Source organism: Ochotona curzoniae, unplaced genomic scaffold, assembly GCF_017591425.1.
Source record: "Ochotona curzoniae isolate NIBS_2020 unplaced genomic scaffold, NIBS_Ocur_1.0 contig_3520, whole genome shotgun sequence".
NCBI lineage: Eukaryota > Metazoa > Chordata > Mammalia > Lagomorpha > Ochotonidae > Ochotona > Ochotona curzoniae.
Window position 1 is genome coordinate 17254191 of NW_024465894.1, and position 69788 is coordinate 17323978.

Consider the following 69788-nt stretch of genomic DNA (forward strand, 5'->3'; position numbering starts at 1 on the left):
CCACAGTTGGAGCCCAGGTCTGTGAGCCTGAGCTTTCTGCTTCAGAAACAGCCTAGTGGTCAGAGCAGTGGCCCTTTCAAAGCCAGGCCACCTGGGGATTCAAAGCTGGGCCGGCCACAGATGCCCCTAGGCCTCAGGGTTCTCATCTGTAAAAGGGAGCCTCGGGCTTGTCCATGGTGAGGATCAAGAGAGGGACTGGGAGTGGAGTGACAGGCAATCCACCGTCGATGAGCGCTCGCTCTGATCCTACCAGATTTCCTTTCCACTCACTCTGCATCTGCCTCCCCACGCGTCTCTGTCTCTTAGTTCTCCCTCTTACTGGCTGCCATCTCTTCTGAGGCTTATCTGTCATGCTTTGAAAAGCTTCTCTTTGTCACTTTCCTCTCCTTTCCCCTCTCTTCTGGGTCCTAAATCCTGGCCAGCAGCCTTCCTGGTAAGTTGACACTTCCAACTTCCAGAACATTCTCCCTAGATAGCTCATAGAATGCAAGATCCTGGCTCACCCCACTCTGGTTCTGTGGGTGCAAGGCAGGGCCTGGGCGCTTACATTTGGACCCCCTTCCCTTGGGGAACCCCCTGCTTCCTGCCCTGGGTATAGGGGAATGGGCTAGCTCTTAAACCTTGCACTTGGCGACTCAGCCTGTTCTCCATTTCTTCATCTGTGAAATGGCAGTAAACAGAACCCACACCCACCTTGCTGTGATTGCAGAGATGAAGTGGTTTGTCTGGAAAACAACGCATCCACCTTTCCCTGGCTCTGGGCTTTGGGGTGATGTCCCCTGGCTCTGACTTTCTGTACCTGCTGTTTTCCTGCCGCCTTTCCTCCTCTTTCTGTACAACCTGCAAGTGGAAGTGAATTCAACCCCAGAGCTGAAACGAACCTTCAGACAACAGGGTCCCTCCTTTGAGGGCTAGGGACTCCAAGAGCCTTCCAAGGACCTGCCAGGTTCTCTCACCTGCACCCAGGCTGTCCTCCACCAAGATCAGTGGACATCGTCACCCATGCAGCCCCCACAGCTGCAAAGCCAGGGAAGGGGGTGGGGGGATGCATTGTACAGGAAGGGCCCTGCTGCTATGGAAACCAGTGCTGAAGCGCTGCCACTGCCGAGATCCATTGCGGGGAGCAGCCCAGCCTTGGGGGAGGGGGCGAGGCCAAACTCTGCACTAGAGACTTTGCCCTCCCATTATGGACTGAGTGACTCTGAACAAATCGCTTAACCTCTCTGATCCTTCCTCTCCCTTGCAGGCCTAGGAGCAGCACCTCCTGCATCCTTCTCCCCTCACCCCTTTGCTCCACAACATGAATGCCAGGAAAGGGAAGCCACTAATGACTACACTAGCACGGGGTCCCAAAGATGCACCAGATCACCGCTCCTCATCCTATCAGACTGAAATAGTCTAGGGCCAGCTTGCTGCGCACCCTGGGGCCTCCAGCGACGTCCATGGTAGAATCCTGCTGGTCAGAAGCCAGGATCCACTCTGAGTCACCCACATGGGTGCCTGCACTTGTACAACACTGCTGCCCACGACTGCAGAATCCCTGGCTGTGGCTTCCCTCAGCAGGAAGGGAACAAGTGAACACCTTGTCTCTAAGAATGGCTCCATGGGCAGTGCAAGACAGTCAGGGCACTTGGCCAAAAGTCCCTCAAACAAGAACCTGCCCCAGGACCTGCTGGGTCTCCAGGCCCACGGCTGAGCCTCTCCCTGCCCTCAAGCTGCCTTGGGCCATTATCCTTGGGTTTGCACGAGCTATCTCTAAAAAAGCAAGGATCACACCTGCCACTGTCACCACCAGTGCCTGGCCCACCTGGCCCTCTGTGAGGGCACGCAGGGCAGGGGCTGGCTGTACAAGGAATTGGGGAAGTCACACATCCACCCCATTTTCCCAGAAAACACTTGGACTTTTAAGAACACGCAAGATGGCAGTGGCCGCAGAGCCTGTGTTAGAGCCCAGACCTCCGGGGAAAACAGTGTCCAGCTGCTCCCGAGCAGCCTTCGTGCATTCATTCAGCCCAGCCAGGCTCCACTTGTTTGTTTTCCCAACAAACGTTTATGACGCCCCGGGCAGGCTGCTCGTTGCTGGAGACCCAGCCATGAACAAGGCCAGCTGAGGGTGAGAGCGTGCGCAGCCCAGAGAAACAGACAGATGCTCCACAAGTAATTACAAGGCTGATGGGTACCACAAAGAGAGAGCTCAGGAGGGGACACTGGGATAATGCCAGCCTCACCATCCATGTGAACAAGGGCTCTCAGCAGCTTCACCCCAAGGATAGTCCTCCAGACACCCACACAGAATCCCCCATTGGAAAGCCTGAGGCTTGGGGCTTTGGCACCTGTAGGGAGTGCTGTCTCCTCTCCAAAGTCCATACCCAAGAGGACTCCCAGGCAAAGGACCATAACTGCAGAGGCCTGCATGAAGACAGGGAGGACAGGTGTCTTCTGGCCACCCAGCCTTTTCTCCAGGGCTTATCCCCACAGCCGGCCCAGGTTACAGACAAGAAGAGGCCAGGTGACTAGGAGGAATCCCTAAGCCAGGCCTGTCCCACTCCAGGTCTCCAAGAAGGAGGCATTCTGCAGCCAGGAGCCCAGCGTGGGTGCCGGGCACTACATGAGTAGATTTGGAGGAAGGCTGTGTGACCTTTATATCGAGTCAGTGAGCAACTCTGACATTGCACCAAGTGCAGGACAAGCCCGGCGCCTGAGCTGTGTGGCCTTAGGCAAGCTGCCTAACCTCTCTGAGCTCAGTTTTAACATCTGGGGCGGTGAGGACTGGTGTGGGCTCCCCTCTCTTCCAACCCTTGGCTCCAGCCCACCCTCGAGCTACCTAGCTCTTTCAGACACACTGCACCTGTCTCTGCTCAGCAGCTTTGCACCTGCTGTGCCCTTTGCCTACACCCCCTCCCCCCACCACAGGCTTCTACATGTGTCTGCTCAAATATCCCCCTTTTCAGAGCCGCCATCCTGGTAGAAATCACCCCTGCAGCCCCCTTCCTCCCATCCTCCTGCTTTGTTATTTCTCCCTTGCATGATGAGCAACATTTTCTCCCATCCTACCTGCACTACCACCAGCCTCCACTCCCATCTCCCAGCCAGACAACCTGAACTTATCTGAGTCACTGTTTTCTGCCTGGGCCACACACAGCAGGTACCTGTCCAAGCACATGTGGGATTCCTCTAAGCACTTGCATGAGCCCGGACAATATCCAGGCCCAAGCACCCAGAGCCCCCAGGCCTTCTCACCCACAGCCGTGGAGAGAAGAGCGCAGTGAACTGCCATAGGCTGCCTCCCCAAGCACCCTGCAACCAGCAGGCAGAGAGAAACCAGGCCCAGGCTTGGCAAGAGCTTGTCAGGGGCTCAGTGCCGAGGGCCAGGGCCCTGCCAACCTCTTTCCCCCAGACAGTGACCAATTGTCCCAGAGGCTCCCCAACTGCCCCCCGAAGACCTCCCGGCAGGCCTCTCTCACATGGAGACCCTGCTCTCAAAGGGGCCAGCAGCCTGGCTGTTTCCGGCCACAGTCAGCAAAGCTGGACAGTCATGGTGGTCTCAGCCTCATGAGGAGCCCTGGAACTTCCGAGCCCCGCTGGGAGCCCACAGCCTGGTCATCTCGGCGAGGAGCAAGGCAAGACTGGCAGGCCGGGCCTGTTGGCATTTGTATGCAGGTGCAGGCCTGGAACATGAGTTGGAATCTATCAACAGAAAATAAAACACCCAGGGAGCGCAGCCCTCAGCAGACAAACGGCTGCGGGTACAGCAGCAGCTGCTGCGGGCTGGGCGCACCGCACCACGTCTCAGGCTCACTCTGACCGTGGCCCCACCCAGTCTCATGCTGAGGGGAGGAAGCTGGGCACAGGAAGCTGTTTGCCCAAGATGTGGAAATGCAGGGCTTGAACCCAGGCCTTGAGGCTCCAAGAGCAGGACCCTGGCTTGTCAGCCACCTTCCAAGCTTCCCCTAATGGGGCTCTATTACGAGTCAGGTTTCCATGGCCAAGTATCACTTGACTCCAGCCCCCCAACTCCCAAGCAGGGATGAGGTCCAAGTCCAGCTGTAGCCCAGCTTCATTGGTTTGGCATGAGGAAAGCTTTCTAGAAAGCTCATTCCCAGGCCCACACAGACCTGCCTGGGTCACTAACCTGCCTCATTACACAATGTCAGCTTACTTGGAGGCCCCCTGAATGTGGAAAGTGCTGGCTGCAAGAGCATTCTGATCCCCCTCCCCTGAGAAATGGCTTGTTATTTCCTGGGGAGTACACCTGGCCATGGCACTGCAATGACCATCCTGGAGCATTTGCTACAAGCTCTAGCCTCTTCTAAGTACCTTATATTCCTCAGCCTAGCTCCACAGAGGAGGTGATACCGTTATTATGTCCAGTGTGCAGATGAGAAAACCAAGGCATTAGGGGTCTCAGTTTCGGTTGCACCACACTGCCCTGGTAGAAGATGGCAGAGCCAGTGTTTGAGCCTGGGAAAGATGCCAGACATGCCTTATTATCGCTCCCACCCCATCCATAGCCTAATGGGAAAGGAAGAGGCATGCGGGGAACTCCTGGGAGCATGCCCACAGGGGAGGGCACGTATATGGCTGCAGAAGCACAAAGGGACCCAGAAAAGTGAACTGGTTGGGAGAATCATCTTAAAGGACACCTTGAGAGTTACATATTGATGGGTGAGTAGGAGTTCGCCAGCCGGTGTAGTGAGAGCAATGCTCTTGGCAGAGAGCAGGGAGCAACAAAGGCGGGGCAGGGTGGAGGGGGATAATCAGAGACCTGGGTGGGAGGTACTAGGGTGGAGACTTGTCATGTACAGTGTTGGCAATCCTCTTCCCTGCATGTTTCCCTGTCCATGACAGAGCCATGCACACACGTGAGGCATTAAATATACCCTGGGTCAGTGGTGTATTGGTGCTGTGAGGTCCTGGGACAAAAGCTGCCAAAGGGGCCAGCACTCATATCCTCACCCCTACTGATCCACCTGCCATCCTCTGCTCCACCAAGAGAGCTGCTAATGCAAAGCCAATAAGGAAGTAGGGCCTGGGGACTGGGAATGCGCAGATAAAGCCCTTGGGACATAGTGGGGGCTGGGTCAAGCACTGGGGTGCAAGTCCAGATCCCAACTGGACCCCACATAAAGATCACACAGCTTTCCTCCAAGTCTACAGAAGGGGATCAGGATTGTGTGCAATCATGTGCAGGTTGAATGCACAGCCCCCCTGCACACCATGGGCCCCTCGCACTGGTCCTCGTATTTCTCTCTACTGTTCCTGTAGCAAGGATAGGCACCGCCATAGCCCTGACTTCGTTCAGCAAAACAAATTCCATGGTCGGAGCTCAGCAGGGGTTCCCAGAGATGGAAGATGAATGGGAGGGTGGGAGGGAGAAGGGGCCTGTATGGTGTCTAGTCCCCTGGGTTGGAGTCTGGAGCAGGGGTGGGAGAGCCACGGTGGGCTGGATGCTCACAGGGGGATCTGAGCTGCAGAGCAAGCACCAGCATAAAAAGGGCTTTGCATCAGATAATGGGTAAAGTGTCTTGTTATTCCATTAACTGCGTAGCCACGCTGCAGCAGAGAGAGCGAACTGGAAAGCCACAGGGTGGGCCAGGGCTGAGGCTGCTGGCTGCCAATCAGCAGGGAGGCCTGGGGGGCGGGGGTCACAGGGATCGGAGGAGCAAAGTTCTGAGCAGGGACCCAGATGGGATAAAATCTGTGCTCGCTTCGGCAGCACATATACTAAAATTGGAATGATACAGAGAAGATTAGCATGGCCCCTGTGCAAGGAATGACACACCCAGGTGAGGTAAAATCTAGAAGCACAAGAGCCCGTGGGGTATGGATTCCCAGGGCTTAAGGACTCCGTGGGCCACCATAGTACTCAGGCTCCTGAATGAAAGCTGGGTGCTGAGCCAGTTGGAGGTGGCTTCGAATCCCAGCTCTACCCTTTCCGAGGCAGGGAGTTGTACAGGCTCTTAGCCTGGCCAGGCCTTCCATCAAATAGGATGCTACATCTCACATGTGGAGGTGATGCCTTGGTCCCCTTGCATAGCCCATGGGGACCATGTTCTATGCAGGCACCTGCCAGGTCCTGGATTCCAGTGGGGAACACCCTGGACAGTGATCACAAGCATGGCAGTGACCACACGAGATTGTGTCTGTTGGCCTAGGGAGTATCTGACTTGGCACCCTATGCCCAGTGAGTACCCAAGGCATCCTGCCCAGTGTTGTGTCATACTCGAAGCAACTAAAGCAACTGGTGCTGCAGATCGTAAGGTGGAGTCTGAGGTCTATTTTTTGTTTGTTTTTTTGGTTTGTTGTTGTTGTTTTCTTTCTGGTTGAGCCTGGTGACTACTGAGTACAGAATGGTCACCCATCCAGCTGCATGGGCTCAGGCAACCCATCCTGTGGCCCCTTCCCACCTCCCAGCCCTGTTGGGCAGTCAGAATGAACCCAGCCTCCCCAGGCCTGCAGGACCACCCAGGGCTAGGTGGCAGCTCCTGCCATCTCGAGGGTCAGATCAGTCTCCATCACCACCTCCTCCCATTGTGGCTGCCTTGGATGGATTCCCCAACCTTGTGTCAGCTGAGGCAGGGAACCATCCACCATGGAGCCACTGGTCCCCATGAGGAAGTCTAGGCCACACCTTTCCTGCTGGGACACTGCCCAGGTGGAATCCCCCTTCTGTCCTTCTCACTCAACTTGGAAATGAGTTAAGGAAATCCCATTAACACTTTTCCTCCCCACCCTTACCCTCTGACCCAGTGCTATACAGCAGGTGAATGAGGGGAAGCCTGTTGGAGCTAATGGTCAACCTCCCTCTCGCCTGGAAAGCTCACCCAAGGAGTTATAAGCCAGTGGGCATCCCTGCCTCTGGCTTCCTGCTGGCCTCGGCCCCAGGACACTGGCTTTGTGCTTAACCTCAAGGCTGTCGGTGCCTTACTCAAAGCCAAGTTCAGATGAGAGGCAATCAGGGGCTTAAGTGGCTGCCAGAGAAGGCCAGTCGGCTGGTTATTAAATATTAAGTGGCAAGAGCTAAGGAATGAGCAATTGCAAATGAGACCCTGAAGCAGATGTGGCCAACAGCCTGGACCAGCGTTCACAGTTAGGATCAACAGGGGATTTCAAGTCACTGAGCTGGGCTGCTGGCAGCTGCTCTGCCATTACTGGGCACCTGCTGGGTTCCAGGCCCTGGATTGGATGCGGCAGGTAGACGGATTGACCAGACGTGCTGTCAGCTTCCAGGTATTTCCTGTCTGGTGAACAAGAAAAAGTCAGCAAAACCTCTTGGCCCCAGGTGATCCCAGTGATGTGTGCCTGGGGAAAACCTGGGAGGGCTCCGGAATCACAGCTTCTGCAGAGAAATGAGCTGACTTTAAAGTGACGCTGTTCGTCATTCAACAAATATTTGTTCAACATGTACCGTGTGCCAAACGCTGTAGGTTCTGGAAAGTAAAATACTCAATAAGTTGAACTTTTTTTTTTCTCTGGTGATGTTTATACTCAAGTGGGAATCTAGAGGAATAAAGCTTGTACCGTGAAGAAGAGGCCAAAAGGAAAGAGTTCATGCAGAGATTAGGAGGTGTGGAGTAGTAAAGTAGCTTCCAGGTGAGTAGGCAGGTGGGTGTGGCTGCACATGTGAGCAGGGAGGGATGAGGGGGTGGCTGGCAGTCAGGGTCTATACATTACAGAGTTGAGATGACTCTGGGTATTTCAAAGTGCCCTGGAATGACTTCCCCCAAGCACAGTCCATGACTCCCAGGACCCCATGGAGAAGCACACTAAGAAGCACAGCCCAGTGACGACTGCCAGGCTAGCTGCCTGCTCCCAGGCACTGAGCCCGCCCCTCTCGTCTCACACACCTGCAGCCTGTTACACTCTTTCCACTACTCCGCCCCCCGCCCTCCCGGGCTGGAAACATAGCCCAGAAACATAGGCCCTTTGTCTTTGCAGGAACTTGTTCCCCACAGAAGGCCTGGGAGAGTAACATGAGATCCAGGCTGGACAGGCAGAAAGTGCCTGCCAAGCAGCAAGGAAAGGTTCCTAGTCCAAGGCCTCCAGGAATGTCCCGGCTGGGCTGGGCTGGGCATCTGTCTGTGCTGTTCTGCCTGGAGCCAGAGAGAGGTGGGATGAACTTTCAGGGCCATTCCTTGGCGGACATTCTACACAGAGACAGGAGAAACGGAAAGACAGAAAGCACTGCGATGGCAGGCACTAAGCTCCCAGGAGGACCGCATCCCTTGCACAGGGCTCTAAGTCTAGAAATGCATTCAGCTGATTTTAGAGTCTAGAATCTAGAGTCCAGTGCCCAAATTCCAAGCTTCCACTATCATAAGATTTTAAGACTCTGACTTGATTTAGGGAAGGAAAACATCATAGCCACTGCCCCTAAAAAATGCCACGCCTATGGAGAAAACTCACAGTCACAAGGCCAGTTACGTAGGCTCAGTTCCTTCCCTTTTGGCCTTGACGTTGTCTTCACCATCTTCAGTGGCTGCGCCACTGCACCCCCAACCCCCACACAGGCCTCTGCTCCAGGCCTGGCAGCCGCCCATTTGCCATCTGCATGGAACCCGGTGATTAGTACAGCTGAGCAGGAGAGGAGGGGCGTGAAGCCCATGCTGCCTGCCAGTCAGACAGCCTAAAGTCCTCCCGGCTGGAGGAGTCCATCCCAGCACCCCCCCCACACACACACACACACACTGGCCCTGCCTCCATTGAAAGGACACAGCAGAGGACAGAAGACACACCCATGGCCACTGAGAGGCACCCTCAGCGAGATTCACAAAGGAAGGCTCCCACACAGACATACAGAGCTACAGAGACATGCATGCCACACATACACATCACACATGCTGTGCTTCACTCACACACAGAAACAGGGACCCACATGACCCTAGGGTGGCATGCTTCTGGACACCCTAGATATGCAAAAACACAGACACATACACACATGGGTATAAGACAAGTAGAACTACACAGATCCACCCTCAGAGTGGCAGGACCCACAATCCCCTGGGGGACAGCAGCACTGAGCTGGGAGCATGCCCTCCTGGCGAGAGGTAGCAGAAGGCAGAATCTTCCTTCCCAATGGGACAGCATTCATTCAGCATTCAATGCACACAGCTTGGCATGACTCTTGGGAGAGTCCAAGGCCACAACACAGCAGAGAGGGAAGTAGGGGCTTTGAGAACTCAGAAGCAACCAAAATACATGTTGGCATTAGATTTAGGAAACCATTCTGAGAACTGTACACACACACACGCAATGGGTTGCCCAGAAATGTGGTAAGTCCCCCATCACCAAAGGAAATCTAGTGCAACAGAAAAGTGTAATTTAAGTGTGTGTGTATGTAAACGAAAGAGAGAAAGAGCAAGAGAGAACACTCCCTTTTGCTGTTCACTTCCACAGATATTCCAACAATCAGGGCTAGGCTGGAGCTAGAGCTAAGAGCCAAAAATACAATCTAGGTCTCCCACTTGGGTGGCAGAAACCCAACCACTTGGGCCATCACTGCTACCCCCCAGGTCCACCGTGGTGGGAAGCTGTAATCCAGAATCAGAGCCAGGAACAAAGCCAGGCATTTGGGTACAGACACAAGTGTCCTGGCCACTGGGTTAACCACCTGTTCCCAGCAAAGGGTCTGTGCCAGGAGAAGGAGCACAGGTGTTGGGGTATCAAAGGCCCTGGAGCTCCAAGCCAATCCCTATGATTTCTGATCCTATCTGCTCTTCAGGACTTCCAAACAGTGGCCTTGTCAGTTTCTGAATCCCATTCCCTATTAGTAAGAGTATTTTTAACACCTCCCCATGAATGCATATTTATTAATTTACAAATGTACTTGTATTATGCACTGCTTGGACTGATGGGTTATGTACTTCATAGCACATACACAAAAACAGAAAGACTTCAAATCGTGGAATAAAAACACACAGCTCACTATCATACAGGATGGGTAGGATTGGAGGGGAAGGGTGTGACATGTCTTGACACTCCCTGTGTGACAAATTTTGGGCTTAAGTTATTGCTATGAATCTTCAAAATGGTCCTGTTCTGGTTCCTCCCTTCCCCCATTTTCCAGGCAAGAAACAGAATGTCCTTCACCCTCACTTGCGTCGTCAAATTCTACAACTGGGTTTTGGACCCAAGGGGCCAGAGCCTTACTGTGATGTCCTCCAGACCAGGCAGGAAAGGGGGTGGGGTTTGTCTATAAGGCTAAAGAAAGATGCATGGAGTTTTGGTGCCCTCCGTAGCAAGGCTGGGGTGGCCTGACTGAATGGAGGAGTGGGGGGAGGGGGAAGCTGAATGGTAGGTGTGACTCGAACTGCCCTGTCACTCTTCAAGACCACCCTAGCCCCCTCTCCAACCTTGTAACCCCCTCCTCTCCTCTCTCTCACTCTGCCTTTAAAATATGAACAAGTAAATACAGAAGTTTTTTAAAGATGCAGGTGCAGCACCTTGCTTTTCCACTTACCGTGTCACCAACTCAGTCCCCCCTCCACCTTCACAGAGCCTCTGTTTGTTCAACTGCATATGAAGGGCACTGGGGAGTGGAGCAAGGGAGCAAGCTCCTGCCAGGCAAAGCTTGTGTCTGAGCACAGGATGGCCACAGGACCTGGACAAATTGCCTTCCCCTCTTTCTCCCTGCCCCCGCCGATGGAGGACAACGAGGCTTCCTGCTCAAGGGAAGTAGAAGTAAAGTGGTGTGAGCTGCTTGGGCTTTCTCTGATGGCCACGCCCCTTCCTGCCTGGGGATGGACACTTGCCCCTGGGAGCAGCAAGGAGGCCAGCTGGAGCCTCAGCCTCCCTGCTTGGCAAGGCAGCTGGGAGTTCACTGAGGACACCTGTTCCTAGAAGATACCCAAGCCAAGCCAGTCCCTGGGGCACAAAGGAGCCTGAGCCCCACAGGGGCGTTACCAGTGCCCTGGTGGACAAAGCTGCTTCCTGCTCTCTACTTCCTGCTCGGTTCCCTGGTTCACTTTGTCTGCACCTACTTCCCAGGGCTCTGCTCTGGGTAGGCATAACTCCAGGTGCTGGAGAAGCAAGTCCACCCCACCCCCTCCAAGAGAGTAGGAGAGGCCTGGGTGCCCAGTGGATAGATCACACTGGTATGTCACCTGCAGCAGCAGTGGGACAAAGAGACGGGAAGGGATGCGACTGTTTTAGATAGGGTAGTCAGGACAGATTTCCCTGAGGAGGCCCCAGGAAGCGGAGCAGACCTGAAGGTGAACCCGCAGTCTACTGGGGGAAGAGGGATCAGCGAGTGCAGGAGTCGTGTGGTAGGTGCATGCTGCACATGTTCATGAAATCGACGAGTCTGGCTGGAGGGCAGGGAAGGAGGGTGGACATGAGCCAGGGAGGGATCAGAGGTGGGGAGGGGGAGACCACGTTGAGGTTGCTATGAACCAAGAACTTGGGATTTTTATCCCAAATGATGAGGTGGGAATCTGTGGGAAGATGGGGCTGAAGGAAGGACAAGGCAGGGTGTCAGGGAGAAAGGGGGCAGTGCTACTCTAACGCAGGTGAGCTGCCAGGAAGGGGCATGGACTGCAGGTGGTAAGGAGAGGTGGATCTTGTTTCCTGTGAAAGCAGAGCCAAGAGGAGTGGTTGACAGGACGATGGGCAGGCAAGCAGAGAAGGACCTCAGCCCATGAGGCTAGATGAGTTCCAAGCTGAGGTGGGGATCCTGGGACAGAAGCAGCCAACCATTCCTGGCAACCCAAAAGGGTAGAACAGTTAATGTAATGAACTTGGTGCGCCATGCATGGCTTTTTCCCTTGTGTATGGTCTATGACCTTTCTGAAGACTTCTTTTAAGTTTGTATTTTTTTTCTCTCTGTCTCATTGATTAATCTTTGCCCTTAACCTGTTTTCAGATAAGGAAACTGGGTCTGTCCACACCCCAAGATCACACAGCTAGCAAGACACACAGCCTGAAATGGAAAGCATCACCCCAAGTGCCTGAGCTCCATGGTCTCTTCTGAGCTGAAAAGCGAATCCATTGCCTGTTCACGATTTCATTCCCCATGTCCTTGTGTGCCAGTGACCGGTGAGCAGGCCCAGGGCTGCGTACCACTGAAGGCCCTGGCAATCAGGCGAGTTGCTTGGTGCAGGTAGAGAATGAGAAAGCACCATGAGATGTTTGAGTTCAGAGAAGTTAGAAATTGCCAGAGCAAGTGCTGGGGAAGAGAACACCTGGACTCAGAGCTGTGTGCTCTTGGCTAAGGCACTTTCTCATTTTTCTCATCTCTGAAATGAAGAGAAGAACTGTGTCCCACCCCATAGGGGCGAGAAGTTGTGAGGGAGTCTGCAGAAATCCTCCAGGGCCTGGAAAAGGGTGCCTGCACTTGAGCTGTGATTTGTGTTCTGCTTAGGGAATCAGCTCTCAGACCCTGGTCTGCCAGTGCTTCCTGAGACAAGGGGTGCTTTGCCCTGGCGGCACCCCCCAGCAGGGGACCCCTACCCCAAGTGAGCAGAGGAGGGCGTCTTAGCTCAGCACAGCTGGGCTCAGCTCTTCACAGAGCCAGCTCCCCAGAGCCGGGGAACAGTGTTTAGGGGATGACAGCAGGTCCCACCCCTGACGAGCAGAGCCAGGCAAGCTGCCTGCCTGTCTGCAGCTTCGCTTGCCCCGAGAAGCGCTAATTACAGCACGGCTCCCCCAGGCCCTGCCTGGCTCACTGATCTGTCACAGCCCCTTGGCGGCAACAGTGGTGGTGGCAGCATGGCACCAGCTGCAGCCTCAGAAGGGGCACTGTCCTGCTGCCTTCTGCCTTCCTCCTCCTCTTGGGGGATAGGAACCAGGGGCATGGACAGACAGAGGGGCTCAGGAGCCAGGCCCTCCCACCCCGACTCCAACAGGAGTCTGTTCCATGGTCCTCACTGTATAGTCACCAAGCCAGCAGCAGCGTGGGCCTCAACCTGGGAACGCCTTAGGAATGGAGATTCTCAGGAGCCAGACACTCCAGGGTTAAGGGCCCTGGAATTGGCATTTTAGCCAGTTCTCAGGGAAGGGAGGATTGCAGGTCTGATTCCAGGTCAGCTGGGGTGGAGGGTGGGGACACACTGAGCTGAGGGGTCACTTCCCAAAGTTCACACACACTCATTGATGATTTGCTGTTGACCGGCAGGTCCTAGGGCTGCAGCTCCAGGACAGAGCAGTGGCAAACCCTGTCATCCTCCCACCCATGGATAGCAAATAGCTGGGAAATGACCCAGGCTTGGTCCCATCACCTCCAAGCCTGGATAAGTGAGACAGAGTTGGGAAGAACCTGGCCTGAGGGCAGCTAGGCCAAGAGAATTGGAGTACAAACCCCAGGACCTGCTTGTAGAGCTGCCCTCTGGGCCCCTGGCTGCACTGACCTAGACACAGAAAATACAATGAAGATGTGTGATAGGCACAGCAAGTGACCTAGGCTAGGAAAGATAATAGGACCCAGTGAGGACAGCTGGAGGTGGCTCTTGGGACAGGGTAATCAGGCAAGGCCTCCCTGAAATGCTCCCTGTGAATAACAACCTCCACTTTCCCATCTGTAAAATTGGAGATTTCCACATCCCTGAGAAGTATACCTTGAATATGTCACAAGAACAGCTTGGGCAGCCAGCAGACACTGAACAATAGGGACTGCTGCTGAGTTTGGGGAAAGTGAGTTGAAATCCCAACTGGTCTAGCCAGCATGTCCTGGGCAACTCAGTCCATCACCCCATGGAGCCTCAATGTCCATAGCTACAGAATGGGACCAGCAACCACGCTGAAGGAGCAGCGTATGTCATGAGCCACAGAAATCAGCCATGGACAGTTCAGCCCCCAGCCTGCCTTCCTTCCAGCCCTGCCGGCAGCAAGCTCCTCCAAGGCACTCAGGCCCCTCGTCCAGGCTTCCCCGGGAATCCAGGCTGTTTTTATTTTGATCATTCTGGCTCCACAGCTGAGGCCTCTAACTCCAAATGGCTCCTCTTGCCCAGAAAAATAGGTCGTTGGCAACTCCAACCTCCTGCCAGGCCCCACACAAAGGCAGCCCCGTGGGCCTGCCTGCTGACGCCAGCCCAGGGCCACGGGAAGAAGCGAGCAGTCTGGGCAGGGCTGGGTCACTGTAGGTTTGTGCGTGCCCCAGTGCGACAGCCCTGACCACATACTCTGTCTCTGGGTTTGTCTTCTTACCTTTGGGATCCCAGGGGAGTTGGTGGGGCTTCTGGGAGACAATGTATTGGGGTCCTTCAGAAAATTCAAGGAAAACAGACAAAGATGTTGCTTTCCATGAAAAATGTGCATTTGAGGGGGTCTGCCAAAAGCTTATGGAAAACTGCATCTAAAGCTATGTGTGGGTTTCCAAATGTTTTCCCACCAAAATATACCCACCTTGTCATTCCATTTCCTCCAGACCTTTGCAAGCACCCTTGTGTCCAGAAGGGCCTGGCACCCTCGAGGGCACCACCACCCTTCCAGGGACATGGGGACAGCATCAATAAGGCACCCTGGGGACATGGGGGGTGCTGGCCAGATGGGAGTCCCAAAGGTTTGGTTCTGCCTATGACAGAAAGGCCTGAACCCCAAAGACTGCCCTACAGGGGTCCTGAAGGAGTTAAGGAGCCCCTGTGGGATAGAGCCTGCCTCTTACAACCTAATTTCCTAATTTATTTTCTTTACTTGTAACGTCTATTTAGTGACTTGAAAGACTTGAAATGTAGAGTTAACACCCATAAGAGAGGTGTTCCACTTGCTGGTTCACTCCCCAAATGGCTGCAATAGCTCGGGATCAACCAGGTCAAAGCCAGGAACCTGGAGCTTCTTCCACATTGATGCAGAGGCCCAAGCATTTGAGGTCCTCCTCCACTAATTCCCCAGGCTATAAGCAGGGAGCTGGAGCAGCCAGGAATCAAACCAGCACCTGTGTGACTCTAATCTCTGTTTGAACTCAGGCAAGTAGAATGTCCTCGCTGCCCACTGGTCCCTAATGACCTCTCAGCCCTCTTGGTCAGCCACAGGTGACCTTCATGTGGACAGAGGACAAGGTCCAGGGATGAAGGGCCCCTGTGGTGGAAGCCCCACTGAGCGCCTTCACACAAAGCTGCTATTTATAACCAACAGGTGGTTCCATTATTATCTGTCCTAATCCCCTGGCTCCTAATCCCTGGGCAGATTTCTGTGTGGATGGGGAGCAGCAGGGCCTCCTGGGAGCCAGGGGCAGAAGTCTGGAAGACTTCACCTCATGAGCAGTCCATGCCCCAATCTCCCACTCCAGATATAGCATGGGGAGGGGCATCCACCAGAGCCTCACTGGTCATCTTCAGGGTCCTCACCTGCCCCTCTCCCCTCAGCTGCAGGGTGGGCCTTAGAGCCATCTTTCTCCTGTCCAGTGCCCTGATTGTGTGTCCCTCACTCCTGGCCCCTCTTCACTTTAGCACAACTCCTCTACCCCCAGACCACAAACTCCCCTGTCCCACATTCTCCAGCACTTCCAACTCACACAATACCTCGGATTCTTTCTTTAAAGATTTATCTCATTAATTCTTCCATCTCCTGGTTCGCTCTTCAGATGGCCACTACAGCTACGGGCGGGCCAGTCCAAAGCCAGAAGTGTGGGACATTACTAAGGTCTCCCATGTGGGTGGCAGGGGTCCAAATATTTGCGCCACCTTCAGCTGCTTTCCCAGACGCATGAGCAGGAAGCAGGATCAGAAGCAGAGCAGCAGTGGCAGGCTTCATCCAAACACAGCCTCTTTATTTGGGCCTTTAGGGACTCCCAGCAGGACCATCCTTCACTCCCCACCTGCTGCAGAGCTGGTCTTGAGGGGCACAGTGGTGGGTGGTAGGGGCTTTATCTGTGGTATCTGTCTTCCTTGAATATGCAGTTGCGATTCAGCTACGGTTTCTCAGGAGGATGAGCTCACCTCTTCTCTCCAACCTCCATCTTCTGGAGTCCATTGATGATTTCTACACACCTGTTTCTCCATCTCCCGACTGGATTGTAAGTCCCCGGGGGACAGGGGCAGTGAAAGGGGGTTGCCACTCCCAGAGAAGCGAGTGTCAGAACAGTTGTGAAGCGCCTGGGCCTCCATCAGATGCATTCCTGGCACCTGGTTCAGCGCTGAGCTCTTTCAGGTGTTGCTAAGAGTATTCATTCATCTGATCCTCGCCGTGAGCTTTGTGCGCTCACACTCACATTGGTTTTGCTCCAAATGGGGAAGCTGAAGCATGTTTCCCAGGGCTGCAGAGTGAACTCAGAAGTGGGCAGAGGACTTGAACCCATCACAAGATCAGACTCAGCACTGGCCCAGGAGGTCAGCATGGAAGATGGGCCTCGGTGCAATGGTCTCTGGCCAGAGAATCAGAAATTCAACTCTTGGTCCTCCCCCAGATCTTGCTGTGTGGCCTTAGGTAAGTGTTCCCCCTCTCTGGGCCTTAACCCTCGGGGTACAGAGACAGGCCTCCCTCCACACTCACTGGCATCCTCTCTACTGCCATCTGTGAAACCAAGCCCGCAGCTGGCAATCTCTTGGCTCCTTTCCAGTTCACAGACCCTCCAAGTAGCAAAGGGTCATGAACTTCCTTCTGCCCCACAATGCCACACGCCCTGCCCTGTCTGCCAGATGACCCTCTTCAGACCCAGCCAGGCTCAGTGTCCCATCCACTCAAAAGACTCCAGCCAGGGATGCTCCATCCTAGCGGAAAACAGGCTCGTGGCTCCAGGACCTCTCCTCGTCCCGCACATCCTCCACACTCCCAGCCCCAGCCCCTAATAGCGTGACTTTTCGGGAAGCCAGGCTTCCAGGTCCCCTACCTCCTACCCTGAATCTGCCATCATCCAGAACCCAGGGCACCTGATCAGAGGGCACCCACCTCCTTGGGAAGGGCCTGGACCGGCCCTTTTTCTTGCCTGCCCCTTCTCCCCCATCTCCTGCGCCGCTCTCCCAGGCGGCACTCGAGTCCTTCCTACACACACGCTATTTTTGTACCATCATCTCTCCTTTCTTTCCCCTTCCCCCTACACTCACTTCCTGCTTTTCTTCCACCTCGGTCAGGCTCCGAAAGATTCGGGTCCCCCTGGCTTATCCCCAGCCTCACGTGGGGCCCTCAGCTTTGGGGCCATAGGGGCAGGGCCTCTTGGGGAGTGGCAAACGGCAGAACGTGTCCTCTGCCCCGTCACGGCTCCATTCCGCCACCACACGGCTCGCAGCCTCTCGGGGACTATCTGTGGTCAGAGTCCGGAGCAGGGGAGGGCGGCCGCAACTTCCCCAGTCTACCTTAAGAGCCCAGCGTAGCCAGCTCAGCCAGCTCGCAGAGCCGTCCTTAGAAAAACAAGTTTGCGCAAAGTGGAGGGGCCCGGCCTCCGGGCAGCCCCTCGCAGCGCCTCCCCAGCCTTCCAGCCCGGCGGGTGGTGCAGGTCCGGGGCTGGCGGGAGTGGGAGGTACGGATGGGATGGGAGGGATGGGGGCCGGGGGATGAGCGAGCGCGGGCCTCTGCCCCCGCCACCCCATCGGCGGCCCGCGTTGGCTTGTGCCGTCCCGAGTCCCGCGGGCTGTGCCGGGGGCTGCAGCCCAGAGCCCGCGCGGGGGTGCCGGAGCCCAGGCGCGGCGCAGCGCGGGGGCCGCCGCTGCCCTCCCCGGCTGGGCGCGCGGCGCGCAGCCCTCGCTCGTTCCCTCCCCCGGGGCGCGCTGCTGGCGGGGGCGCAGGCGGGCGATCACCGAGAAGGTGCCGGCGGGGCCCGAGCCCCGCAACCGTGCCGGGCAGGAGAGCGGGCGGGCGGGCGGGGAGCGCGCGGGAGGGAGAGAGGGAGGGAAGGTGGGGGCACCCCCCCCCACCAAGCGCGCTGCCGGGAGGGCGGGGGTAGCGGCCGGGACTGCGGGGCCCGGAGAGAGAGCGAGCCGCCGGCGCCTCGAGGAGCCCGGGCGGGGCGGGTGGGCCGCGGCGGGGGCGGCCCCGCGCAGCGGGTTCGGCCGCTGCCCCGCGCCCTGCGCTCCTCGCGTCCCCTCTCCCGCGCTGTCTGTCTCGCTCTGCGCCGCCCCGCGCTCTCTCCCTCGCTGGCTCGTTTGCTCGCTCGCTCTCTTTCTCCCCCTCTCGCGCCTCTCTGTGTCTCTGGCCCTCTGCCTGGCTCCTTTGGGTCTGCTTTTCGCTCCTGCCCCTCTCGCCGGCCGTCCTGCCTTCGCTTCTCGCGCTCTTGGGGTCTCTTGCCTCTGCACCCCCGCTGCACCCCCTCCCCGTCTCCCGATCTCTCCTGGGGAGGGCGGAGGGGTGGCTCCTCCGAAAATCGCAGCGGCGCCGGGGCTCCTAAGCCACTCCGGGCGCTGTTCCGGGGAGGAGGGGGGAAGCCCGGCCGGGCGGGAGGTGGGGGGGGAAGGAGGGGGGAGCCTTAGTCATTTCCCTGCTCCAGCCTGTGCCCGCCGCCCGAGCGCGCACTCACGGCCGCTCTCCTTCCTCGCTCTGCAGCCGCGGCCCATGGAGCCCGCCGGCCCGGCCCCCGGCCGCCTCGGGCCACTGCTCTGCCTGCTGCTCGCCGCGTCCTGCGCCTTGTCAGGTAAGCAACCACCCCCCATCCAAGCTGCCCTCCGCTGCCTTCCCCAAACTGCGGTGCTCAGGCCTCCCAGACTGCTGCCGGGAGCCACTAGGCTTACGTCTGGCAGCACTAGTCAGGATAAAGAACTGCTTGGAACCAGGGTTACAGGTGCAGAGAGTGAGGCCCAGAGAGGGCCAGCGACTTGCCCAAGGTCACACAGCCACGGATCGAGCTGTCCCCGTGAGCTGTGGTGGGTGCAGCACGAGGCTGGGCACTGGAACATAAGGACGAGTTGATTCACCCTGGCCCTGCCCCACTGATCTCAGAGCCGGGGTTGAGGGGGTGTCCCAGCTTCACTAGAAACCCTCTCCTTCCACCTGTCTGACTTTGGGCTGGGAGAGCGGGGTTGGGAGCAGAGTTCTGGGAGATACCTGGAATGGAGCTGTTGCAGTGAGGGGAGTGAGCTCTCCCTCCCGTACTCAGGGTCAAGCCCTGTTTGTGTGTGCATGGGTGAGAGAGAGCCTGGCAGCAGAGGGAAGCTCCTGCGACCCCCAGAGCCCAGGGGGAACGCAACCACTTGTCCCTGTACTGGCTGGAGCTTCTGGCTGTCTCAGCTCCCTCCACGCGGTCCCCCATTTCCCTCCTGCTTCTCCCAGGCTTGCAGGCAGCTCCCTGCAGCTCCGCTGCTGTTACCTGTGGCTCTAGCACACCTTTTGGGTTGGCCTACATCATGCACCTGGCTGTCCTCCTGGCAGGCAGGCTCCTGTCTGTGTTCTCCAAGGGGTGAGGTCACCATTCCCAAGTCCTGCTTCTTAAAGGGGTTTTACCAAATCCTAGGGCTCCTGGGAGGGTGTGGACTGGCGGGGTGATGAATGGAGGCAGGGGAACGTGGGGAGAAGAGTGAGGATCTTGCCCGGCTGCTTCTGGGAGCTGCAATCCAGGTCCTTGCATCTCCCAGCCTTGAGAAAGGAGGTAGAGATGAGCTCAGTATCCACCCCACCCCCGTTGTTGGGTTTGCCGGGAGACGGTAACCATCTGATAGCAGTGAGAAGGAGAACTAGCAAGAGTGGGTGGAAGCAGAAGTGGGGGCTGTGCGGCAGCCTGCCCTGCAGTTTCCCATGAAAACTCTCAGGATCCACAAGCTTCCCCTCCTCCCCCCACTAGCCCATCCCCAGCTCAGTTACAGTCGGGCCCTAGCCGGGCAGAAGGAAGCCCTGATAAATTCCATGTGTCTCTGGTGAGTGACATCTCGGATCCACTCCTTCCTGCCTGGGCACCAGCCCTGTACGGCCTGTAGAAGTCCCCAGCCGCTCCCCTGCTGGCCTTCCTGGCTTGGAGTGGCCAGGGTGCCTGTCACAAGTGCTTAATGTTTGCAGAAGCAAGGAACTGGGCCCAAGTTCATTTCTGCAAGTCTGTTCCAAACCCTTTTCCAGCCAGGCCACTGTGATGCTGTCCCTGGCTGACAAGCACTGAGCTGGGCAGCCGGCCTCTCCCAGGGCTGCCACTGCCACCCTCCATGTGAACAGCTCTCCCCCTTTTGCCTATAAAAACAATCTATAAAATAGTAAAGATTGGGTCATAAAACTTCCGTTCCAATCCATTCAGCATCAATAGCCTGAAAAAGTGGGAGCGGCAGAGGGGCCTGGATTAACTTGGAGATAAATAAATCTGAGGAGGTGAGAATCAGTTGCTTGGTTGAAGGTGATGGGGAAGGGCAGTGGTCCTCACTGCTGGGGCTTCCCAGCATCCTTGACTCAGTGTTCTGTGGAGCCCTGCCCCTCCACCCCAGGGGCGGTCATGGGATTCACCTGTTTTGGCTAAGGGTCGGAACTTCAGGTCCCCAACTCTGCTACCCACAGCCTGGAATTTACAACAAAGCAGAAGAGAGCAGATAGAAGCGCAAAGAGGTGGAAGAAGGAAGTTGTCCAATTTTCTAAGCAAATGGATTTGTTCGAGTGAGAAACTCAAATGTCAGATTGAAAAAGGTGGCTGTGGATTGCCTGTATCCCCGCGTCTCTGGCAGCCAGGGGCGGGAAGAGGGTGGGGGTGGTGGAGGGTGTCACGTGACTGCTGTCACATGATCACCGTTTGGGGGAGAGCTGGTCATGTGGATTTTGCTGGTTGGGGTAGAAGTTTCTAAAGATTGCCTTAGGCATGAATGCTGCCAAAAGGAAATTCTAAAAAGATGCTGGTGAAGTCACTACCCTGTGTTCACCCAGCCAGCGCGAGGCCCATTTCCTCAAACAACTGCACTGGGGAAAGAGGTGCCAGGGGCCGGGGCTGGCAGGGGGACACCTGGGCTACGAGTATCTATCTGTAGGGCCTGCCACTGCACCTACGTAGGGTCCCAGCCTGGGACCTCTAGTCAAATTCCTGCTTCTTCCTTTGCTGTGGTCTGCAGGAGACTTGGTCCAGTCAAGGCTGGGAGAAGAGGGTGGCAGGCCCCCCAGCTGGAGTTACACCCTTTGATGGAGGCAGCCTGCTGCCCACTTCACTTTGCTTCTGGACTTTCCTAAGTGGTGATGGTAATCTTGCTTCCTCTTTCATAAGAAGAGAAGAGGGGTTTGGCTGTGCCAGGCACAGGCTGTAGACTGTCGTGTTCTCCCGGTACTTTCTGACTGCTCGTAATGCCTTTATGGGCTACGTCATGGTGTGGTCATTCCTTTACTCGTGGTCATTCAGCATGTATGAGGTCCTGATGTGACACACCTATGGAGAAAAGGGGAGGTGAGCCGAGGGTCATGAGATAGGCACCTGCCTGCCAGGCTGGGTCTTCTTGCTGGAGTCTGTTCTTAGCCCCCCAGATGATAAAAAGCGAGTCCCAAAATGAGGTAGAAACTTATCCCAGGCCTTGGTGCCTGGGGGGGGGCTGAGGGGAGAGATGGACCAATAGGATCAGGAGGACTGGAGCCAAGCTGGAGGGGTGGAAGGGAACTCCCTGCTGGCTCACGTGGAAGCTCAGGCTGCAGGCCCAAGTCCTCTCCCGTCTCCCAGGTGCCTCTCAGAAAAAGCCTGGCGCGGATGGAGGCAGGGGCCAGGCCCTGCACCCTCAGAGATACCACCGCCCAGGTGCTGGGGCTCCTGTAAGAGTCCCCAATCTGGGCCACTGAGCCCCTGGAATATTCCTCTGTACATCTTCTTGGTGCCCTTTGCGACAGATGGAGAGGGGGTGTGCGAGAGGAAGGGAGGCTAAAAGCGTTGTACAGATCCCACACGTCCCTGCTCGCTGCTTCCAATGGCTCCGTGCGACAGGTTCTTGTCTTATTTGTGGTCTCGGACTGACGGAAGGTACCTCCTCCCTGCCTTCCTGCATGCGCTCAGACTTCTGGCTTGTCAACACGGCTACGTCATGTCACTCTGCAGCTCAGAATCCTGGAGTTGGCTTACCTGCTGCCTGCTGGCCTGGGTCCTGCTGGCCAGCCATGCACAGTAGCACCTGCGAGACCCCCAGCTTTCCCCTGCCAGGCTGGGCCATTTACTGGCATGTTGCCCCTGACCTTCACGTTCTGTCAGGGTGCCGCCCACTCACATGCAGCCTGACCCAATTTGGGGAACACTCTTGTTGTGCAAGCCCATGCCCTTGGCTAAACTCTCATTTGTGTTCCTCAGCTCCCGCCATCCCTGACAGCTGGGAATGCCCTTCCCGGCCCCTCCTTGGGTGCCTGTGTCTGGATTCCGCGCATCCTTTGAAGTTCAACCCCTGTGCCTGCTGCCCCAAAGAGTTGCACTTATCTCTGTCAGCTCCTCAAGCTCTTATCTGCCCATGGCTGGGGCTCCTGGTGACTTCCTCCTCATTTTGTCCCCACAGACATGAGAGTTTGGCTGTCACGTGGATTGTGCAATCCGGGCAGCTGTTTCACCTCTACATGTAGAAGCTAAAGACCCTTGGGTGTCATTCCCAGCCCTTCTGCCTCCTTGGATGATTTTATTGAACTTCTCTGTGCCTCAGTTTCTTTATCTGTAAGTCAGGAGTCCATTAGGGGTTAGATTTCAAGGGTAAAGGCAGTGAACGCGCATGCTTGAAGCCATGCCTTGTAGTTTGTCAGCACTTGGTCCACACCAACCGGCATAACATTATGCGCATTTTCCTCTGTTGGAGTTTCCCGGTCTGGGAAGTCGAGGCTGACACCTGTGAGGCACCTGGCACATAATGCGCCCTCAGAAAACTGAATCGGTAGCAACAGCCCTTCTTCAACTTGGGGTTTTGCCCCTTAGTTTTTATGCTGGGCTGGCCCCGGGCTGATATGATTCAATTCCCTATCCTTGGGAGTAAGTGCTGTGAGCCCAGCCTGCCTCTAGGTGTCTCTATCTGGATCCACGGGTCTGGAATTATCCATTCCAGAGCCTTGGAAAGCCGAGAAAGCTGGGAGCTGCAGAGACAGGGACTGGTGGAGCTCATCCAGCAGCATCTCCGAGGCCCCGGGGGCTGAGGGTGGGGGACACGCGGCACCCCGTGGCCCAGGCCTGGACTTAGTAAAGCTGGGCGGCGCTGGAGGATGTAGCTATCGGAGGCAGGGATCTGGCAGGCTCCCAAATTCTGCAGGGACTAGAAAGCACTAATGGAAACCATGGTGTCTGGCTACTCCGTGGGCTCAGCACTTCGGGGGGTATGCTCCCAAGGGTCCTCATGGCCACCCTGGATGCTGTGCATAGCATCATGTGACACATCGGCTGATGAGGAAATTGGAGCTCAGAGACACGAGGCAGTTTGTCCAAAGCGGCACAGGAATCAGCAGGCTCAGCCACCACCAGATCCCCTCACGTTGTGTCCTTCCCTGGCTTTGGGGAACAGGGGTGCTGGCATCCTGCCAGCTCTAGACTCCTGTCCTGTGTCGTGTGCCAGTGGATCCATGCATCCTCTCTGGGGAGCTGGGCAGCAGGTGTTCCCACGACCCCCTGCTCAGGCAGGAAGCAAATGTTTTCCCAGCTGAAGCTGCTGCTGCTTTCTTGTTCACATTGGGCTGGGACTAGGGCCAGTCTTCTTATGGAGCCCCTGCAAGATGGATTTTCCCTGCCAGGGGTCTGGGCAGGCCTTCAGTCCAGGGAAATGCAAAACAGCGAAGGTGGAAGTCAGGCACAGTGGGGGGTGGCCTTGAATTGGTTCTTTGTGTCTGTAAGATTTCCTGGTCCCTCCTCCGCGGGCACAAGGTGTTGGAGCTATGGATTAATGCCAGGAGCCTGGGCAGATCAGGTGTTCTGATCAAGAGCCTGGAGTGAGCCAAGGGCTTGGCAGCCGTAAGGGACAGTTGGAGTAGGTGGGTGGCGAGGCAGGGGCCGCCTCCAGTGTCCCTCTCTGCCAGCCTGTTGGCACTCTCAAGGGCTGGGAGACCCAGGAAGAAGGAAGCAATCAGTGTGGAGCACTTGGCATGCGTGCGTGCGTTCCCACTTTCTTATCGCTTTCTTTGGGGGAGATATCAAACATATGCGCCCTGAGAAGGGGTGACGTCATGTTCCCAGCCTCCACATGGACCAGCTCTGGTACCAAGCAGTCCTGCCTACCTCTTGCTCCGCCTGTGGGATGCACCAGACACCACTTCCCCATTGCGCCTGTTGGTGGGCACTGCCCTCTGGTCCATGGGTTGTACTAACGTGCCCCGGGGTCACCCCCAAGTGCTGAGCTGGGCTGCTCCAAGGCTGCTTGGCTAGGGAGAGTGAAAGCCAAGATTCAGCCTCCGCTTAATCTCAGTACTTTGCTGGCCTTCTTCGAGATATTTCCTGGTGAATATTCATTTAGCAAGTACTTGAGAACATGTCCCGTGTGTCGAATGTGGCTCTCAGGGTTGGGGAAAGCTGCCCTGAGCGAGCTGCAGAGACACCTGCTCTCTGGGGAAGTGGGGGGGACTGGTGATCTACTGAGGAAGCCAAGCGAATCTCAATAAACACTCAGACACGAAGTCAGGTGGAGACAGTGCCATGAGGAAACCAGAGCAGGATGGGGGGCACAGGGGAATAGCTGCCCTTACAGTAGGAAGGGCCAGGGGAGGCCCCAAGCCTGCAAGCCCTTCCCATGTGTCCCTGAGATAGCAGGGAGGGCCAACATGGCTGGAGTAAAAGGAGACAGGTGGCAATGGAGGGGGGAGGAGGAGGAATGGTCAGCAGAGGCCAGAACTGGACCTGGCAGGATCAGGTTTGCCAAACACTTCAGGCTGTGTGACCAGGTCCTTATGCTTTCTCTTATTTCATTCTGTGACATCTGGAACTACTGCTGAACCCATTGGACAGATGTGGAAATGGAACCTCAAAAAGACCCAAGGACACACAACCTGTAGGCACAGAGTTAAGAATTGAGCTCCAGCCCCCTTTTTGTTTCTACCCCGGGTTCTTCACCCTCCTTCATCATAGCACATAAGCAACTCATAACTCAGGTCATCCTTGGGTTTGCTGCAAACCATGCAGTGGCTGTCCCTGAGAAAAAGCATTCCTAGCCAGTGGTGGCTCCAGGACCTGGCTCTGCAGCATCCTCTCTCACCATCTTCACTTGCCTCTGTGGTCTTCAGCCTCACTGGGCCACCTCCTGTGTCCTTCCCCACAGGCACCAGCTGCTTCCAATCTCAGGGTCTTTGCACTTGTTGCTGTGGCTCCTGCAGCACTCCTGAGCCTTGCCCAGCCCTCTAAAGTCCTCTGTCACAGGACACACTGGACACTTGACTTCTGCTCTATTTGCTGCCTTCCCAACCCACCCTTCACCCCCTGCCAGCAGGTGGGTGCATCTGCTTGTTGAGTGGAAGAATGGGGCAGGTGTGAAAAGAGCAGACTTAGAGCCAGGAGGTCATGCAGGCAGTGACCTTGGTCTGAAAGTTGAACCTGAGCCCTGGCTGCCATGTGTGTCTGCCTGTGTGACCTCGACTATACCCCTTGGGCCTCTGCTCCATGTGCTACCACCAGTAAGTGCCTAGTGAGGCCAGGAGAGGTGGCTAGGAAACCCCCCAATTCCTGCTTTAAATTCTGCCAAACACATCAGAATGAATGCACATGGGCCACATTGTTAGTTGGCCACGGTTAAGGCCAGCTTCCTCTAAGGGGGTAGTCACAGCACAGGCAGTCTGGTGGGACTGCCATGATAGAGGGAGGTGGGGTCAAACCTCATTGAGCCTAGGGCTGAGCCCTGGTGGAATGAAGGTGGTGGGGTCCCCAAGGAGATTCAGGGAGGCATGGCATGCCCCAGGGCAGGGTCAGTGCTGTTTCCATGGTGGCTGAGTTGCCATCGGAGTGGGCGGAGTCTCTGCTGTATTGTTAACCCCCAATAGAGACCTGTTCCCTTGCCCCTGCAGCTCAGCCTCCCCTTCCGACACAGGAGGCTCCATCTTGCTGTGAGCCCCTCCTGCTCGCTGGCCTGAAATCAGGTTCTGGTCTAGCTCTGAGTCCTGATGAGCCGAGGAACAGGTGTCTTGTCTCAGTCTTCCCACCTGCAGAATGGAAGTGCTGCCTTGTTCCTCCCTGTACAAGGAACCAGTGGAGGGTTAGGATGACGGACAGCCAAGTGAAGTGCTTGTCCAGAGCAGCACAAAGGAATCCAGGAAGGGTTTGGGTGAGGTCACAGCTGGCTGGTGCTTGTCCCCTGCTGTCTGCGGCAGAACACAAAATCTTGAATGAACACGTCATTTTTAAGGGAGCCTTCATCTCAGCTGGGGAGACCTTGGGAGTCCTGTCGCTGGACAGGACCCTATACGAGAGAGTGCGTAGGTGGCTTCAGGCTCCTGAGTCTGTGCGCTGCCTCGCTGGGTCACAGCCTTTGCCCTGTGCTTCTGCTGTGAATGCCTGGCCGCATGGTGACAGCTGCTCAGCTCCACTCTTGACATGCTTAGCCCCTGCCAACTTCAGGACAGCCCTGGTGCTGTTGGTGAGATCATCACATGATTCCCATTCTACAGATGGGTGACAGATCCGGAGGGCTGAGAACATCTTGGGGTCCCTGCAGGGCAAAGTTAGAATCCAAACCCCCACGCACATTGCCAGGCATATGGTCATGCCTGAGGGCCTGCTCGCAAGGAATACATGCCATTCTGGCATAGGAGGATGGGTGGTCTGTACTTAACCAGGGAATGGGGGCTACCTCTTGTGGAAGGTGATATGGACGAAAAGAAGCTGAGTGTGAAGGAGGCAAGGGAGCCAGCTGTGTAGATACTCAGGGGATGCCACGTCATACCCCAGAGGACAGGATGTGTAGGCCTCCTAGCCCCAGAGCCCAAGCCCTGTGCTGTCTTAGCTCCCTGAGGTTCCTGTGGCATGGAGGGGACCACCAGGGCCTTTACCTCCTGCAGGGATGGGCCATTGTGCCCAGGTCTCATGGTGGAGATGGCCAGGATCCAGCAGGGGCTCCCACCTGCTTCTCATGCCACACTTCTCCCCATTTGTTTCAGCCTCAGTGCAGGTGGCCGTTTGTAGCGCAACTCCAAGGTTGTTTCCACCCAAAGGGTGTATCCAGTAGTGCCAGCAGAATACCTGAGCAATGACCTGCCTTTGAGATGGGCACTGAGCCCTGTTAGACCAGCCTCAGGCTGGCTGCCCACAGGTGTGCTTAACCCACACGCACAACCCAGAGACTCCACTGTGTCCCAGATTGTGCAGGGCCCTGGTCTCGCTCCTGCAGCTTTATCCTCACTGCTCTTGTTATCGCCTGCCTCTGCCAGCCTTCCAGCCCTAACTCAGGAAGTCTTCTCAGATCCTACTCCTCCTCTGAGATCGCAGGGTTCCTCTCGCAATACTGATGGTCTCTAGCATGGTCATTGCCCCTGTCCAAGACTACCTCACAGACAAAGCAGATCTCAAGGTCTAGGGCCTATGGCATCCAGGCAGTGCCCAGGGAAGTTTGCGAGGGCAGAGAGGGCTCAGGCCCACTGAGCTAATGCTGTCAGAGCCCCAGGCTGCCTTAAGGGGAGCCTCTGAGTCCATGGACAGTCCGTGGAGTGAATACGGCTCTGGGACCCTCTGGCTCCCTGCCTGGATCACACGCCCTGGCGGGCAGTCCTAGGCTGGCCCATTCACAGCTATGCCCTGTGCTTAGCAAGTGGTAAGCAGGTGTTCTAGAAAGGTTAGAGTCCCCTGTGTAGAGTGGGGACTGTGCAGGGCCTCGAGTGCCAGGAGCTGACTACAGGCTTGAGTGAATTGTCTTTCCCACCATCCCCCTCTTACCACTGTGTACAGGGAGACCCCACCATGATGGACAGCCTCGCAAGCAAGGATGTGTAGACATGCAGGTTCATACAGGCCATAGCCTCCCTGCCTCCCCACCTACCATCCTGCTCTCGTCCACACATCCTTGCACTCACATGCATGGGGACAGCATGCCATCACTCACACCCCCACCAGCTCACCTCCCTGCACACACACACATTCACGTGCATGCCACCCCTGCAGTCACCCTCCCCCTCAAAAACACACATCCCCACGCTCACACCCTGCTGGGCATCTGTCCCTATTCCCACGCATGCCCAACTCAGACACTCTCCCCTGTACACAGTACACAGCCTTCGTGCTTGGGCACACCTGCTGCCTTTTGGACACACCCCTGTGCTGCACCCACACGCCCACATGTGCACGTGTCCTCAGAAGTGCAGATGCTTAAGTTGTGGACGCAGATGTGCATGGACCTCCATCACATTCACACGTGAACTTCCACGCATGCTCGGCACTGGCACTCCTGCATCTCCTGTACGCTCTGCCATGCCACCCGTTGTGTGCCCTGGTTCCCTACCCTCTAGCACGCCAGTGTCCCTGTGGCCTTCTGCACACTCCCATATGTCATGCTCTCGCCCACAGCCACCAGACTGTGACCAGATGAAACCAGAAATGGCACTTGATGGGCGGTGTCAGAGAAAGGGGTGCCAGGCTGTCTCTCTTGTCCCGGGCATCTGGGGAATGCAGATATCAGGCTCCTTGAGTGTGGGGACTCCAGAGGGTCCCTCCTGCCATGGTGTTTTTGGACAAGCTTCTGGGCCAGAGGCAGTGTGTAGCCACCTGGGCCCAGCTGGCTGTGGGGGTATGTCTGGGCCAGCTAGATTCTCCCTAGCCCAGCGAAGCGGAGCCTGGAAACTTCACACCCTGGTGTGCGATAGCACGGCCCCTCCCTTCAGCTTCTGCTCCAAAGTTGCCTTGGGTTTCATTAGGAAATCATCTGTGCTTATCTTCCCACTCCTTAGGAAAGCTGTTTCCCATCCCACCCACCCCCTTTTTTTTTCTAATCTCAAAGCCACATTGTGGTTTTTGTTTTGTTTTGTTCTTGTTTTAAGATTCATGTATTTGAAAAGCAGAGTTGCAGAGAGGAGGGAACAGAGAAGGAGAGAAATCTTCCATCTGCTGGTTTACTCCCCAAATGGCCACAATGGCCAGGACTGGGCCAAGTGGCGACAAGGAGCCTCAAGCTCCAGCTGGGTCTCCCACATGGGTGGCAGCAGCCCAAGCAATAGTCCATCTTCTGCTGCTTTCCCAGGTGCATTGGCAGGGAGCTGGGCCGGAAGTGGAGCAGGTGGGACTTGCATCGTTTCCCATATAGGATGTGGATACCACAGGGAGTGGCTTAACTTGGTGTGCCACAACACCAGACCCTGAACATGGGCTTTTAAAAAAAACATCAAAGATGTCTGAGTCCCATGCTCTGTTTTCAGAGATGCTACCTTGCTGCATCTCTGGGTGGTGTTTCACACAGGCTTGACCAACTGGAGAAAAGGAAAGGAGTGTTGGGGGCAGCTGGTCAGAGGGTGGGAGCTGGGGGCAGAGACACGGGCTGGTGCTGCCATCTCTGGGCAAGCTGGGGCTCCTTGTAAAGCAGTCACTTGCATGATTTCTTCCAAGTCTGTCTTCCCACTCACATGCAGGTGCCAGGGGGACAAAGGTACAGCTACTCTGTAAGTCCTCACCCAGAGCCTGGTATGCCCCGGGATACACGTACCTGTCCCTGGCCTCCCTATGACGTGGGCTCCTGGGACTTGTGGGTGCCGGCTTCTCCAGCAACAAGGTCACACACAGGCGGTTTCTATTTCCCTTAGACAGTGCACTCACGTGTCTAATTTCATTACTTTTGTTTTTTCCAAAAGCAATCAATATACACTGCAAAAACAAAGCCAAAAAAAAAAAAAACTTTGGTGGATTCAGTGACTTTATGAGCACATATGCCTGCCCCAGTCCTGTTGCTGGGCTGACACATCATGACCTAGTGGAGTCTGCCTTCTCATTCTAGACACTTTTCTCTGCACATGTGGTTGGTACTGCAGCTAGCAAGGACTTCCTAAACATCTCCCAAGCAAAGTGTTAGGAGCTGGGGAAAAAGCAGCGAACAGACAGGCTGTTCATCCCAACAGTTAGCACATAGGTGACATGCACATTGCTGGTACACATTTTTTAGTACAGTGACATACTGTAAATACCCTTTCATGTTGATGCAGTTTAAAATACCTTTAAAAAATACTCAACATGGTGGGGAAAAAAAAAAAGAGAAGAGCCCCATCAATTATAGGTTCACAGCCCACTGAGAGTCACATTTTATAGCTTTGCATGGTGCCTTGCCATTGCTCATGTATAGCTTTACTTTATTTTACAGTCAATGAAAGCAGAGTTTTTCTTTCCGTTTATTTTCCTCGCACAAGTAATGCCAACAGAAAACAACCCATAAAAGCAAAATCCCGGGTATTCTTACCACCTAAAATTAATCACCATCCATCCTTTTGTGATTTTCTTGGTAAATTTGCCCTCAATTTGAATCTGTCCCTTGCTGACCAGCTCTGGGCTGACAGCATGTTTCCAGTGCCCTTCTGCCCCAAGACCTTGAGTCCTTGGGCCGAGTCTTCCTCTCCCCAGGACTGTCATTGTCCAGCATCAGACACCGCAGCGATGACTTGGCTATCACAGACTCACCACCCCACCGTCTCTCCTTCACATGGTAGAATATTCCCAATTTCTCAGGTTTTGTTTGTTTTTATTGGAAAGGCAGATCAGATTTATGGGGAGAGAAGGAGAGACAGAGAGAAAGATCTTCCATCCCCTGGTTCATACTCCAAAAGGTCACAACAGCCAGAATTCAGCCCATTGAAAGCCAGGAGCTAGGCGCTTCTTCCAGGTCTCCCAAATGAGTGCAGGGTCCCAAGGCTTTGGACCATCCTCCACTGCTCTCCCAGCCCATAAGCAGAGAGCTGGATGGGTAGTGGAGCAGCCAGGACTCAAACCAGCGTCCATTTTAGGATACTGGTACAAGATGAGGATTTAACCACAGAGCCATAGCTGTTGCTCCAGGTCCCTACTTCTTGTTTTGATGAGAACATTTCCGTGAGGAAAGCAGAATGTCTACACCCATCCCTGATGATCCAAAGGTGTGATTTTACCTTGTTTGGATTCACTCATGTTTTAACTAGCTCACATGAAAATGTTGATTGTAATGATCACTGATGATATGATATGAGATTATTTTGTTTCTATACTTTTTTTGTTATCTCTAAATACTTTGCGATCAACAGCTTTTATTTTACATAACCAAAGTGTAAGTTTAAATTATAGGCTATGAAAAACAATTTTCCATATTAGCCACAGTCAGAATAGTGGCTTGGTGTGGTGGTCGTCATCCCAGGGAGGGAATAGGCCATGACCCACTTAACCATCCCCTATCCTTGGGCATTCAGGTTTTCCCTGGCTTTTTCAAAATTATGCAGGAAACCACGTGTGTGAAGGGAAAGCAGGTTACTCCACACCTGCAGTCCAGCCCGCCAGACGGCTTTCCGCTCCCCTTCAGGGCCTGGGAAAGCCTGCCTAGCTTCCCTCCACTCCAGAAGATGGCTCTGTCCCCTTGAACAGCCGCTTCATCCTGCCAGGAGGGTGAGAGAAAACAGGAAATGGTTTTGTTGGCAATGCTGGCCCAGTGACCCCGGATCTGGACCACAGAAGAGATTTTTAACAAGTCCGGTTCCCAGAACAGAACCTGCCGAGAGCAAGAAAAGAAAGCAGGCAAGGAAGAAAAAAAAAAAAAAAAAAACCTCCCTGCTGGAAAAAACACATACCAAGATTAAAATAATATTTGGCACTTACGTCGCACTTTTAAAATTCTTCAAACGCTTTATAAACACTAGCTAATTAATTAAGCTGCCTAAATCTGGCTGCAGTTGGTGGAGAGACTGAGGAGCTGTAAGGAGCTGGGGGGGAGGAGGCGGAGTTTGGGGGTGGAGGACAGCATCTACTGGATTGCAGATTTTATTGTCACCCACCCGGAGTGTGACTGCAGGCCCCAGCTTGCTCCGTCGCTCCGCTCGCTGCTCCCTCGCTGACTGCTGACTCATGGCCCGGTGTTATTGATAAGGATAATAATAACCATGATCTGCTCCAGGCCTATGCCAACTCCCAGATGTGCCAGGGTTAGCTCCATGTAACAGATGAGGAAAGTGGATCAGAGAGGATGTTCACCCAGGGTCAAAGGGCAAATAAAACCCCTGTTTCCTTCACTGAGCAGTGTGTCCACATGGCACCTCATTCTTGAGGACCCAGTGTGTGCCCCCCACCCCTTCTTGTTTGGAATCAGAAGCCTGGCTGAGCCTCAGAGGCTGTTGCCTCACAGCTATTGTCCACACCCCCCAAACCCCAAGCATCTCCTGCTACCTCGTCCTTCCTGGCTTCTCCCTGCATCTTCCCCTGCACTCCCACTCTGTCTACCCTGGGGCCCTGTCTCACCCACCTCCAGAGTCTTCCATCATGGGGCTCCCTTCCTGTAGCTCACCTGTAGGGCCTCCTTCCAACTACACAGCTCAAACCCTGGGGGCCTGGACTGGGTGTAACTTCTGTGTGTTCCTAGTGTCTGGGACAGGCCTGACTTAAGAGGCCTCAGTGAGGGTTGCTGGCGATGCGGTGTGAGCCACAGCCTGTATCCATGCATTGCTTGACGATTGTGACAGCCTCCCCCGTCATGGTTCAGGGCCAAGGGCTTTCTTTCTTTCTTTCTTTCTTTCTTTCTTTCTTTCTTTCTTTCTTTCTTTCTTTCTTTCTTTCTTTCTTTCTTTCTTCCTTCCTTCCTTCCTTCCTTCCTTCCTTCCTTCCTTCCTTCCTTCCTTTCTTTCTTTCTTTCTTTCTTTCTTTCTTTCCTTCCTTCCTTCCTTCCTTCCTTCCTTCTAGGTGCGATCTCGTTTTGCTTTCAGAACAAGGCAGAAGGCTAGGGGGTGTCCCACCTATTTATAGATATAGAAACCGAAGCTTAAAACCAGTGCAGAAACTAGGGTCCCATGGGAGTAATGGGTAAGCCAGGGTTTCAAACTAGATCTGATGGCTTCTAAGACTGGACTCTTGTTTGTGACATGTCCTTCCCCGACCCCCAGCACGTTTGCTGTTCCTGGAGCTTGGTAGTGTTGGACTCACAGGAGCTGTGTTACTGTGTCACAGATGGGCCAGGGCTGTGAGGCCTACAGAGGTCATGCTTCCCTTTGCGCAACAGCTGCCATGGTTGGGGACACTGGTGCAGGTCCTGGGGGCATCTCAGTCACCTGAGAGATGGCCTCAGGTCTCACAGCTGTCAGCCTCCAAACCCTGACTCAGGCCCACTTTTTCTTCCATGTCAATACACAAAGGCCGCACTCAACCTCCCTGATCAAGTTCTGCTTCCTGAGCCAAGCCAGGTTCAGATGCCAGTGCCTTGGGGAGCCCCTGACTTATCAGGCCACTGTCTACTTCCATGCCTTTGCCCAGGCTGCTCCCTCTTTTAGGAATAGGGCTACTTCATGCTGATAAATGCAGATGTGAATCCCACTGCCCAGCTCAGACATAGATGTAGTCTCAAGGGCTCAGCACTCAGGGTGCCTCAGTTTGTTCAGTTTGTTCATTTCATCACATTTCAGTCCACAGGCCCATGAGAAGGTTAAATGAGATGATATGTGCAGAGTGCTGAATATGAGCTGTGTTGGTGAGTCTTACTGATGCACATGTACAAGCTCTCTGTCTCCTCCCCCAACAGTGGCAGCAGAGGAGGAGCTGCAGGTGACTCAGCCTGACAAGTCCGTGTCGGTGGCAGCTGGAGACTCGGTGATCCTGCGCTGCAGCGTAAACACCCTGCTGCCCGTGGGACCCATATACTGGTTCAGGGGGGCTGAGCCAGACCGGAAGATGATCTTTGACTTTAAGGGAGGCCAGTACCCCCGAGTCACAAACATCTCAGACACCACAAAGCGACAGAACATGGACTTTTCCATCCGCATCAGTGACATCACTACAGCAGACACCGGGACCTACTACTGCGTGAAGTGGCAGAGAGAGGGTACTGCGGATAAGGAGTTTAAGTCTGGACCGGGCACTCAGGTGTCTGTGCAAGGTGAGTACTGGGAAATAACGAGAAACTGCCCCTACCCACCCCCAACCATTCTGCAAGGCTTCCCTCCCGCAGTAGGGACTGACAATTAGAAGGACTTGTGGGTCACAGGCCTGCCTGGGGCTTCAGGGAGAGCATTCCTTTGGTGGGGCTGGCCTCTCTTCACGCAGCAGGCTTGGGGTGCACCTACTATGTGCTGGGCTCCCCTGGGACACACTGGGTGTTGTCATAGTCCAGTCTCCCTTGGAGCCCTGGGCAAAGGCAGGCAGGTGCTGCACATGGGACACTGTGTGTCAGGACTCAGGTGTGTGGAGATTCTCCAGCACTGAGTCCTCAGGGCCGTACCCTGGGCCCCGGTGATGCCCTGGAAAGAAAGGGTAGAGCCAGGTGCAGGACTTTTTCAATGGCATCATGTCCTGAACTGGGATAGTTGGGAGGGCTGGTGTTGGGACCAGATGAGGCAGGCCCAGTTCAGGGAGGAACGTGGGAACACAACCAGCAAGGGGAATGACCCACAGGGTGCATGAATGATGAAGGCAGGGTCTGGGTTTTCTCAGCCTCAGACTCTTCATCTGTGAAATGCTGATAACCCGGGGCTCCTTTTGGAGGGTGGGACAAATTTGGGATCCTCTCAGGAAGTCCTCAGCATAGAGCAGGCACTCCTGAATCCAGGAGTTGCCAAGGTGTGTGATTCTGGGCAGGTCCAGGCTTCCCTTGGGTTTCCACTTCCCTACCCATGGCATGGGGATGAGCATGGCCACTGTCCTGGGTATGGTGAGGACCTCAGAGGGTGAGCCCAGAGTCCTGGGTACACTGGGGTCAGGGCTGGCAGTGAGCATTATCGGTAGGCAGTGGTGAGGGGGGCCACAGTTGTACCCCACGTACCCATCACCTTTCCAGGCAGGGAGACAAAGAGCTCTGCAGGTGTTCCTCAAAGCTCCCTGAGTACAGCCCCATTCCCCTCACACTCCCAACTCAAACTCTTCTGCACTTTAGAATCCCAGACCAGGCAAAACTTAGGGCCTAGGCAGCTCAAATTTTAATTACACCAGAAAGTGCCAGAACAGAACCAGGGTCCAGAAGCCTGAAGCCACAGAGGAGAAGCAGGGTTCCACCCCTACAATGGTGGTACCCTGGGGCTGGGCCTGAGAACACTTTGAGGGTGTGGATGCTTCAGAATAGCAGGAGCCTGGGCAGCCCTGGTGAGGCCCCGAAGTCTGTCAGGGACCCATGCCACACACAGCCTGGCCATGCCTGCTCAGATCCAGCCTCAGTGTCTTAAACCTGCTTGTGTCTGAGCAGCAGGAGCCCAACAGGTGCCTTCCTGCCTGCAGCCACAGACCTGTCCCCTGCATAGCCCACAGGGCCGTGCAGGATCCATGCTCCTGCCTGGTACTAGCGCACCTAAGGCACCTGTGAGCTTGCTGGGGCTTTGCAAGCCAGTTCGCCAGACTGTTTCTAAGGATCTTTAAGAGTGCAAGTCCTCCCTGGGTGGTTCCTGCTCCTGTCCCCGCTGGGTGTCAGGCTGCTGCCAGGCCTGGACTGGGGCTCCTCCCATGCCTCTGCTTATTCCCAGCCTACCTGCCACAGCTCTAGACAGCTCTAGAACCGGGAGAGGCCTGTGCATGGTCGCACTGTTCTTTATTAAGTACCTCCTGTATGCTAGCCTCTGTGCCTTGCATCCCTCCTCATTCTTACAAGAGTACTGTTTTTTACCAATTTTGGGCAGAAAAAGACACTGGGGGCTTTGGAAAGGTAAGAACTGAGATGCTAAAATCAGCCCACGTGGGAATAGATGAGCCCCCGAATCCTCTACCACCTATGTACTGTTGGCCAGCCATGTTGTCCCTTCCAACTTTTCCCAGGCTCGCACCTTATAGGGCTACTGGACTTGGTGTTGGCAGCCAGGATCAGGCCCCAGGACCTCCTTAGCAGATGATGACTAGAGTTATGACTTGATACCTGTTAGATGGGGGGTGTCCATTTTAAATATGCTCCAGTCCCTGGCATACAGTGGCACAGTGTTTCTCCATAGCCTATGGAGCCGTGGATGGGGACTCTCTATGGAATCCACAGATTCCAAGTGCTGACTGTAGTGTCTGTTATCCACATACTTTTTCAAGGAAAACCATTGAGGAAAAAAGAGAGAGAGAGAGATTTACTAGAAAGGCAAAATAAATGACAGAGGGAGAAACAGACAAAGGTATCTTCCATCTGCTGGTTCACTCCCCAAATGACCCCAGTGGCCAGGACTGGGCCAGGCCAAGGCCAGGAGCCACAGCTGCATCTGGGTCTCCCATGTAGATGGCAGGAATCCAAGTGCTTGGGCCACCTTCTGCTGTTTTCCCAGGTGTGTGAGACTGGAGCTGCATCAGAAACAGAGAGCTAGGACTCAAACTGGCACCCATGTATGATGCTGCTGCTGTTGTTGCAAATGGCAGCTTAACCTGAACCACCCCTCACAACAGTGTTGACTGATTACTCAAATGTGCTTGATGGGTGTTGCAGAGAAGGTTAAATATGCATATATGCAAATGCACTGGGTGATCATTAGCGCTGTGGAGATCCCTTTAGGACCTGGTTGCAGGGAGGGCTGCCCAGGTTCTTGGAATTCACCCACACATCGTGTGTGCTTGTAGGGACACAAAGTGGTTCTGCCTGCTAGGGCCTATGGTTCCTGGCCCTTGGGAGCTACTGGGAAATTAACCACCTCTGCTTTCTGGGATCTCTGACCTTTGTTTTCAACTCACAATGGGCTCAACAGGAGATTCCCCTCCCTTCCCAAGGGGCCACAAGTCTGGGCCCTGCTGGAATGTTTGTGGAAATGCAGAATTGGTAATCGCTGCAGGGAGAGCTCTGGATAGAAGCCAGACCCAGGTTACAGGGAGTTTGTGGTGTGCCGCATCTGAGGGCAGCAGTGCTGAGCCACTGCCCCGCAGGTGCTTCTGGAAACACCTTCCCTAAAGTGTGCAAGATTTTCAGGGGCTGCGGCTGGGAAGAGTGATCAGAGAGAGAGAGAGAGAGAGAACTGCGCAGGGCTGGGGAGTCAAGCCTTGCAGGGAAGGACTGGGACTCAGAGTACCCTGCCCCTCACTCACTGTCAGACCCTGAGCGTCTACCCCCTCACTCCGCTCTGTGAACCAGAACAAGGGCTTGCCTCCCAGAATGATTACAGATGTGACATTCGTATTCCTTGCCTGTGGCCACGACGGTCTCCATGATCCTATTTCCTGTCTGAATGCTCCTTTTGTAGCCAAACCCTCCCAACCTGAGGTGTTGGGCCCCACAGTGAGGGCGGCCACCAAGCAGACTGTGAACTTCACCTGTAAGTCCCGTGGCTTCTCTCCCCGCAACATCAGCCTGAGATGGTTCAAGAACGGGAACGAGCTCTCAGCCTTCCAGACCAGCGTGGAGCCCACAGGAGAGAGCGTCTCTTACAATGTCTCCAGCACTGTCCATGTGGTCCTGTCCAATGAGGACGTGCGTTCACAGGTCATCTGTGAGGTGGCCCACGTCACGCTGCAGGGAGGGCCTCTTCTGCGAGGGACTGCCAACTTGTCTGACACCATCCGAGGTAGATACCATGCCCCTGCCCATGCCCAACTCTGGCCAGCATGCCTGTCCCTGCCGGCTTTGCTTAGAGCCCGAGTTGCTGCATCCAATTCCCAGAAGCCCTGTCCACTGACCTTGCACCTAGGGGTGCTGGTCACTTCCTGTCCTCTCAGTGACAGCTGCCATTGAGCACCTGCCATGTGCCAAGCACTAGGCAGGTGACTCACTCGTCCTACTGGTAGCAAAATGTTCTAGTGGAGCACCTGTGTGGGCCAAGGCCCTTGCTTGTGACATCACTGCAAGGCTGTTCCACCTGATTCCAGGATTTGGGCTTGTTGCATCACTTGGTGTCACCCTGATAGGAGCTCCCTGTCTCAGTCTTCTCCATGTGTAGTGACGTCACTCATGTGCCTAGTCCCTTCCTGTTTGAGTGCCTACTGCATGCCTGGCCTGTCTCAGGGGTGCCCTCACCCTGGCAGTGGGAGCCCAGTCATTCCGCCCCTCCTCTCCAGCATCTGTTCGTGCTGTTTCAGTTCCCCCCAACATTGAGGTCACACAGCAGCCCGTGGGGACAGGGACCCAGGTGAACGTCACATGCCACGTGGACAAGTTCTACCCCAAGAGCATGCGGCTGACCTGGCTGGAGAATGGAAACGTGTCCCGGCCAGAGGCATCCTGGACGGAGGTGGAGAACAAGGACGGGACCTACAACCGCACAAGCTGGATCCTGGTGAACAACTCTGTCCACAGGGAGGACATGGTGATTTCCTGCCAAGTGGAGCATGATGGGCAACCGGCAGTCACCAAAACCCACAAACTGCAGGTCTCATCCCAGCCCAAGGAGCCCAACTCAAACACCAATACCAGCAAGGGTGAGGCCATTCCTCCAGCTGGCCTGGTTCATCATCCCCTTTTTTTTTTTCATGTTGAAAGTAGTAATCATACATATTGTAGAATTATCTAGAAGTCTGTAAACATGAAGGAGAGTTTTAAAGTCAGCTACCCTCCACCAAATCCCTCTCTCCAAGGCTAGGCACTTGGGGTAGGTTGTGTTTGCCCTCTGGCATAAACAGGTGTGACAGTGCGGGTGGGGCATGTCCATCCCATTCTCAAAGTCCTCCCTCATGCCTTCTCCCCTAGCAGGTGCTCCTTCCTCTGTGTCCCCAGTGCACTCTAACCTCTAACCTCTCTCCTGTGTCCCACTGCAAGGCTGTCCTGCTGGGAGGAAGAAGGGTGTTCTGGTTGCTTGTAGCCATGGGCATCGTGTGCCGTGGCCAGCAGCACTGTGGAACTCACTTCCTGGCCACAGGGCAAGCCTGTTTCAAGCACATGCTTGCAGCTCCTCTCCCAGAGAGAAAGAGGGTGTTACAGTATTTTTGTGCCAGATTTTGAAATCCTCAGAAAATCATCAAGTCTGAAGTCGGTGCCAAGGCATAAAGGTGGTTTATTCAGGTTAACCTAGGTCTCCCAGCCATCTCCCCCACCTCAGCAGGGCTGGGCAGGGGAGGGGCAGCCACAGCTGAGCCTGCTGCAGGATCAGCAGGGAGGACACAAGGAGAGAGAGAGCCTGAGCCCCCGGTTGAACAGCCCAGCGTATTTATACATATTAGGCTATTAATTATACAGTCATGATTTAGCAGGCTTCTATTGGTGAGTTTGAAGCAAACAACTTTTAAAAAGTACAAATTGATGAGAGGTGGATCTTCTCAAACACCAGGTACCTTCTTCCTGAGGAGTGGTCTGCCTACATGACCTGCCAGGTGTCCTGCCGGGTGTCATGGGTGTCACGTAGACTATCAGGCCTGGAGTTCACAGCCCCAGCCAAACCATTAAGGCAGGAATTACAAAAGGCAGAAAACATCTAGGTTCTTCAGTGTCATTTTATCAGTGCCCCTTCCTGCAACACCTGGGTTCTCCAAGAAGTTTGTGCCAAGTGGAATAAAAAGATGAGTTTCTTTGAGTGTCAGTCATGCTGAAATCCACACATACACAGGGTCTTCCAAAGATGCCGGAAATGTAGATCACGAAAAAGTTATGCCTGGATCTCAAACAGGCTTGGCTCTAATTCCATTTTCCCATAAACTGGTGCAGTAGCCTTGTATCGCACCTCCTGGAAGTGAAGCAGGCAGTCAGACGCTCAATGCCACCATGCCATGGCACAACCTTGACAGTGGACTTGGAATGGAGACTATTTTCTACCATAGTGCATCCTCGGTGTGCTGAAGCAGCCTTCTGGTGTCCCCTGGGCTGCAGAGGGAGATAGGACCCATAGGTGTTCATTCTGGCTGTGTGGCAGACTTGCTGTGTGTCCTTGGGAAAGTCAGTGCGTCTCTCTGGGTCCCTTCTGGCTCAGGGCGATGTTAAAGGAGGTAAGTTTGTGACCCTGTGGGCTCTAATTTCAGCTGGGAGGGGTCCTGCTTGTCCCCAGTTCAGCACTGTAGCTGGGGGCCCAGCATACAGTAGGCACAACATAAATACTTGCAGGAAGGGCGGAAGAAGTGATTAACTGGAGAACCCACCAAGCTATCCCAATTAGATGTAGATTGTTTCCGAGCGTGGAGACCCAGAGGTAGCATCCTTGGGGAGAAAATAGCCTAAGATCACAGCAGTAGCTCAGGGCATTGCTTCAGGCTAGGGTCCTGTGCTCTCGGGCTGGCCAAGGGGTCACGGTGCAACCTCCTGTGCTGACTGCCAAACATGGTACCTGTGGCCCTACACAGCGCATGGTCAGCCCGAAGGACGCGACAGGGTCCAATGGGCAGCCACTTGGTGCCACTCCCCTCCATCCCGGCCTCTACCACTCCAAACCCGGACACCTGCTGACTCAGAGTTTCAGGGGGCGCTCTGTGGTTTTCTCCAGGTGAGAAGGAACAGGTTTTGGTTCCTCAGGAAGCAGATCCCTGCCCACATCCTGTGCTGGGCTTCCTCCTGAGCCCTCAGCAGTGAACCTTTGCCCTGCAGCCCATCCTCGTAGGTCCCCTGCTGGGTGGGGCCTGCAGGCACGCAGCTGCAGACCCTGTATGCCTGTGCTTGGGTATGCAGCCCCAGCCAACAGGTGCTCACTGCTGCCTCCACTGCCTGCAAGGTGGTGGGTTACTGGGGTAGGGGTCTCAAATTCTCTGTTGTTGATGTACATGCCTGAGGTCTCTTCTCTGTGTGGTCTCCAGACCAACCTGACAGTTGGAGCATCTTCATTGTGGTGGGTGTCGTGTGTGCCTTGCTGGTGGTCCTGCTGATGGCAGCCCTCTACCTTCTCAGAATCAAACAGAAAAAAGGTGAGTGCTCCCCTCCTGTGCCCTAAGAGTTCCCCCACCCTTCCCTGTCCTGGGCTGTCCTGCTCAGAGGCAGTGGCCACAAGCTGCTAAGAGAATCAGTGACTTTCAGTAACAGAAAATCAGAAATAGCAATGCCAGGGCTGCTCTTGGCAGCCTTGCCATGTTGGTATCTGGATGAACCATCCCATCTCTGCCTCCTGGCTCCCATCCCAACCCCAAGTTGAGGAGCAGGGAGCAGCCCGGATAGCACCAGGGGACCTGGAGGTTCTTCCTACCCAGCTCAGGGGAAGCAGAGCTGTACCAGGAGCCAGCTGTACTTGGCTCTTCCGTGTGCAGTGGTCAGGGCTGGACCCTTGGCCTGGAGGCTGGGCAGGAGCAGGGCTGATGACACCGCCTCCTGCCAGGGTTGTTGGGAGGCCTCCCTGAACATGAAACATTAGGAAGGCCTGGCACCTGACAAGTGCTTATGAATGTCCACTCCTTTGAGCATTCTTTGTGAGCCCAGAAAAAGCCACCCCAAAAGCCTCTCATAGGAGCTAGGTGCATGGCCTTTGATTCCCCAGGAGGAAGTACACGTCTTCAGCAAGAACAGCTTTCCCGTGTTTATGTGCATGTGTGTGAGCGTTTGCACGCATGCTTGAGTATGGAGTTGGTGTGCAGGGTGGGGTGTTGGGGGTGGGAACAGTATCATGACAAGGGTTCTGATGTTGAAATTAGGCTACCCAGGCTTCCAGACCCCTGCATATCCTCCATACCATATATTCAGCCTCCACAAACCTCCATTTCATCATCTATAAAATGGATTAAGCAACAGGATCATTAGGAAATGCAAATAGGTGCTTGTGAAATGATGGTCTGACCCCTCCCAGGACCTCAGTCAGTGCATGTTCTCTTGCAGGAGGCAATTTTGCACCATGTGATAAAAATACATCTGAACCCAGCATGTACATACATGTGGGCGCACACACACACACATACACACACCCTGTATGCAGTTGGAGCTGGTTCTTTCCTGTTCTCTTTGCTGTTGAAACTGTTGTAGTGATGCCTCCGTTCTGCGGCCTCCCCCCACTGCCCCGGGTCCCCTTCCCTGCTGAGCTGGCCAGCAGGACTCTGCCCTGAGAACATGGCTGAGCCCTTGCTTTCTGCCTGGGAGGCTGGAGTCAGGCCTGTTTTTTGCAGAAGGTTCCAGCTGTTCTGCCAGAGCTGCCCTAAAGTCCCTGCAGACACGCATGGGAGGGCACTCTGAGGATGCATTAGTGATAGCACCATCATGAGACCCCAGCCATGCTTCCCAAAGTTCAGCCCCAGACCCACGCCAGGCTCTTGACACATGCCAGCTCGTTACTGAGGCTTTGGCATCAGCACCCCAGTGCTGAGCATGAGTCTGTGCGCACAGCCCGGCCCTCACATGGGGACGTGCAGTGACAGCAGCACTCCCTCTTGCACACACTGCTTGTGATGCTTTGCCGTACTAACACCCCCGCCTGCCCCTGGAGGAGTGTACCTAATCCCAATTTATAGGCAAGAAGACTGAGGCTTGGGAAGGTTAGGAACTCACTCAACACCTCACAGCTGGTAAGTGGTGGGGCTGAAACTCCAACTCAGGGACCTCCTTCAGGACCCTTTGCACACTGCCTCCTTCCATTCTAATCAGACATCCCTGAACGGGGCTGCCCAACCATGTGATATGTCCTACCCAGGCTTCTCTGTAAGATGGGTTAAGCAACATCTGTCTTGGCACTAAGTCTCTGAGCCAAACCAATGCTTGCTAGTTTGGGAAATGGTGAGAGATACATTGATGGACACCCAGCCCAAGCCTGCAAGGTCTAGATGCTCAGAGAGGGGACACAACCCACCCTGGGTCACCCTGCAAGTGGGCCAATGGCAGGCCCAGGGTTCACAGCTGCTCCCCTGGAGGGAAGGGCCCCACCTGGGCCCTGCACTTGCAGCAAGGTATGCGGCTACATGAGAGGTGTGGGTACTGCAGGCCCATGAGTGACTCCTGGGAGTTGGGGAGCAGCAGGACCTGAAAGGCAAGAGAACCCCCTCCCCCCACTAAACTGGGTTCTGCAGGTCTGATTTCACCCATTCCTTTGCCCTCAGTAAGAATGTGAAAGGCACAAATATATTCCTGGGTAAGCAACTGACTCGTGTCTCTTCTCTTCCAGCCAAGGGCTCCACTTCTTCTACAAGGTAGGTGCTTTCCTCATCACTGTTGTCATCATCCCTTCCCCCAATGTGCTGCACATCAGCCACTGCCCCTGCTCGTGTGCGTGGGCCCTCCTGTTGTGCCGAGTTCTTGGCAGGATGGCCAGGGAGAGCCCCTAGTCACCTCGCGCACTTCCTTGTGAGCTCAGCTGTGAGGGTTGTGTCCCCCAGGGTCAGGGGGTTCCTGTGATCCATCTTGGGGCCCCTCAGGAGCCTCTGCACCTGTGCCCTACTATAACCCAGCCCTCTTGATGTCAGGGCCCATGTCCCTCACACTTACAGCTAGCAGCAACATGGCACTGTGCCCAGAGTGGTAAAGGCTGAATGAACAGATGTGTGAATAAAGGCACAAATACGACCCCTAACCACTGGAGCAACCACCTCTCCTCTGACTCCTGAAACTCCATCATTGGCAAATGTCTTATTTTGTTCTGTGTTGTTTTTTTTTTTCTGTTGTCATCATAGATATTTTTAAAGACTTATTTCCTTATTTGAAAGGCAAAGTTATACAGGAAGACAGAGTGAGATCCTCCATCTGCTGGTTCAATCCCCAGATGGTCGCATTGACCAGGGCTGGGCCAGACCTAATCCGGGAGTTTCTTCCTGGTCTCCCATGTGGGAGCAGGGCTGTCCTCTGTTGCTTTCCCAGGCACGTTATTATGGAGCTGAATTGGAAGTGGAGCAGCTGGGACCCAGACCAGTGTCTATGGGATGCCGGCGTTGCAGCCGGTGGCTTTACTTGCTATGCCCCAGCACCAATCCTGTGTTGCTTCTTATCTCTTATCCTGATTAACATGACAAGATATTTCTGGAAGGAGTGGGCAGCATCAGTAAATCATCCTGACAGCAGCCATCATGGCGCTGTTGGTGGAGCGCCTGCATGTTCCCTGCCCTCCCTGTGCTTTCACTGTCAATTAGCGCCTGGGTGACTCGCATCCTTGCCAGGGCCCCTGTGTGCTAGCCCTGTTGTGTGGAGCGGGGCATCTCATGCTTGGGCATGCGCAGTAGATACTAGGTGGGTTGGGTCCGACCCAGGGTGCCAGGCCCCACCCTTGAAGCTCTGCTCACTCTGTGTTTGGGGCAAGTTTAAGAGCGGAGGCTTCGTGGCCAAACCGCAAACCTGGGCTCTTGCCTCACCGGTGGGTTACAGTCCCTGTGATGTGGTTGGGGATGTGAAGCCGCAGCCCCGGTCTCCGGTGATCTTGCCCCGGCTCCACAGCTCCTGCCGCCTCTTCTGCTGCCATTTTCAGCCTGGGTTTTATTTTTCCAGAGTGAGTTTGTCAAGGGAGCCATGGGAACGCTCGCTCTCTTTCATCTCTCAGCCTGCGTGCCAGTACGCAGGCCTGGTGGTTTCCCAGCCTCAGCATGAGCTCCCTGCGATCAGATGCTTTTCCAGAGGATGCTGGCCTGTGGGATAGGCACACACCCAGCAAGTGTGCAGGGCTGTGGGCAGAAGGGGCCGCTACTGGGAGCCCCCTGCAGGGGCTAGCGGTGGACTTGGCTGCTTATGACTTTCTGGGTGCCCAAGGTAAGGCAGTGTCTGGCCTGTTGGGGTCCGCCTAACTCCGATCGCTGCCTTATCCTGGACCTGTTCAGCCATCCTACGCTTTCTTATCAGAGATTCGCTGCATTTATTCTTGGAGTATCCGGGGCTTCCCGGACTCTTTTTCTTACACATCTTGAGCCCAGCTGAGATCTATCAGCTCTCAAGCTCGCCAGGGGGGAGGGACAGGAGACATAATAGCCCTGGCCTCCTGGCTATTAGGGTCCAGTGGAAGATGTGGTTGCCCCTTCATTCCACAGAAGCTTATAGAGCATGGGCAGTGTGCCAACTCCATGTCAGGTGTTGTGGCCTCAGTGGTCAGTGAGATGGGCCTTGTCCCTCCTCATGTGGAGCCCACGGGCCATGGGGAGACAGGTGACAGAAGAAACTTATAAGATCCAGAAGTGATGCGATGCAGTGACCGACAGAGCCACATAACAGGATGGAGCACAGCTGGGAAGCAGAGTGCAGCGAGCAATCTCAGAAGGCTTGCCTGAGGAAGAGGCACTTTAGAAGAAGCTGAAGGGAGGCCAGCCGCAGCTGCCGAGCTATCTGGGGCAGGAGCAGACAGAGGGAGGAGCCAGAGCCCAGCCCGAGGCAGGGACAGTTGGACGAGAACATGAAAAAGAGGAGGCTGGGGCAGCTGGAGCCCAGAGAGGGAGGGGGCAGCGACCTTGCCATGCCGGGCCTCACCTTCAGGATAGAGATGGAATCCGTGGCAGGCATGGTGAGAGAGCCGAGCTTTCTGAGTGAAAGATACTATAACACTACTCCCAAGGTGATGTTTGTGTTTCAAAGAGTTGTATTTATTTGAAAGTCACCACAGATGTGTTTGGGGGGGCGGGGCGGGTCTTCAAGTTGCTAATTTGCTGCCCAGGTGTCTGCAGCAGCCAGTTCTGGGCCAGACCACAGCCAGAAGCTTCATCTAGGTCTCCCATATGGATGGCATGGGTCCAAGGACTTGGGCTATCCTCCACTTCTTTTCCAGGCCACTGATGGGACTTGGAATAGCCAGTCCATGAATTGATGCCCATATGGCACCACAGTCAGCAGGTCTATGCACTGTACCTCCATGCCAGCACCCACTGTTTCTACATTTTCAATGTGTGGTAGGGGTGAAGACAGAGTGGCCTAGAGGAACCTGGGGAGCCAGTAGGGTTGGGGTGACAGTGGCTGCTTGGTACTGTTTGGTGGATTTGCCATGAGTGCTGGAGGGTGAGGGGAGGAGCTTTGGGACACTCCTGCACTGGCCTCAGCATGGGAGAAGCAGCGGTGGTGACGCTGGCCGAGATGGAAATATGGGAGAAGGTGGATGTGGCAACGTGGGTAATGGGACAGTCAGAACTACAGTTGAAAGAGGATCTCGTATTCTGAGAACAGAACCCGGCCTCTTGGAGAAGCTTTTCCAGGAAATGATGGTTTACAATAGGAGCAGGGAGGGCCCGGCGCTGTGCTGTAGTGGGTAAAGACCTGCCTGCAATGCCAGCATCCCATGTAGACAGTGGTTTGTGTCCTGGCGGCTCCATTTCCTATCCAGCACCCTGCTGATGGCCAGGGCCAAGCAGTAGAGGATGGTTTTAGACCCCTGCTGCCCACGTGGGAGACCTGGGTGAGGTCTTTGGCTCCTGGCTTCTGCCTGGCCTTGTGGCCTTGTGGCCATCTGGGGAGTGACCCAGGTAATCATTTCTATTTCTCCCTGCTTTACTGCAGCTCTGGTTTTCAGATTTTTAAAGAAGTCTTAAAAAAAAAGAGCTGAGGGAAGAGGAGAGGTAAAGCAGATGACCAGGCAGGGAGGGCTGAGGGTGTAAAGGCCCTGGGGCAGTCTGACCAGCATTCCTCCGAGTCCCCTCTCCCCATGGGTACAGCCTGGCAGACAGCCAGCTGCAGAAGCCACAGATGAAAATGTGCAAGGAGTTGTGAGATCATCAGGAAAAGTAGCCCATCCAGGCTGGCACCATCAGAGAAGCCTAACATTGTACTTGGATCTTGAAGGGTTATGCCAGGGTTTCTGGAGGGAAGATGGGACAGAGTCATCCAGGGCTGGTATTGAAGCCTGAAGTGTGTTGCATTAAGACGCCCTCTGGGAATACCCGGTGGGTGGGTTAACTGGAGAAGGTCACAAGCTAAACCACCCAGGCCTTCAGAGCAGGGAGATGAGTTGGACTTAAGGCAGATAGGCTGTGGGGAGCCCCTGGCAGGACTGTGGAATCTCCGCCCAGAACCATCCTCATGCCTGGAGAGCTCTTGCTGTGGCCACGGTGGCCGAGAAGAGGCATGTCCACATGGCAGGTCTCTGAGCCAAGCCTGGTGCCAAGTCCATTAGTAACCCTGCACCAAGCCCCATTGCTCACTCCTGACCTAAGTCAGGCTTGCATCCTGAGGTGCTCACTGGAGACTCTCTGTGACCCCTGTCCAGCTGCTTATCACCCTGACCATGAGCCTTCCTAAGCCCAGCCATTACCCCTGAGCACAGAACCAGGTACACGAATGCTTCTTTGATTAAACAGGACACCTTGGCTTTGCTCCTTTATTATGAGATTATTATAATGATTTTGTTATGATTTATTTGGAAAGCAGAGGGATAGAGAGGTTTTCCATCTGCCGGTCCCAGGCACAGGAGCTAGGTCAGAAACAGAGCAGCTAGGACTGGGACCAGCGTTTCATGTGGGAGTGCCAGTGTCTCAGGTGGTGGTGTTACCAGCTGAGCCACGGTGCTGGTCCCATGTTCTTCCTTGTAGTAGCAGTAGCACATAGATGTTTATAATATAGAACATTTGGAGAATATGAGAAACCAAAATGAAGAAAATACCCACGAAGATCGTGATTGTTGTTAGCATCTTGCTGTTTCCTGCTGGCGTTATCCACACATCTTTCATAATTGAAATCACCTACAGAGAATGCCGCTTTTCCCACTTATCATTTTTAATGTAATCATTTTGCAAGTTTTTAAAATCTCATACATTTTTAAAAATCTTTATCTGCGGGCATATCCCAGTTTCCTAAGCCAACCCTAAGTGTCAGAGCCGGAAGATGTAGCCCTCCTTCCCTTCCCCATCCCTTCCCCTCTCCCCCTCGCTTCCCCAATAACAAGAATTTCAGTAGAGCAAGCTTTTGTCTCCTTCCAGTTCTGCCCAGTATTCTGCAATTACAAGTCAAGGACTCAAGACCCCTCTGAGTGCTTGACTTTGACCACTGCTTTCCCGAAGGCTTGCCCTGGCTGTGTCCCTGGCCAGCAGTGATCAAGTCTGTCAGTTAACTCTCGAAACCCCTACCCTCAGCTAAACTTGAGTCTGAGGTTTGGAAAGATGGTGTCCCTGCCAACCCAGCAGGTCAAGAAATAACCATCACCTTGTTTACAATCCCTCTGTAGCAACAGCCACCTCCTTGTTCAAACAGTTTGCTTGCGTTTCTGTTAGGAGGCATTCAGCCCTGTCCTCCCCAGCGCTAGGAAGTGAAGCCTAAATGTTATTCTTATCAATTTGCATGAGCACTCGAGATAGTGAGGGTATTTTTATCTGCATGTCTCTTTCCTTTTTAGGTTGCATGAGCCTGAGAAGAACGCCAGAGAAATAACCCAGGTACGGTCCTCTGTGAGACACCCCTCCTGGGGACAGCCCGGCGGCGTGATGTCCTGCTGTCAGCTGGAGCTGCAGATCGCCGTGCTAAATTAAGACTCAGTGCCCAGGGCGGGAGGGCGGCAACGGCGGAGGAGCCCTTAGATTCCTCCTTCCCCAGAAGTCCTCTGCCTGTCCCCACCCTCTGCTCCAGTCCCAGGGTGTCTGTGGCGGTGTCCTCTACTCCACGCTACCATTGCACAGCTATACGGGATGCTCTTCACATTCCCAGCCTGGCTCCTGGGAATGCTGTCTTCCCTGCCTCCAGGCGTCTGCCTGGGCTAGCCCCTCCGCCTACAGCCCCAGCCCATTCCCTCCCGTGGCCCTGCACCAACACAGAACAGCCCAGAACAACCTGGTGCCTTTGCTTTGACAGTCTGCACTGTGTCATTGGTGACCTCACACAAGGACCGCCCCCCCCCCCCCCCGCCCTCGCAGAGTAGGTTTTCTCCTGCACTTGCAGGCAGTATGGACGGGCCTGCTTCACTGTCAGACCTCAGAAGCAGAGGGCTCGTGGTGTCAGGCCCTACTCTGAAGCCGGCAGCCGGAAAGCGACAGCTGTCCTTGACATGTTGCCCCCTCAGTTGTCCCTGTTTCTGCTGCTAATGGGCTGAAGGCACAGAGCTGGGGAGAGGTGTCTGGAGGCATTCATTGGGTTGTTCTGCTGTCCTTGGCTGCAGCAGCCCAGGGACATGGGGCCTCTAGTCAAGAGGGAGGTAGGCCTTCTTCCTGGTTATTTTGCCAGTGGTCTTCCTCCTGGAACCTTCTGGGGCAAAGGACGATGGTGAAAAGAGTTGTTCCCTGACATCTGCTGAACCCTGCTCATTGCCAGGACCTGGACAGCAAGCAGGAGAGGCACAACCCCATTTCTGGGGGCCTGGCGGCCTTCTGCCTGGTGTACCAGTGCCAGGCGCCAGTGCCCACCAGGTACCTGTGTCCTGTTCCTGGGGCTTCCTGCACAGGAGCTTGTGTGAGTGTGTGCAGACTGGAGACCGAGAAGTCATGCAGGAAGACCACCCGATAGACTTGGGGTGACATTGATCAAATCGAGTCCCTGCCCCAGGTCTCAGTGTCCTTACCTGTAAATTAACTTCTTCCAGGCAGGGCTATAGTGAGGCCCAAGTGAGGCATCCATGTGACACTGTGGCACTCACAAGCCCTGGGGACAGAGGTCGGCAGCTGCTAGCGTGTGACACCTCAAAGTTGCAAGCACGGCACCCATGCCAGGTGCAGGCGTTGAGCCGCACATGAGGGGCATACTTGGATTTGCTAAGTGGTCAGGGGTTGCTAATCCTTATGGAAAGCAGCACAGTCCATGCCAGGCTCTGTTTGCAGTGTTGGGCCTGGCTTAGCTCATTGGAGCCTCAGAGCAATACTGGCAGGAGACGCTGTCATTCTCCCCACTCTTGTGGCGGGGAGACTGAGGCCTGGAGATGTTACATGAATTGCCTAAAGCCTCTGCAAGAAAACAGGACAAGATTCAGGCCCAGAGTTCTGAGTCAAGAAGTGTCATCGTGATTGGCAGGCAGTGGTCTTGGTCTCTCATGGATGCCAGGGGAAGTGGGGACAGGACGCCTTCAACAGACAACAGGGACCCTGAGGGTGGGCCACGGGGAGACCGAGGCATGGCACCCCATTAATGGGGAAGCCCCTCTCTTTTCAGATCCAGGACACCAACGACATCAATGACATCACCTACGCAGACCTCAACCTGCCCAAGGGGAAGAAGACAGCTCCGAGGGCTGCCGAGCCCAACAACCACACAGAATATGCCAGCATTCAGACCGGCCCTCCGGTCACCTCGGAGGACACCCTCACTTATGCTGACCTGGACATGGTGCACCTCAACCGCACCCCAAAGCCGCCCGCCCCCAAGCCGGAGCAGTCCTTCTCTGAGTACGCCAGCGTCCAGGTGCAGAGGAAGTGAATGGGACTTCCGGCTGCTCTTGGGCCTGTCCCCAAGAGCTTTCCTGTCCTGCATGGAGCAGCCATGATGTGGACAGCCAGCCCAGGTTCCCGGAAGGCCGGGCGGTGGGGCTCTTCTGTCCCCAGCCCTTGTCTCTGCAGGGCAGCCATGGCCCTCATTCTTGCCACATACTGGAAACTGGAGTTGCTGAATTAGTCAATGAGATGGACCAAAGCTGGAGTTCTCCGTGCCTCTGTCCTCCAGAGCGTGAGTCTGAGTCATGGTTGTGGGGGCCCTGGACAGACCTGCATCTTACAAAACCTGATCTTCCAGGGGGCGGAAATTAACAGCCAGCTTCCACCACCCTCCCCAGTGAGTGGCTCAGGGGAGATCTTTCCTTTTAGCTCTCTTGGCCCCACCCACAGAGAAGCTGAAACAAAACTGATACTTGGAGGGGGTTGCAACAGGCTTGCCCTCCCCCAGCGGATGAGCCACACGCCCTGGGGAAGAAGGGATCCCTCGAGGAACACCCCAGCTCCTCTCCCCCACCAAAGGACCTCAAGACAAAATCCCCTCTTGGGGGGCTCCTCCGCACTTCCCCAGGGACCCGCGGCCCCACCCTGCCTTTCTCAACCTGAGCTTGCTCGCTGCAGCTAGCACTAACTCAGCACCAACTCGCTGGGGACGCCTGTAAATTACTGAGAAATGTGAAACGTGCAATTTTGAACCTGAGCTGTTAGAAAACTTGATCTGTGCTGTTGCGTTTGGGTTTGGTTTTGTTTTTTTGTTTTTGTTTATTTCTTTCTTGAAGCTGGAGCAGCATTTTCCTTGCTCTTTGTCCTGTGTTAATGTTCATGGTCAGATCTTGTGCAGTCCGAGGTGTCGCCGTTTGTCATCCTAGAGGGATTTTTTTCTGACGGCAAAATCAGCAAAATCACAGCCTTCCAGAGCCCTGAGTAGCAGGAGGGAGTGCTTGTTTGGCCACTCTGTGGACTTGACCATGACCCCACCAAGCTGTGTGCTGCTGCTTTCCACAGCCCCATTGTGCTTAGTCCAACCAGTCCAGGGGGTCTCCAGGCCACCTCTCTGTCTTGGCCAGAGCTGTTGCCTCCGTCTGCTCATTTGTAAAGAGGGGAGGGGGCAGTGATGCCCTCCTAGCCATCCCTCACCTGCAGTGTTGGCCTACAGACTGCAGCACCCTCCCCTTCCAGCTCTGCAAATGGATTGCTAAAGGAAGAGCCTCCCATTTGGGCTCTCACACCCTGTCGGGATCACACTGCACCAGGTCCCGGGTACCACCAGGGCTGTGCTGCTGAGAGCTAGGGCCAGTCTACTTTCCGTCCCTGTCTCAGGAGGTTGGGCAGAAGCTGCCACCTTCTTACCTTCTGGCCCTGTGTGTTGGGTGTGAGGCCTGGCTGGGCCTTAGGGCACGCAGTACTAGAGGCCCCTGTTTATTCTGTCTTGGGCACCAAGATTCACAGCCCCCCCATAGCACAATGCCCAAGAATTCCGTTCAGGCTGTCAGAGCAAGAAGCCAGCTTCTGCTCATGGCTACTCCAGCTCACAGGGGAGGCCTGGCAGGTCTCACCATGGCACCGCCGCAACAAGTTAACCCAGCCAGCCAGTCGGATGGGCAGCTTCCACTCACGCACGGAGGCCAGAGCTCAGTGGGAGCAAGTAGCCACAGGGACCCAGCCACCTGCTCAGGCCATGCCCAACATCATCTCCCTCCCTGCGGCTTTCTAGACAGCACATGCCTGTGCATGCGCACACGTGGGCGTATGATGTACACACAAAGGATTTTCCAGGAAGGTTTTCTTGGTGCCATTTTCATTTTGTTTTATTTTTCACTTTTAGAGGGGGGCGGGATGAAGGGAAGAAGACCAAGCAAGACAGAAAGCTTTCGCCTCCGCCCGACAGCCTGGGAGAGTCCCTGCACCTTGTGTATGGAAGCCCAGGAAGAGGAAGAGGTTGAAGGAACACTGCGGAAGGAGCGTGGTTTGGGGAGTTTATTTTAAGACCGCTGGAAGGAAACAGGCCCCGTTTTGTATATAGTTGCAACTTAAACTTTTTGGCTTGCAAAATATTTTTGTAATAAAGATTTCTGGGTAACAGGGACTCCCTCGGGTGTGCGTGTCCTTCTTGTTGTGTGTCTGTCCTGGGGGTTTCCAGGCTGGCTGTCCACTTCAGTCCTTCACAACAGCGGATGTGGCCCCAGGGCTGGGGATCCAGCTGATGGTCATGAAACGTCAGTTCCTCCAGCTCAGACAGCTGGCGCAAGCATGCAGGCAGTCACGTGTGGACCTGGCTCTGCCGCTCTGCGGCTGTGGGAGTGTAGACACCTCACTGCCCCCTCCTCTGCATGATGGGACAGCACCACACCCCTCCCAGTGCCATCACTGTAGGTTCTGAGCCCCAGGCTTGGCAGGTGGAAGGCCCTCAGCAAGCTGTAGGACTTGCTTCCTGCATGGATCCTCCACAGGCGACTCTGCCTGCCCCTCCCACCAGGTGCTCCTCCTCACCACACAATCTAGGTCAAGTGTGACTGACGCCAGGTGCTCAGTGGATGTTAGTGCCCTCTTCCCCTCACCCCCTGCCAAGAGCAGATTCACAGTGCTAATTACACCATCCTGTTCGTGTGTCCACAGCTCATTAACAGTATCTCGTGCTGACTGCGTGTCAGCACTTGACGTGGTCTGACTGTGTTTGGAACCTTAGAACTTGATGAGGTCAGTGATGTGTAACACGCAAGGCACAGAGAAGTGGTGCAACTTAATGCAGGGTCGCACAGCTGATGAGTGATAGTGATAAGACATGAAGTTGCTGTCTGACCTGGGTGCCTGATGTCCACCCGCAGAGCTAACGGTCCGTACACCATGAACTGACTACAACGTCAACGGCGAGAGCCAGGGCAAGGGATGTGCCACGTGCTCCAGAAACACTAACTTGTCCTACCACCACCACCACCATAAGTCAGAGCTCTGTGTGGCTTACAGGTGAGCACACGGACACTCGCCTGTAAGAAGCCATTCCCCACGGTTCCATGGCAGAACCAGGCTTGGAAACTAGAGAGTTTGCCTGTCCCACCTTGTCATTCTTACTGCCTCGTTCACTTCTAACTACTGGAGGGCCATGGTTGTGCCAATTCTGCAGGGAAGGAAAGTCAAGGCGGGGGAAGCCTGGCCTCACCCAGTGTTATCTTGAATCAGGTTGGTTGGGTTCAGTTTAGACCCACAAGCCCAGGGAACTTGTCCTCGCCCTAGACCTTATCTGTGTAGTCAGAGGCTTCTAACTTTTGGAATTCGGACAAGTCTCTCATCTTGCAGTCAGGACCTTGGTCGTGCCCAAGCACTCCACAGGTTCCCAGCCTTCAGCCTGAGAGTGTCGGGGTGTGGACGAGATGAGGGGTGCTTCTCTTATCCAACACTTGGGCTCCCTTCTCCACGGCCCAGACCTGCATGACTAAGAGGGCCAGGCAGCATTTGCCCTTGGTCAAGTTCCTCCTTAAAGTTTCCCTTATGCAAAGACAGCGAGCCTCAATGTCCTGCCCAGGGAGGGCACACGGAGGCCCGCCCACTTTCCCTGAGGGGCAGCGCCTACCAGCTTCCCATGCCCAGTTGTCACAGCCTGCGTCTTCTAACATAGTCCCAACATTTGGGCAGTGGACCAGTAGATACATCTCTCTCAATCTCTAGTTCTGTCTTTCAAAGAAATTAATCTTTAAAAAGAAAAGAAGATGCATGCCCCCCGAGGTTCAAAACCAGACAGAATCTGGTGTCACACATGCACAAGCTCCTCCCACTGCATACTGAGTATGTGCGCATTCTCTGGCCAGTGCAAAAGTCTGAGGACACAATGTTGACAGCAAAATGGGCCACACCCAAATGAGCTCATGGGGACAAGCAAGACTGAGGCAATGGCAGGCAGGGACAAGGACACAGGAGGAGCCCAAGGACTGCAAGGCGGCAGGACTGTGAGCTGGCTCCAGGACTAAGACAGCATTTATAGGATTTTGACAAAGGAAAACGAGAAGAGAATTTTTAGGTTAGACGTAAAACTGGCTCATGTTCTGCCAGACACTAAAACCATATCTTCTGAGTTCTCTCTACCAGAGAGAAATGGATTGCCCCTGTACTGGGCACAGAACTCTACACATTAGTATGCATAGCAACTGGCTTTGTGAAGCCGAGTTCCCAGCCCAAAAGCCAAGCCAGGCTCGGGGGTTTGCCCCAACAGAGAGAATGGATCTTTCAGTGATGTTTTAGACAACACCCCAGTACAGCAATGAGAGGCAAGACCTTTCTACTGAGTTGTCTGCAAGCTTCAGAAACTTTTTTCTTATGGGGGGCAAAGTGTCTATATGGGGCAAAGTTTCTTAATGGGAAAATCCCTCCACTGAGATTGAAGGGGTGCTGACAAATGAGTCAGAGAACAAAGGTATGAGGAATTGGCGCTTAGCAGAGACCTCCCATGTGTGAGTTGCAGGCCCAACTCACCCCTGCACCAGTGACTCAGGCTGCTGGCAGAGTGAAATGATGCCCCAGGGCCTTTGCACATCCCACTCCTGCTGCCTGGAAGGTCTGCTGAGTCCTTTCTTTTCCTTCATCAAAGAACCTGGCCATGGGGTGTCTCTCGCTCTCCTTCCTCTTTCGAGAGGCACCCAACATCCCGGCTTTCTCTCCAGAGGTGCTTTCCCCTTCCCTCTCCTTTCCCTGCTCACCTGGTTCCTTCGCAAATAAACTTTTCTGTCTGCAAATAAATAAATAAATGGCCTGGCCATGGCTGTTAGTTGAATGCTTCCATGCTGGTCATGGGCATTTGAGGAGTGAACCAGAGGTTGGAAGATCTCTTTTTCCCCCTGCATTTCAAGTAGATGAAGAAATAAACATTTAAAAGGTATATGTTAAAAAGCAGGACAGGAAGGATGATGGATGGGGTACGAAGGGGAAAAAAGGAGGATAAGAGACAAGAGGAAGAAGAAGAGTCGCCAGGATGTCATCTCCAGGGCACCCCAGGAGTTCCAGGAGCCTTGGCTGTCAGGTTTAGAGCTAGAGCCAGGCCCCGGGCCATCTGGCTTTTCTCACTGAGATTTCTGCCTTTGCTTGCAATCCTAAGGTTTACAGTGATCACTTGCTCCAACAGGTAAGGAGCCCACAAAACTGCCTGAGCCTGTGGCACTGCCTGAGCCTGTGGCATCGCCTTTAGAGAAACCAGGGCAGACAGAGCAGCACAAGGCAGCATCCATGACTGGCAAGCCTGGAGCAGTCTAACCTGCCAGCCCAGTGCTCCTGCCCCACGTCAAGGAAGACAAGCCAATTCCCCCAGCCCCCTGCCCCACCTGCCCCAGCCTCCTGCCATGGGCAGGAAGGTCAGCTGCCATCACAGCCCTGCCACATGCATGGGGCCAACAGCCTGGGTCAAGAATGAGGCTGGGTGAGAGCTTAATGGAGAGAAGGCTGCCAAAGCCTGACGGAGGCTGTGGGCCGGGTTGTGCCACGGCTCCCTGGGTGCCAGGCAATGGAGCCTGTGCCCATGCAGATTAACGCATTATCGCTAATATTATGTGCAGGATGCGAAGGCGCACGGGCAGCCAGGCCTAGAGCTGCCATTACCGCGGGACCTTTTGCTGGGGATTTTTTTCTTGGGGCAATTAAACCTTCAGCTGACTCCTAGCAGGGAGTGCCAGCTTGCATTTTAATTATCCTTAAAAGAGAGAAGTAGGGGAAAGGACACAGGCGAAGAATTAAAAAATAACAATCTGCTTTATAAACATGTCTACCCTCTTGTGGCTACTGGTGAGCACTCTCCCCTTCCAATCTCCCTCTCCAGCTCCACCTTGACCTTGGCCTTCAGACCTCCTGGGAGGAAGAGGTGGTGGAGGGAGCTTTGTTCTCCAGCCTGGCATGAGGGCTGGTGTGGGTAGCAGCAGTGCCCAGATTCTTCGAGCTGGAGACGATTTGCCTTGGAGCTCACAGAGGAGGACATGAGACAGAGAAAATATTTGGAATAATTTGAGTGATTGCAATCAACAGGAAGAGACGTCCGGCACACGCACAGCCTAAGGTGTCAGAGCCCCTTAGCAGTGGGACGTTCACCTGTCAGCCTGCTGACTCTGCTCCATGAGCTTCTGGAATCAGCTCACAGGTGCCCAGGGCAGGGCAATGGCGCTCACCAAAGGGTCAGAGGAAACTCCTGAGCAGATGGAAACGCTCTTTAAGAAAACGAAAGAGAGAGAGATGGACCTGGCACTGTGGCTAATTGTGTCCTTGGAAGTGCTGGGCTCCCATACATGTGCTGGTTCGTATCCTGGCTGCTCCACTTCCCATCCAACTTGTGGCCTGGGAAGGCAGTGGAGGACAGCCCAAAGCCTTGAGACCCTGCGTTTTCATGGGCGACCTGGAAGAAGCTCCCGGTTCCTGGCTCAGATCTACCTAACTCCAGCCACTGCAGCCATTTGAGGAGTGAACCAGCAGATGGAAGGTCTTCCTCTTGATCTTTCCTTCTCTCCATAAATTTGATCTGCCTTTCTTTCTTTCTTTTTTTTAATATTTATTTATTTTTAGTGGAAAGTCAGATATACAGAGAGGAAGATCTTTTGTCCAATGATTCACTCCCCAAGCAGCTGCAACGGCTGAGTCAATCCAAATCCAGGAGACCGGAGTTTCTTTTGGGTCTTCCACATGGGTGCAGGATCCCAAGGCTTTGGGCCTCAATTGCTTTCCCAGGCCACAAACAGGGCGCTGGATGGGAAGCAGGGCCTCCAGGATTAGAACTGGTGCCCATATGGGAACCCGGTGTATTCAAGCTGAGAACTTTAGCCACCAGGCTATCGTGCCGGGTCCCCGATCTGCCTTTCTAATAAAAATCAATATTTTCTTTAAATAAATAATAATGTACTGAGTTAATATTGATCTAGAACTTACCACATAGCAGTCCTTGTCATAACGTTTCCTGGGTCTTCAGTCCTTCTGCCCTCATGGACCCTGGGCCCTGAGAACACCCCATTTCCCAGATGGGGAAACTGAGGTACTGCAAAGTTCAGTAAGGTTTCAGGCACCGCAGAGAAACAGACACGTCCCAAGCCCTTTGCCAGTGGAACCATCAGAGAGGCAAATAGATGAAATGGACTGAGCGATAAGCACTGGCTCAGAAACTCAACATGTACTCTACATTTGTCTGAGACCACACCTACCTTGTGCATGTGGGCCAAGCTGGGCTGCGCCCCAGTGTGCACCAAATTCTGAGTCACTTGCTTCTTGTTTCACATTCCTTTCCAGTGCATTCTACTGGGGCAGGGTGGTAAGGGTCTGCCTGCAGGGCGTGTGGCCAGGCCTCTCTGCACTCATCCTGCTCTCAGCACCTCGTACCAGGCCCTGCTGTTTCTGAAATGACCCTGCACATGCCGCTGGCGGGCTGCCTGGAGAATCGCATTCCAGCACGGTGGAAGCAGCAGCAGGGGCGACAGCTGGGAGGGCCAAGGCCCTAGGGAGGGACCACGGCCTAGAGCCCAGTCACCACCAGGTCCTGCAGGACCCTGTGGTTTTGAACTAAAGGCTCTGGGGCAGAGTCTCCAGGCCTGCTGTCCTGAGCATGGATATCTTGCACTACTCATTTCCATGCCCTGAGAGCCCCAAGCTGGGTACTTTGGGTGTGTTATCTACCCCTGGTTCCCAGCTGAGCACAGAGAGGGGAGGCCACTTGTGCCAGGCCACACCATATCTCCTGGCATCATGGCCTGCGAAATCCGAGCTCAGCCCTTCTCCACTTCTGAGCTCCCTCTGTGTACCATCTGAGAAATATTTCTTCAGAGTGTAGATCCTCCACACTTACTTCCTGGCTCTCTCATTCCCCAGCTGTGTGGTCCAAAGCACATCTCTTAACCTCTCTGGGTCAGTTTCCTCCTCCAAAGAAGAGTGAGTCAAGCTAGCACTGTGATTGAATGGAACCAGCTAGAAGATGTACAAGTGCTTGGCACTTGATCCAGGCTATTAAACCCATGGCTGTTCTCACCATCTAGATTTTTCTTGGGCACACCTGCTCCTGTCTGGCCAGTTTGTATATCTGGGTTTCCTTTCTGAGTAAGACCCAGAGGCCTATTTAGTTCTTAACAGCTTTCTGTTCATTTACAGTCTTAACAGTCTTCCGTTCATTTACCAAACTTGTTCAGAGCGCACAGCGCCTCCCGTGTAACGTACGCATGAGAGGATGCCCACGATGACCTCACCGTGAGCCAAGTGCTGCGGAGACAGAGGGGCAAAGCAATGTAGACAACCCACATGGTGGCCGCAAGTCACCCCGCCCATGGAGGTGGCATGGGGACTGTCCCCTAGGGTAGAGAAGTCCAGAGTTTGGAGTGGGACAGCCCAGGAGCAGGGCCAGAGAGCACGAGGCTGGGCGACAGGATCGAGCTCACCCGTGTTGGAGAGGTCGGGCTTGAGGCCCATGGCGATCACACTGGGCACTCTGGCTGCTGTGTGGGCACGGATGGGAGGGGCACAGAGGACTGAGAAAAGCAACCAGCATCCACAGAGGCACACACCAGAGCCGGAAGGAACTGGGGCACAGCCTCTCAATCAGAATATGCCCCCAGTGGTAGGGCCCACAAGACCAGTGGATGAGGAAAGAAGTTGAAAGATAAAGAAAAGCAAATTGATGGGGTCAGATGTCACCATGCTAATCTAATTAACAAATTCCCTATTGTGGCCGCTTTGGGTTGTTCCTATTTTCTTCCTACTTGCACATAATTTTGCTGTAAATCATCACTGCGTGGAAATTCCCACAAGTGAGACGGCTGAGTCAAAGACATGAACATTGAAAACATTTCAAAATGTATTTTGTTTGAAAGGTAGTGAGGAAGCACAAACAAGTTAGCTTCCATCTCCTGGCTCACTACCAAATGCCCACAACAGCCAGGGTTGGACCACACTAAAGCCAGGAGCCAGGAGCTCCACCCAGGGTTCCCACATGAGTGACAAGAACCCCAAGTACTTGAGCCATCACCTGCTGCCTCCCAGGTGTGCGTTAGCTGGGAGCTGGAGTCAGGGGTGAGACTTGAAGCAGCCGATCCAATAGGAGGAGCTGGTGTCTCAGGTGGAGTCGTTGGGACTACACCAAAGCCCCACCGGGCCTTGCAGTTTCAGCCCCAGCCCTATACAGTCTGAGGGCTCCGCCCGCCCGCTCTGCTCATGGGAACGGCACGCACTCCCTCCACCTCCTGCACCAGCCCTCGCGGCGGCTCCGATGCATTTGTGTTTCTTGTCGCAGTCTGGACCTACGGGCTGTTAAGCAGAAAACCTCAACACCGGGCTAAGTGGCTACAAAGACCGCCCAGGGGCCTCTTTGGCGGCAGCAGCAGCCTGAGAGCAGCCTCCGACGCAGTAAGAGGACCAATTTTCCCCCATTCCTTCCAGCACTGAGCATTTGCTTTCTTTCCTGCCAGCTCCTGAAAACGAGGCCCCGCACTGAGCGGACAGTGGCAACAGGCCCCGAAGTGGCGATGGCTGAGGGGCTGGCAGCAAAACTCAACACCAGGCTAGGGTGGCAGGGAGCTGCAAGGAAGCTGGAGAGTGTGCTGTCCTCTGCCTCTCCATGCCCTCTGCCTCCCCCCCCAGCCCAGCCCGGCTCCCTCCCTGCTCCTGTCTTGTCAGCATTCCTGGCAGTGGCCACCACCTGCAGGCTGACCTCCGGCTTCCCCTCCACACCCGTTCTGCTGCCAGTTTCCTTTCCAGTTTCCTTTGCAAAGAAAATATTTTCTTTTAATCAGCAGCCACTGCATCTGCAACTGTGGAAGTGCAGTTTCATTATGCCTCCCCCCACCCCCACCACACACACACACTTGGGGTTTATTCATTCCATTTATTTTGGGGAAGGCAGAAGAGGAGCTGTGATTTCAAAGTCCTCGGAGCTTGCTGGCGGGATCTCATTTGAATGCTGGCTTCTGCAGATGCTTTGGAAGATAGTATTACTGTCTTCTCAGGACTGACCAGGTGAGGGACTTAATTGAAATAGGATTTGCAACATTCTGCAAACACCCTGTACCCCCTTGACTTCCCACCCCCCTGGACTCCATCCCCTTGCATGCCTGGAGCTGTGGGGGCACAGACCCCTGTATGGGGTGCCCTTTCCCTGCTCAGGCAAACCTTGGATACACCTGACTTTCTGAATTAGACACAGTCAGAGATGCACAGCAATCGCTAACAATAAAACAATTATGATAATCAACTGTAATAAATGTTGAGTGGTCTCTCCCTTGGAAGTTTCAACAGATACACCAATCTTTCCAGACCGTGGGAGCCCCAGAAACCACAGTTGACCTGAGGACCCCAGAAACCGTGGGGGAGGAAAATCAGGGGTGAGGGGGACCTCCTGTGTCTTATCTTTGCACACAGATGACTTGTTTTTCCTAGCAAGATAGAAGGATAGCAAACTCCTGCCACAAATAGTGATTAGGATCAATTAACTGCATAGGAGGTGTCAGCTGCTTGCTGAGTTGGGGGTGGAGTAATGCTTGCCTTCTCTGCTCTCAGCCCTTCTGCCGGGAAGTGGAAGTCCTGCACTGGTTTTGCAGGTGAGGAATCAGAGGCAGGAAGTTGACCAGGAACTACCCCAGGTTACAGAACTGTTCAAGGGTGCAGACCCCACTCCTCAGAGCCTTACCTTTTTCTAACGCTGGCTTTCACGGTCCGTGGGAGCCAGGATGGGGTCCACCAACTACTCAGCCCAAGCTGAGTCTCCCAGAATTCCTTGCTCCCACAGGGTCCTGGGTGGATGCTGGCCACGTGCAGCATTTTGGCCAACACTTCAGAGGCACAGGTGGATTGCATCATCACCAACTAAACTTGTCTACGGCCATACCATCCTGAACGCGCCCGATCTCGGAAGCTAAGCAGGGTGGGGCCTGGTTAGTACTTGAATGGGAGACCAACTAAACTTGCAGGCTCCAGAAGTAGGGGAGGTCCTGGTGGCTCCCCCTGTCGGCTGGAGAGTAAGCTGGTGCTCGGGACTTGCACATCCTGTTGCAGAGCAGAGTGCTTGGATTAACTTCCAGTTCTGCTTCTCAGCCCAGCTTTGGGTTCAAGCACACCCTGGGAAGCAGAAGGTGCTGGTTCAGGTATCTTGGGTCTCTGCTGCTCACCTAGCCGACCAAGGCTGCTGGCTTCTCCTGGTTCAACTTTGGCAGCTACAGGATTTGGGAAGTAAACCAAAGGATGGGAGACCTCTTTTTCTATTTATTACTCTTCTTTGTCTCTCAAACAAATAAAAATATATATTTTTTAAAGATGAGTTTTTTTAGGCTAGCAATATAGGGGACAAGATTAAGGGTTTAGGGTGGACATTGGACTTAGCAGTTAAGACGCCACACCAGACACCTGTCTCCCATGATTCAGTTCCTGGTTTCAAGTTTTCTCCCAATTCAGTTTCCTGCCAGTGTTCACCCCAGCAGGCAGCAGGTAAGGAGGGCACAAGTGCTTAGGACCCTGCCACTCATATGAAAGAACCAGACTGAATTACTGGCTCCAGGCTTTGTGCTGGCCCAGCTCTGGTTGCTGCAGACATTTAGAGGGTGAACCAGTGGTTGGAAGAATACTGGTTTCTTTATGTCTCTGCCTTTCCAATACAAATAACAAAATAAAAGAAAGGCCGATCTGACAAGCCTGACTTACCTTCAGTTCTGATCCCAAGCTTGGCCACTTATTGGTTTTACAACCTCAAACTAATGGCTAATATCTTGGTGCCTGGGGACCCTCATCTGTGAAAAGGGTATTAGGAGAATAAGTTTAAAACCTGTGAGGCACTCACAGCAGGGCTCAGCACCCATTACCATCAGGTTGCATCACCTCTATATCCTGCCCCAGGCCGTGGAGCTCCACGTGAGGAGGGGCACCTGCTCCCGTGCCACCAAAGAGAGCCCTAACTGTGCCAGACTTGGTCAGAGAAGAGCCCTTCACCTCACTTAGCCCTGCTAGCTGCTGAGCATTTGTGAAGGATGCTTGGTATTGTTCTCCACCAGCGCCTCCTGAGCTGACTCCATTGAATCACAGCCTCCAAGGAATAGACCTGCCAGCGAGTCCTGGATTATCCTGTCCCCGTGGTGCCTTTTCTGGCTGCGTGACCCCAGGGCACATCTATTGCATCTTGCTTATTGCATCTGCCACATGGAGACTGAGACGCTCACCTCTCAGGGCCAGAGGAGCTGACACCTGGGTCGGGACGCGCCACCTGGCGGATGCCTGCTTTTCACAGTTGTTGGTCATTTCATTCTTCAGACATCTGCCATTATATGACAGGTGTCTTCCTCCGCTTACACACAGCTGTCCCCGCAGCCTGGAACCTTGGAGGATGGGGATTAAGTTCCAAGTCAGCTCAGATTCCCAAGTCTGGACCCCAAACCAGGGTGGGGGAGGTTGCCCAAACAGGTAGAAAGAAGGAACATAGGAAGGAAGGACAGGAGAGAGGGAGTCCTCTTCTCCCTTGGCTGCCAGCTTGTCTGACAGCAAGGGTCGGAGCTGAGGAAGGATCACCAGGCCCATTCATTCTCCTATCTTTCTGGAATCACAACTTAGGTTTGTAGCTGTCTAATTTATTATTATATGGTGCAGTGCAGGGTAATTATATGCTGTGGTATAATTTGTTATAACTTGGGCTGAGGCCTATAACTGTATAATTTATTATTATACAGTACCGTGCTGAATAATATGAAGAGCGTATAATTTATTTCAGGCTTACGAGCCTAACCTGTAATCCAGCTGCAGCATGGAGGCCGGGTGGATCTGTTCATGTGCCTACAGAAACCTCAGAGGAAGACAGATACGTCTTCATTTCTGACGTCTTCCCTTTGGGCCTTGATTGAATGCAGCCTGGCCCGCAGGGCCAAGCTCCCGGTTCTCTGTGTTCTTAGCAAGGCTGAGATCTCAGACTTGAGGTCTTCAACCCCGGGCTGAGCAGGTCTTACACATCTGGGGGCTATAACAGGCCCAGAACGAGGCTGGCTGCAGGGGGCGGGAGATGGGCAGAGTCAGGAACAAACTGCCACTTCCTGGGACCCCAGCAGGATCCCCGACTTGAAACACCTCCATCTGTTTCTTTGATAACTATGTTCCATAGAGTGTTCAGCACTGTGAATCTATCACTGGGCCAGCAAACGTCCTCCCACTCCTGCACTTGTGTTCTGGGAGTTGAAAGCCTCCATCTATCTCTCTGGTCCCTGTTTCCTCAACGCGTGGTCCCAGGAGACCAACACCATTAGCTGGGGGAGCTGGCTGGCATCTCAGCTACACTGACCTTGACTAGCAGGGTCAGAATTTGCATTTCAACATGACCCCCTGCTGATGTGCCTGCCCCTTTGGGAAGCACCTGCCAGTCTACTGGATTGAGGGCCACAGCTCCTTCTAAGCTTCCCTCCCTCCGGACATACTTCCTTACTCCTCCCTGAATTTTAAAGTGGATTTCTTTATTTTTGGAGAACATTTAAAAAAAAAATGCTGATCACAACCATTCATCATGTGCTTTTTAGAGATGACAAAACATCACAAAGAAGATCAAAATACCCATAATCCCACCTCCCAGTGGTGACAGTCTGAGTATTTCATGACTAATCTGTCACGTGTCTGATATGTACATGTCCATTTTTTCCCACACATTTCAAGAAAAGCTGGAACTGTGTTACACAATGATTCTCAACCTGCAGTATGTGTCCACCTCTGTGGCTTATGGAATCCACAGCCAGAGCCTTCCATCAGAAGGCTTGAACCAGGCCTGTGGTCCAGCATTGCTACAGATGTCAGGTGATGGCAGGGACACCTCCTGAGGGGACCATGAGCATCAGGGATACCAGAGATTCGAATCCCTGTCAGCCAGCAGGAAGTCACACTGTCCCTCCGTGCTGCCAGCACAGTACCTGCCTCATAGGATTACTATAGGGTTACATGGCTAATTAAATTAGCAGAACACAGAGGAAGCATTAATTGTGATGAATATGCATATAATTTTGTAATCAAGATTTCTTAACAATTACTCATAAACATTTTTCATGTCATTATTCTTCCGTGTATTCATTTTTTATTTCCTGAGAGAGAGCAAGAAGAAGAGAGGGAGGGGAATGAGCTCCTGTCCGCTGATTTAGGGGGGGAGATGAGACCCAGGTGCTCTAGCCATTAGGCTAAACGCCCCCTCCCCCAGGCCCAGGCCTCTGTGTCCGTCTTCAGGGGTTTGGGGTTGGTTGCCTTCATGTTGATGCATGTTTCTAGCCCTGGTGAAGGAGTATCCATGCGGATGTTGCCTACGCACTTGCCCTGCCACTCCATGTCTCCTGGGGACAGAACGCATCTGAGAAATCTTGCAGGAGTGTGCTTCAGGCTTTGGGGCCATTTTGCTAGATGGCCTTCCAGAAACACCGGGCTGATTTAAGAAGCCACCAGCAGCAGCTTTTGCTTGCACTCATTCATTTTCCTCAGCTTATTGATTTTGCAAACAATCATGCAGTATTTTCTCTTTTATTGTTTTTAAAAATTATTTTATTTTCGCTTGAAAGGTAGATGTATAAAGACAAAGAGAGAAAGATCTTCCATCTCTGGCTTCCTCCCCAGATGGCTGCAATGGCTGAGCTGATCCTAAGTCAGGAACCAGGAGCTTCCTGTAGGTCTCCCATTGGGTGCAGGGGTCCAAGGACCTGAGCCATTCTCTGCTGCTTTCCCATGCCATAAGTAGGGGGCTGGATCAAAAGTACAGCAGCCAGGACATAAATGAGTGGCTTTGCAATGCTGGCGCTTGCAGGTGGAGGATTAGCTCATTGCATGCAGTATTTTCTTTGCGGATCTGAAAGTTTTTCCTGGCTCCTAAGGTTGGATGTGCCCCCACCCCAGCCAAGGACTTATGACTTGCAAAGAGGAAACCCACGATGCTGTGTTTTGCCACACCCCTCCCTCCTGCGGGCACCGAGGTGGCAGTCTCCTGGCCCACAGCTGCCTGATTTGAATCCCACCTGTGCCCCAGGTGACAGATCTCCTGCTTAATAAGCATTGTGAACTGGAGGAGGCTTGAGGCAGGAAGAAGGCAGACAGAAAAAGAGAAATCCTTTGCTTGACAGAAATTCTTCCACCTGCCCCCATGGGCAGGCCCTCTGCTGAATGTGCTGGAGGTCAAGATGGAAACTCTCAGGGGCCTGGGTCGGGGCGGGGGAGGCTGAAGACCCCGGAAGCCTGTGAACTGCACCCGTGCAGACCAGGGCGATGGGAGGGGCGATGGTTAGACCAGGGTTTCAAGGAATGAATGGTTTTGGTTCAAAGTCATAAGGGACTTGGGCTCAAATCCTGCCTTTTCCTGCTCCTAAAGTTCTTTCTTTCTTATTTTTTTAAGATTTTAAAATTTTTATTGGAAAGGCAGATTTTACAGAGAGAAAGAGAGACAGTTTCTGTCCACTGGTTCACTTCCCAAGTGGCCACAACTGGAACTGAACTGATCCAAAGCCAGAAGCCAGGAGTTTCTTCTGGGTTTTTCAAGTGGGTGCAAGGTCCCAAAGCTTTGGGCCATCCTCGATTACTTTCCCAGGCCACAGGCAGGGAGCTGTATGGGAAATGGAGCAGCCAGGACACAAACTGGCGCCCATATAGGATCCCATGTGGGCAAGGCAAGGATTTAGCCACTGGGCTATCAGGCCAAGCCCAGCTCCTAACTTCTTAACCTTTGGACAAAAACATGGAGAGATGGTCCATTCTGAAACAAAGCAGTTGAAACAACAAGCCAAAAAAGGAAGTCTGGAAATGTGTACAAGTGTGGTTTATGGCAGAGAAGGCCTGATTGCACCCATCCACTTAGTGCTTGGGTTGAGTGGTTCTCCATCCTGTTTGTCCAATAGAAACTTCAGGATACCACAAGTCTAGGCCCAATCATTGACTTCTTCCTCTAGTCAAGACAGAGTCACAGAGAATTGATTCTCTTACCACAAAGAAAAAGCTAAGTGAAAACCTGAAGCAAGAGTTTTCAGGACATTAGACCTCAAGGGCAGCTGATAAGACAGTACTCAGGACATCTCTGTCATATCTGAGCGGGCCTGCCAGCTCTGCTTCCGGTTCCAGCTTCCTGCCCATGTGCACCTTAGGAGGAAGCAATGGCGGCCAAAGTCCTCGGAGCCTTGCCACCCTGGCAGGTTCCATCCTGGGCTCCTAGCTTCAGCCTGGTCCATGTCCCTGGGCTCCTGTCTCCATGGGAAACTCACAGAAAACTCCTGGTTCCAGGCTTTGGAGCTTAGCTCTAGCCTTTGTGGCCATTTGGGGAATGAACTAGAGGATGTAATACGTGTCTCTCTTTATCTCTCTTTCTTTTCCCTCTCTCTCTCACTTTGTATTTAAAATAAGTGAATAGAATCTTTAAAAGCAAAATAAACTAGAGGAAAGATTTCTGCATAATTTGTGTCCATATGCATGTATGTTTGTGGGTTGCATTTATGTGTACATCGTGCTGTGGGTGTAAACGTGTGTATGTGTTATATACATATAGGTGTGCTTACCTGTATATTCTGCAAGCATATCTATACTGTAAGATCTTATATATGTATATGTGTGCTCTATGCATTGTGCATGTATATGTGTGTGTGTACAAGAACATATATATGATGGGTCTCCAAAACGTTTATGTCAAATATAAAAAAACTAGGTATAGATTTCAAAATTGCTTCAAACTACATATTTTGCTGCAAAATAAATTTACTTTTTAATTCCGTTTTTCCATGAACCGTTTCAATTTCCCTTGTATATAAACAAATACGATGCCAGCTATAGACCCAGAGATCCTGAAATTCCGTGGCACATTCACTACCACCATCTGCCTCCTACCTCCACATGCCGGGAGCCAGCTTCACTTGACGGCGAGATACACGAGGCTGCCACAGCCGTATGCTTCCCTTTCTCCCTCCTAGCCTTACAGAAACACTTAGAAAATGACACCAAGGCCGCTTATAATAAAGTTACTACAAAATAGAGATAAAGAGAAAATCCTAAAAGCAGCCACAAAGACAAGCAAAACAACCATGTTACAAAGGACCACATATGGGATGGGCATCAGATCGTGCAAAGGCAACAAAGCAGTGAGAAAGTTGTCACATCTTTCAAGAGCTAAAAGGGAGTCAGGAGGCAGCCTAGAATTCCACATCCAGCAAGAATATCTTCTAAAAAATGAATGCAGAAAAAGATGTCTTCAGATCTAAGAAAGCAGAAGAATCCATCTCCATATACCTGGTTACAGGAAATGCTAATGGAGTCCCTTAGGCAAAGGAAAATGATAGCAGATGGGAGGCTGGATCTGTTCTCAGGCAGAAAGAGCGCTGGCAATGGTAACCACTGGGGCAAATAAAAATTCTTTTTCTGTATTTTAAAAATAAGTTTTCAAGTAAAAGCAACTACTTAGAATAAAGTGGTAACAATGGGCTTTGGGGGGTTGTAGTATATGGGGTGGTACATCCTGCCACAGCAGGGGAGAGATGGGAACACAATGTTGCAAAACTCTGATTCTACCGGCAAATGGGTGAAATGTCACTGGAAGGCAGACTGTAAGGAGTTAACAATGTGTAAACTTCCAACTGCCCAAATACTCAACACAGAGTTACAGCTGGGAAGCTGAGAGGAAATAAACAGGAAGCATAAAAATTAATTCTGTTAATCTAAAAGCAGCAGAACAACAACACAGCAAAGGCTGAGAGGAGAACCAGCAAGTGGGGCAAATAGAAAACCAGGAGTGACAGAATGGGTCAGAACCATATGGATTACCACATTAAATGTAAATGGTCTAAACACCCCCCCCAAAAAGGGCCAGAAACAGGAGCTAGCCACTGGGGAGGTCAGACACTGAAGATATTTCCACAGGGGCACCACACAGCCTGGAGTTTAATCTCCAATGGGGGTGGGGGAGCCTAGACTTCTCACAGTCCCATGGGGCTGTTCTCTCAGAGCCAGCAGGATTGGGGTGGACAAGCCCCAAAACTAGCCATCCTCAAGACACATGACACCTGATCTCAGAGCAACCCCTGAAAGAGGAGTGAATGTGGCCTGGCAGCCAGCCCAGGCTCATTGAGCACCTGCTGGGCTTGTCTACCACCAAGCCTGTGGACCTCTCATCCCCTCACATGGAAATCTCCACTGCATCCATCCCACCCCAGCTGGCTGCATTTGCCTTTTGGATATCGTCTGGATTCCCTGCTCTGTAGCTTAGCTCCTTACCCTCTTGCTCACCCCAAGTGTTTTCTTCACTTTTGGGTCAGCAAGAGGCCTGAGAGAACTGATGGGCAGGTGGAAGGATGAACAGAAGAAAAGGGAGAGAGCAGACTGGTGAGTATATGAAAAATTGATGGGAGAAGGGGTGGAAGAATGAGTGAATGGAGATACACAGCTGAGGGTGTGGATCAGTGACATACACAAATGAATGATGGCAGGAGTAAGAGGATGAGCAGAGAATGAATAAGTGAATGATCATAAAATAAGAGAGCTGATTATGGAGTGGGTGAGTGGGCATAAATGAGAAAATGATTAAGTAAACTCTTGGCAAAAATAAAGAACAAGTGTATGCATAAAGACTTTAGTGAACTCTCCAAGTGACAGGTGTACACTGTCATATTCCCAATGCAGAGAACTGTGTCTTGTATACAGTAGGTACTCAGGAAACACATGGACGCAAGAGTGATGGTAGACCAGTTGAGCAAGAGCTGTAGCAACATTAAGGCTAGTGTAGTTTCTAGCTCTAGCCTCTCACTCTTTCATACCATCACTCTGAGCTCAGCCCCTGCCCTCTCTGGGTCTCTGTCTTTCTTCCTGGACAGTGGATAAATCATCTCCACTTGTCAAAGCGCTTTTAAAAAACACTGAGTCATAGGGCAACAAGGGAGACCCAGATAGCTCACTCCAGCTCCTCCATCTCTTGTTCAACTTGAAATGCCCTCTCGATTTTTTTTCACTTTTATTTGAGAGGTAGAGAAAGATCTTCCACCCACTGCTTCACTATCCAAATCTCCTCAACCCCCAGGGCTGGGCCAGGTTGGAGCCAGGAGCCTGGAACCTGGTTCAGGTGAGCGTGGGAGGAACCCAAGTACTGGAGCCATCTTTTCCCAGGGTGGGAATTAGCAGGAAGCTGAACCTCAACGCTGAGTAGTCAGGACTGGAGCCAGTCATTTCAATGTGGGATGCAGGTGTCTCAACTGGCATTCTAACAACCATGCTACATGCCTGCCCCTGGACTCAAAGAATACATTGCAAAATCCCCGTTCTATCTTCTGCCTCCCAGAAACCCACTTTTCTCATGTCCTTTTCTACGCAGCTGAATGGAGTTAAAAACCATCTTCTTCCACCAAAACTGTAGTCAGCTCCCCTGGGCAGCTCTCTCTGTGCTCACAAACTCCAGCTGAAGCAGGGGGTCAGCTGTCACGTTATAGGAAGTCCCCAGCCTGGGGCCCTGCTTGCTTTCAGCACAATCCATCTCATTAGTGTAGCCAAAGACCACTGACCCTTGCTTCTCCCTCCTTTTCCACCCAGTGCCCCACTCAACTTGTCCTTGCTGGAGTAGACCTTGAGCCACCACCACCTAACTCACTGGAGACCCCCCCATGGCAGCAACTCCAGTGCCAGGGGCCATGGCCCCCTGGCTGTCTCCAACAAGGGGCAAAACCCCTCCTTTATCTTCCAGGCATGCACTCACAAAAGGCTCTCCCACTCAGGCATCTCAATCTTACTGGAGAGCCCTCAGCATTTTACAATTTATTATTTGTGCCTTTATCATCATCATTATTATCTAAAATTTCCCCCTGGAGCGAGAGGCACAGGGAGGGAACAAAATCTCTGGCGTGTTTTTATCTGCATTTCTGAGTGGATGGGATGTGAGGGGGAAGGAGGTAGCCAGGGCTTTGTCCTCGAGGGAGGCTTCTGTTGCCGAGAGCTGAAGGTCCAAGCTGTTTTGGCTGGCGCCTGT

The 69788-nt window shown here is 53.7% G+C and overlaps 1 protein-coding gene, 1 long non-coding RNA gene and 1 other non-coding gene across 4 annotated transcripts; all 3 read left to right on the forward strand.

Moving 5' to 3' along the window:
* The first annotated feature begins 5700 nt into the window (after positions 1-5700).
* LOC121157528 lies at positions 5701-5808 on the forward strand. Its single transcript, XR_005884050.1, has one exon. It is a non-coding gene; the product is annotated as a U6 spliceosomal RNA (small nuclear RNA).
* Positions 5809-17279: 11471 nt separating this feature from the next.
* LOC121157440 (tyrosine-protein phosphatase non-receptor type substrate 1-like) lies at positions 17280-50191 on the forward strand. 2 transcript variants are annotated; one of them, XM_040981710.1, is made up of 9 exons: positions 17280-17362; positions 18406-18493; positions 33387-33743; positions 36994-37314; positions 37826-38164; positions 40460-40567; positions 42739-42763; positions 47860-47899; positions 49599-50191. In XM_040981710.1, the coding sequence occupies exons 2-9, from the start codon at positions 18415-18417 to the stop codon at positions 49860-49862; spliced, it is 1533 nt and encodes a 510-aa protein (XP_040837644.1). In that variant the 5' UTR covers positions 17280-17362; positions 18406-18414; the 3' UTR covers positions 49863-50191. The 2 variants fall into 2 exon arrangements, with proteins under 2 accessions (XP_040837644.1, XP_040837646.1); XM_040981712.1 differs by lacking the exon at positions 17280-17362 and having other exon boundaries at positions 17861-18493; positions 33390-33743.
* LOC121157443 lies at positions 39095-40023 on the forward strand. Its single transcript, XR_005884022.1, has 2 exons — positions 39095-39830; positions 39862-40023. It is a non-coding gene; the product is annotated as an uncharacterized LOC121157443 (long non-coding RNA).
* Positions 50192-69788: the final 19597 nt, after the last annotated feature.

Excerpts from the sequence above, each read along its gene's own strand:
- LOC121157440 (XM_040981710.1), top strand. The coding sequence starts at position 18,415 with ATGGAGCCCGCCGGCCCGGCCCCCGGCCGCCTCGGGCCACTGCTCTGC. Across the intron at positions 37,315-37,825 it reads CTTGTCTGACACCATCCGAG|TTCCCCCCAACATTGAGGTC; the intron begins GTAGATACCATG and ends GTGCTGTTTCAG. Across the intron at positions 38,165-40,459 it reads AAACACCAATACCAGCAAGG|ACCAACCTGACAGTTGGAGC; the intron begins GTGAGGCCATTC and ends TGTGGTCTCCAG.